We start from the raw sequence: 72,089 nt of genomic DNA, 5'->3' as shown, positions 1-72,089 counted from the left end.
ATTTTGGAATGCACACCACCAAAGAGATCTTAAGAGTAAATGCATCTTGGGATTCTGCATCCTTGATTCATCCAAAAACTACTCTCAATCTTGTTGGAACCTCAAAATTGGTTTTGTGCAAAATCTTGACTCTTAAACTTGAGCGTGAGCATTGATTTAGTGGTTTCCAAAATCATCTTGATTCTTGATTTAGAGATTTCTAGGAAACGTACTCCATTTTAATCTTGGGGGGTTCACTTTATGTAAACCCTATGTAGTATCACATGCATTTAAGGCCTATTTTAAAAATCCCTTATCTGTGAATTTTTCATGAATAAAACATATCTTTTTTCTATTCAACCTATGAATACCCCCTTTAAATGGTACCCTTCTATATGTTAAAAATGTGTAAAAAAAGGGATTTTAAAATTACCTTCTATTGAACCCACGTGCTATGCTTACATATTTATGTGAAACCCCCCCCCTTAAAGATTTTAATCAAGTTGGTATCCCCCAACACCCTTGTGTAAGGGATACCCAAACTCAAGCTTGAGTGTTGTGATATATTCATGAAGCCATAGAACTAATGGCCTTGACACGTGGAAGAAAGAATCAAAATCAAACATTTAAATATGGTTTGTATGTAGATCTTGGAGTGGATCAAAAGAAAACATTATCTTGCTTACTTGGAGATGGAGTCCTGGACTTAGAAGGGAGTCTCAAACTTGAGCTTGAGCTAAAACATGAGGGTCACCATTGTGGTTAAGACTTATACTTAGAAGGGAGCATACAACCTGTATGGTGAGCCACATCTCATGAGGCTCAAACTTGGGGTTGAGCCTTAGATTTAGAATGGGGCCTATGACCTGAGGTTTGAGCCAAAACAAGATTATCAACCTTGAGGTTGATCAAGCTTGATACTAGCCAAATCATGAGTCTCAATATTGAATTTGAACCTCAGACGAGAGCCTCACACTTGGTTGATGTTTAGCTAAAGGATGATCCTCAACTTTGAGGTTAAGCCGCAAACTTAGAAGGGAACCTCAAACTTGAGGATGATCAAAGCTTGCATTCAAGAGTTACAAGGAACCATCAAAGTTAAGGTTGAGCCAAAGCATGAAGTTCTCTCGAACTTGGAAGGGACCTTCAAACTTGAGGGTCTCAAACTTGGGGTTGAGCCTCAAACTTAGAATGGAGTGTGAAACCTATGGTTTAAAACAAAGGAGGAACCTCAAACTTAAGGTTGATTAATCTTGAGACATAAAAAGATCCTAAATCGCCATGTTGAGCCAAAGTATGAGTCTCAATCTTGAATTTGAGCCTATGAGTCAGACGAGAGCCTCAACCTTGAGGTTGAGCCTTAAACTTAGAAGGGAACATAAACTTGAGGATGATCAAAAGCATGAACCTCAATTGACACTTGAGTTCAAACTTGAGGTTTAGCTAAAGGATGATCCTCAACCTTGGAGCTGAGCCTCTGACTCAGAAGGAAGCCTCAAATCTGAGGTTGAGCCAAAGCATGAAGGTTAACCTTGGGGTTGAGCCTTTGACTAAGATGGGACCCTCAAACCTGAGGGTGAACCATTGCATGAGGAACAAAGTTGGAGCTGAGCCTCATATTTAGAAGGGATGCTAAGCTTGAGGTTTGAGCCAAATCAGGAACCTAAACAGGTTGTTAGATCTTTTTTGACTTTGTGAAGAGAATGAGAGATTGGTAAACAATGGCATAACATGTTTACAATCCTTCCAAGATATGCAAACAATAGACATTGGGGGATCCAAAAACTGAAGCACAAACATTATTTTAGGAGCTTCTAAACCGAGTCATGGAGCTAGAAGGATATAAAAAGACAATTTAGGGGGTTTATGGGAGATCAAGCTCAAGAAAATTGGCGTGCAGGATCAGTGTTTAGTGGTGGCCTAGACAAGAACATGAAAGGAAGAGAGTGCTCTTCCTCTTTCTATTGGGAACAAAGTCTTCACAAACATGAAATTGCATGTATTCAACCCATTTGCAAGAGGAGTTCAAATTCAGATGCTGGCAATGGAAAGGTGCACCATCAGAATAGGCCATAGAGATTAAACATGATGGCTTAAGGAATCGGCTAAGGAGAGGGCATGTGGACAAATCAAAGATAACCATGTTGGAAACATGGCTTGTGTGGTGGAATGCTAGAGTACCACACTGGGGAATACATGGTTGAGGTAATGACATAAGCTACTATGCATTCAGATTATTGTTTGAGAAACATTCATGTGTAATTTATGAGTTTTTTTTGTAGGCTAAGAAATACAATGACAAGTTTTTGGTGCCCCGGTCTAATCTAGCAGAGTCTGTTCATGGCAGCTAGCTAGCAGCAAATGATGGTGTGGAATATATTACACTATTTGATGCCTATGAGAATGACCTCACTGCTTGCCTACTGTAGAGTGCAAGATATGATGCTTAAATTTGAGAGGTGGACACCAGGGTACAGGGCTTGATGGTGTTGAGAAGCTCAAAAAAAAAGGAGAGATTCTACAGGATCTACCTCAATTGTGCCTTGGATAGTAATTGGCCTCACCCCAAATGAAGCAGCCATGGAGCTCAATGCAACAAAGAGGACTCGAGCTTCTATGGATGGTGATGCTAAAATAGTACTTAGAAAGCGAGCAGGAGGCATTAGACAACCCATTAAGAAAAGAGATTCTATTAATAAGAAATTACGAACAAACTTCCTATAAAACTAGCCAAACCAAGAAAAGATCAAAATCCTAAACACATGTTGGAGTAGGCCAAGTCTCAATGACTTTTATCTTTTTTGGATCAACTTTGATACCTTCACTTGAAACAATGTGGCCTAAGTACTCAATTTCATCTTGGAAAAAGAGACTTTTGTCTAGATTAGCATAAATTTGATTTTCTTTATGAAGATTAAACACTAATGCAGCAAGATGTTCATGTTTTGAATGATTCTTACTAAAGACAAGAAAATAATAAAAGAAAACAATGATGCAATTCTAATGGTAAAGAAATATACGATTCATCATGCATGCAAACGTAGTAGGTGCACTGGTTAGACCAAAAGGCATAACAAAAAATTCATAATGACTAGTTTGTGTATGAAAAGAAGTTTTATAAATATTAGAACCCATCATTCAAACTTCACGATATCTAGATTTCAAATCAATTTTACTAAAGACAGATATCTTCACCTTCAAGCTTATCTAGAAAATCATCAACACGAGGGATGGGATATCTATTCTTAATTGTGACCTTTAAGCTTATCTAGAAAATCATCAACACGAGGGATGGGATATCTATTCTTAATTATGACCTTATTTAAAAAATCATCAACACGAGGGATGGGATATCTATTCTTAATTGTGACCTTATTTAGAGCTCTATTAATTGTGACCTTATTTAGAGCTCTATCAATGCACATTCGGTAAGTCTTATTTTTCTTTTCAACAAGAAGAACAGGTGCACCAAAACGAGAACTACTAGGTTGAATAAGTTTCTTTCATAATAATTCTTGAAACCTAGCCATGAATGCTTCTGAGAAGGAGTGAGATCATTTTCATATTCTTGCACTTCATTAATTAAAATCATGTATGCGCATGATTGCTTCCGAAGTGAACGTTTAGCTTGGGTATGGGATAATAATGAATACATCTCAAGAGGATGATCACCAACTAATTGCATGAGAGAACCATTATGTGTGAAATCCATAGTATGCATGGAATAATCAATATGTGGATTGAATTCATGTCTAAATGGCATACTAAGTATGATGTCACTAGAATGCAAAGGTGCAATGATGAGAAAGTTTTGCTTTTGTTTATAAGGTCCAATTTGTATCTCAAGGTCATGAACCCATGGCTGTAGATGTTGTAGATGCTTAGAAGAAATTGGAGATGTTGAAGAAAACAAAGATTGGAAATACTATCGTCAAAAAGATGAATATATATATATATATGTGTGTGTGTGTGTGTGTGTGTGTGTGTGTGTGTATATGTGTGTGTGTGTGTGTGTGTGTGTGTGTGTGTGTGTGTGTGTGTGTATTTTTCTCTCTTTTTTCCTTCTTCTTCTTCTTCTCTTTCCCTCTTCTCTTCTTCTTCTTCTTCTCTTTCCCTCTTCTCTTTCCTTCTTCTTCTTCTTCTCTTCTCTCTCTTCTTATTCTCTCTTCTTCCTCTTCTCTTCTCTTCTCTTTCTTCTTCCTCTTCTTATTTCTTCTTCTCTCTTTTTATTTTCTTCTCTTTTTCTTTCTCTCCTTCTTCCTCTTCTTCTCTTCTCCCATAGCCTCACCAGGGGTTTCCACGTAGGTGCCTTATAATCCCACATAGCGTTGAAGAGGGAATGTGACATGGGTAAAGAAGAGACATGTTCTTACCCTTGTCTCTTAGGAGAAATCCAATCTTGCCTTATGGGGGGGAGGTGAGGTGTGCTAAATTTGTTGTCATCCCGTCCGTCGCATCAATGCTTGTTGTCGGTGCGCTGGTTATACTATGTGCTCCTTATGCTCAACGGTATCCTTGCTTGCCAGCGCACTGGCAGCTCTGGGTGTTAGAGGTGATCAATCTTACTTGCACATAAAATAAATATCCATCAAATAAATCAATAAATACCAAATAATGAGAATAATTCCAACATAAGCATCACCAACAGAAGAACCAAGAAGAACCAAGAAGAACCTCTATAGTGGCACTTTCTTCTACTGAGGTTGAGTATAGGGAAATATGCTTTGCTTCATGTGAAGCACTCTCATTTTGAGAAGGATGTTAGACAAAGGTGTTGCTCAAAAGGGAGTAATAGTGTTACTATGTGACAACTAGACTTACATGGCAATTACTAAGAACCCATTGTTTCATGCTTACACAAAGCACATTGATATATAATATCATTGTGCATGTGATATTTTCATGGATGGAGAGGTGGAGGTTATCTACTACCATGTCTACTATACAGAATTATGCTTGCAAATTTTTTCAAAAAGTCTCTTAGGAGATATTTGCTAGTCATGGAGAGGCATTTATCTTGACATAGCATTGGAGCAAGTAGTCTATCTTCAAGTATACTTAAGAGGGTTTGCTAGAAAAGCATCTATTTAATGATCCACCCTGATGTTGTTACTACGGGTGATGGATGTGTTCCATTTTATAAGGTTACCTATATGAGGAGTACGAGTTGGGTGAGAATCCAGGCACACATCAAATCCCATTTTAGACACTAGATGGTGGCCAAATGTGGCCATCTAGTTAGAAGACAACTTATGTAAACTTGACACTCTAGGATGCATTCTCTCTAGATTACCTTCAAAGTTCCATATGTGGAGTACATGGGTGAGTGGATAGCAAGTTGTCATTAAATTTTGCAAGCACAAGTAATATTATTTACTCTCTATTTTTTTATGTAATTTAATGCCTTGTATTGTGAAGGTCATGATTCCACTATTGTGATTTCTTACACCTGCATGTAGCAAGAACTTTCTAAGTCCTTTGAAGTTAGAACTTTCTAAGTCCTTTGAAGTTAGAACTATGATAATGTGTAAAGTTTATGACACTATTATGTATTGAATGGGTAGTTGAGATTATTTTTCCTTAAGGATTCCCCTGTTCAAGATATCATTAAAAAGTATAAATTTTAAATTATAATTTTTTTAAATCAAAGATCAAAATCAATACGCCATCTTTCAGGATATTTTGACATAAACTTCATAAACTTAGCAAATCCCATAACTTTATCTCAACTTAACCACATGAATATCATTCACTACTATGAAAATTTATATGTTTCTCTTGTTATAGTTGGAGTAGGAGATTTATTAAATGATTAAAAAATTTCCTTTAGAAATAAAAAATGGAGAAATTATTTTTCTCCTTTTAAAAATTAAAGAAACCACACACACACACATGTAATCCTATCTCTCTCTTTCTCTCTCTCTCTCTCTCTCTCTCTCTCTCTCTCTCTCTCTCTATCTCTCTCTCTCTCTCTCTCTCACACACACACACCCACACACACACACACACACACACATGTAATACTCACTCACTCGTCCCTCTTTCTTTGTATGTCTTGATCTCTATCTACTACAGCACATTAGGGGCACAACAATGTTTTTAGTAGTGTTTCAGTACTAGGAATGTCGGGGCTTTTAATGCGATTGAGTGAGATAAATAAAGTAAGCTAGTAAAAGGGAACATGTGTGCTTATGTGCGTGTGTGTGTCTGAGAGAGAGACAAGCATCTGAGAGAGAGACAAGCATCTTTCAATATTATATGTGGGATGACCCTCTTTTAGGATCAAGAGAGGCATCTTTCAAAACTATATGTGGGATGACCCTCTTTTGAAATTGGGACGAGTGTCAAATTAAAGCAACATTCAATTAGGTACATCCAAATGAATATACATAGGCATAATTAGATACACATACATGTAGTAAGTTTTGGCATTAAAAAAATGCTTTGTTAGACCACCTTGCTTACATGTATGATGACCAAATGAGAATCCTCCTACGTTTACATGTATGAAGTATCCCATGGCTTGATCGGCTTTGGGGATTCATTTGAGATTCATTTGTAGTCATAGAGCAAAGATCCTTTTGGACAAACCAAGCTCTCATGCACAGCTTCCAATGAGCATAGTTAGGGTCCCTTAAGTTTCTCATTAGATCCACTCCACGGGGGTGCCATAATGATGTGTGCAACAAGAAAGGCAAACATATCAAATTACCCAAGTTGGAGCCGAGAAGCACATGGTGGTTGGTTGTAGCCATAAAACAACTCAGCAAAACAACAAATAGAAAGTAAATAAGCACAAAACCTAAAACACAGACGACACATGCTCGTGGAACAAGAGTCATGTGTACCTCTTCCCCTCTACCACACTGACACAATTTTGTAACTCAAGCAAATGCAAGAGAATAAGAAGCTGGTGTGACACAACCTTTGGTTCTGACATGTGCAAGCAATAAGCTGACATACAAACACAAGGCTAAAACCCTTCTTTTGGTCTGTGCAAGACATGCGCAATGGTAAAGCACTACGTACCACCCCCCAACTCTACATGCATAAGGGTCGGTCCATAAACATTGCCTATTGGAAGCCTCGAACCTGTAGGTGATGCCAAGGACCTCGAAAAGACATCTAATACCATGTTAGAATGCACAAGTGTAGAAGTAGAACACAAACAACCATACACAATAGTAGAACACAAAGATCACAACATAGACGAGAAATGGAATCTATTAGACATGCAAGAGTACAATAATGAAAGTTGATACAACCACTCGATGTGGCACAACCATGCTCAGCCCACACGAGTGCCTCCTTAGCTAGTGCTCAGGAAAGTATGATATGAAGATAAAAGAGAAAGCTCATGGCCCTCCACCCTTTATATAGGCCAAGGGAGAGACATAAAGTACAAGTCAGCTCTGCTGCTGGAAATAAATAGTACACCAATGAGATAGGCCAAGGGAGAGACATAAAGTACAAGTCAGCTCTGCTGCTGGAAATAAATAGTACACCAATGAGATAAAATAAATAACTTGAAAATAAAGCTGTCAAAAGCATACACAAGCTTATGAATGAACTTCTCTAAGTATTAACAACATCAATCAATCATTGCCTTAAGTGTTACCGCGATGAATTGATGAATGGCTCATAAATGTTCTTGTTGAAGTGAGCCACTCAACAATTGTTGTCGAGCAGTGCCTTCTCCATTCCAAAGCATGAGGGAGTGAGTCAATCAAGAATAAACAGAGCTCATGAAGTAAGGTCCAAAGAGGGAGAGAGTGAGGGAGAAAGAGAAAGAAAAGCGAAAAGAGAGCAAGAGATAATGACAAAATTCAAGTTGGGAGGAGAGGGAAGCCAAGAAAGCAACAAGGCTGCAAAGAGGTACTTTAAGATATTGTTACCAATCTAAACTTTAAGATATTGTTACCAAACTAAACCAAATCCTCAAGGTACTTTAAGATATTGTTACCAATCTAAACTTTAAGATATTGTTACCAAACTAAACCAAATCCTCAAGGAATGCATGACCATGATTTGATGTAGATCGAGATGTTTTAAAAAGCGATCGAGTGGCTCATGCCAAGTTGACTATGTCATTAGCCATCCAGATGACATGATTCGATGTGGATCGAGATGTTTTAAAAAGTGATCGAGTGGCTCATGCCAAGTTGACTATGTCTTTAGCCATGCAGATGATCAAAGTTGCCTCAACGTAAGAATCCTTGAAGTTCAACAAAATTAAATTAGATTAGATAGTGCACAACCTCAGGTAAGAGTGTTTAAAATTTGTCATCATGTACTCCTCCTATGCCAAAGATTGATCGACAGTGTGATTTGCCGCTTTTGTGCAGTCATCAATCACTCTACATCATCTCAAATTTCCATGCAATCTGCACATGATTTCTTTGACAAACTAAGCAGATAGAAACAACATCATGCGATCAATTTCCAACAAGCTGGGAAATCATCATAATTGGCACAAGTTTTATCAAAAGGATTCCCTTACATATCAAGGCCCATGTGTGTGTGGGTGTAATATCTCATGTGTGTGTGAGAGAGAGGCATGGGAGTTAATAATCACTACAATCAAAACCAATGAACACAATTTCATATTAATTGTGTGTATGCATATGGAGGAAGTGTTGCATGTGTGAACCATTTGTTTCTACAACCTTGTAAACCTATTCAACAATGTAGTTGATTGGATCTGGCCAACCAAGTGAACTATGTTAGACTCCATTAACCTTTTAATGATAAGATTAAAGAAGCAAAATGTGATTAGGAGATCCTATGGGAAGCTTCAAAACATTATATATGCAATGTTTATGTATTTCTCTGCTTTTGAAGCTCACGAAAAATATCGTGAAGCCAAAAACAATAGTGGTCTTAGCTAATAAAATTTGTAGCATATCAACACCAGCTTTGAAGCACAAGTGAGAGTAGGAATTATAACATGAAATTAAAATATCAGTCCACCCATACGATAGTGGTCTCAGCTAATAAACTTTGTAGCGTATCAACAACAACTTTGAAGCGAACACAAGAGACTTTAAACACATTCCTATATAGCAAAAAAAAACATTTTGCTAGATAGTTTACTAGAAAAAATGAACATATCTAGTAAAGTCCGGATCTAGGAAAAGTGAAACACTTCCTAGTTCTTCATTCTAGAAAAACACTTGCTATATAGCAAAAGTCATGAAAACATTCACTATATAGTAATTGATCTAGGAAAACTTTCCTATACAGCAATCTATATAGTAAAATATTACTATATAGTAATCAATAATAAAAAAATTACTACATAGTAATCTATATAGTAAAATATTACTATATATAGTAAAATATTGCTATATAATAAATCAATATATAAAAAACCACTATACATAAAAAAAATTCTAAGATAAAGATGAGATTTTATAAAGAGAAATATAATGAAATTCAATTTTATATTTTACTCGATGTTGCTATTTTAATGATTTCTATATATACTAGAGAATATTGTTCTATCATATAGACATCTAAAGACACACATGTCAACTGAGAGAGAGAGAGAGAGAGAGAGAGAGAGAGAGAGATAGAGCAATTTTTAATAATCCAAAAATCTGAGTAAACAAAACTTTACTTAAATAAAACACAAGAGAAACTCATAAGACACAAAGATATACTGCAAATTAAAGGATTGTGCATAGTTAAATAATTATTTAAAAAATGCAAGTATACAAAATTTGTTGAAGTGAAACACAAGAGAAATCCATAAAGAATAAAGATGTACTTTCACAAGTACAAATTAAAAGATTAAGTAATTATCCAAACAAAATAAGTATATAAAATTTATCTTAAGTGAAACACAAGAGAGATGAACAAAGACATACTTTCATAAGTACAAACTAAAGGATGTAGTTGAATAATTATTCAAAAACAAAATAACTAAATTTAAGCTTAAGTGAAACAGAAAAAAAACCATAAAATGCAAAGACTTACTTTCACAAGAACAAATTAAAGGATGGAGTGTACTATAATAATTATCCAAAAAAATAAGTATATTAAATTTTGCTTAAGTGAGACACAAGTGCAATCTATAAGACACAAACATATACTTTCATGTGTGCAAAATAAAGGATGGAAGATGCTAGATATCTATTTCTAAAAAAACTAATTATATATTTATTCCTAAATAATAAGTACACAAATTTTTGCTTAATTGAAACACGAGAAATTTGGAAGGCACAAAGATGTACTCTCACGGGAGTATATATATGTGTATACGTATATGTATATACATATATATGTATATATATATGTATGTGTGTATAATTATTTTATATAACTTGGAGCAGCTCAAGCCCACCACCTACAATAGCACCCCCAAAAGGGATTGCCATACTAACTTAAAGCTCAACAACTGGCTTGCAAGGATACACCCAATCCACGGTAAGTCCCCCCATGCAAAGAAACATGTAATACAAAAGTTTACTTGTTTGAAATTAGCTTTGAAACCTTGAAGGCCAAGGGATGTCAAAGGGGTTTGCCTGTCTCAACTTACACAACCTTTTGTAGTCCATCATTCCAAGCTTGTGAGATATGTTGCACATTCAAAAAAAATGCATTATAGACTAGGATCTCGAATGATTAGATGTTCAAATTCATTTGAACATTGTTTCTTTCTCATCAATGGTATGATTGAGTCCCCATAGGCATCCATGCATCATCTCTCCTCTCAATCCCAAAGTGAGAGGTTAGAGTTGAAGCTGAGCTTACTTGATGAGCTATACCATAGAGACGAAGAGGATTAGTGGTTCCTTTCACAACATTGACACATATGGTAGAGGCATGGTGCCCCGATCACCTTCGTCGATGCCCCTTGGAGGTGGGGAGGGTAAGGGTAGGCCAAATCCCCAGTAGTCGTAGCCATAGCCATAATCTTTTGGTGCTGCAATAGAGTAGTAATTTATACCACAGCCAAACCTTAACCCATCACGTCCGCCATATCTTCCACTGCTGCTACTGCCCTCCATAGCTTCCACTGCTGCTCCCGCCCTCCGTAGCTTCCACTATTTCTACCTGAGTGAAGTCACCAATTTTGACTCCTGTATCTATACAAGACAGTCGAAGAATCAGAGTATCAAAAAATCTTATAGGCATAGAATAAAGACCAACTAAATCTCAAAAGCAAAGGCTAGCACCTTGCAAAATCAGAATGGCCAATCAGATAGAGAAAAAGTAAATACCAGTAAGACCGAAGGGCTTTCTTAGCTTCTTATCCCACAGCTTTAGTTTTTCCACTATTCGCATCTACCTCCATTTTACACCTACCTAGGATAAGGTAGCTTCCCCACAAAAGTGTCAAAAGCATCACAAATGATCCAGCAACCAATACCTGCTCTTGAGCCTCTGACTTTGGACCTCTCAGACTAGAAATTGCAAAAGGGAGATGCATCAATCAAATCTCAAAATGAAAGGGGTTCCTTCCACTAGTCACAAAAAAGTTCTTGGATACTACTCTTAACTCTGACCTTGCAGTCTCTATCCTATGTTCCAGTCGTCCTAAATACGATTTCTAATGTTACAAAGACTTGTAAACATACAGATGATTATTCACCCATAATTTCAACACCCCTAATTAATGGAGCATCCACCATAGCTCATAGGATGTGCTTGACCATGTAGAACACTCAAAAAACACACACAACCATATAAATAAGGATCACAAAGATAGAATTATGATCACATAGATCGTTAATGTGATGATGGCACCTAGTCAATGCATCCATGAATCCACCACCTAAGCTCCCAATAAAACTTAAGAGTCCCCTGCAACCTTGTTGTTGAAGAGACATTACATTACTCAAAGACAATGCTTAAATGAACACAAGGCTCAAGTTGCATCCTACACTACAACCAAGGTATAGGTAGGCAACCAAGTTTGCGATAATGCGACCCCCCAACCAAAAAACAATTATTACAAGTATAAATATTTCTTGCTCATTTTGGTTTCTTTCTTGGAACACTTCCAATGAGTGACAAATTTAAGAGATGATGCTGCCAATGCCAAGTCCCACCCCCTCCCTTGGCCTTAGCTCATTACGCTGCTCTTTTCCCTTCTTGCTTTTCCTCTTAAAAACCAAAGAGAAAGCAGCAATGATTTGGATGGAACACATCGACGTGCAGAACAGAAACGCTAATAATAAGCAGGAAAGCTTCCTGTAGATGGAAGCTGAACACTTTGAATGCAAGACCCATATACTGTAACCCTATTCTTTAAAAAAAAATGTCCTAACCCTACTATGCAAAAACATATCCAAGAGCTAATATGTGGACAAAAGCACAAATAAATAATGGCAACTTTTAGGGAAAAAAAACCTCATTTTTGAGAGAGAGAGAGACACAGAGAGAGAGAGAGAGAGAGAGAGAGAGAGAGAGAGAGAGAGAGAGAATATCTAATGTATATATGTGGTGTGAGTGAGATAAATAAATTAAGCTGGTAAAAGTGAACGTGTGTGCTTATGTGCGTGTGTGTGTCTGAGAGAGAGACAAGAATCTTTCAATATTATATGTGGGATGACCCTCTTTTAGGATCAAGAGAGGCATCTTTCAAAACTATATGTGGGATGACCCTCTTTTGAAATTGGGACGAGTGTCAAATTAAAGCAACATTCAATTACGCACATCGAATATGAGTATACATAGGCATAATTAGATACACATACATGTAGTAAGTTTGGCATTTAAAAAATGCTTTGTTAGACCACCTTGCTTACATGTATGATGACCAAATGAGCATCCTCCTATGTTTACACCATCCATCATGGGTTCACCAATTTATCATTAATTTGAAGAGATATCATACATTCATGCCCACACATTATTATCTCAAAATTTAACTATTTACTTATGTAAGTGCTAGAACATGTCATTATTATCTCAAAATTTAACTATTTATTTATGTAAGTACTAGAACATGTCATTAGCCTCAATGGTAAATGACTTGTTGGCATTGGTACCATCATATCTAAGGTCAAGATGAGATTTATAGTAATCCTCCTTCTCAAAGTCTTTGAGATGGTTTAATGTCTTTGATCTCTCTCTCTCTCTCTCTCTCTTTCTCTCTCTCTCTCTCTCTCTCTCTCTCTCTCTCTCTCTCTCTCTCTCACAACCGTTACTCTTTCCCTTCGTTATTCCCATTCCCATTCACTTTCTCTATCTATATCTCCTTTTCTCTCCCTTCTGTCTCTCAATCTCTGTCCTTCTGTGTTCTCACACACACACCCTCTCTACTTCTCACATCTTCTATCCTTTAGAGACAAAGATACATAGACCCTCTCAATATCTCTCTACCTCATTACCTCTTCTCGCTCTCTCTCTCTCTCTCTCTCTCATAGTAGAGACACACACTAACCCTCTCTTCCACTTGCTTTCTCTCAACCCTCTTGCCTCTCTCTCATTCTCACTCCCTCTTCTCTCTTCCTCTCACTCTCTCTCTCTAACCTCTCTCTTTCTCTTTATGCATAAACACATTCACTTACTTCTATCTCTCTCTCTACCTTGGCTCTCTCTCTCTCTCTCTCTCTCTCAACATACACATACTCTCTCTCTCTATTCTCTACCCCTATGCCCCCTTTCCTCCTTGTTCTCTCTTAATCTCTCTCTTGATCTCTCTTTCTCTTTCTCACACTCTCTCTCATAGACACACACATGCACACCCTCCCTTCCTATCATTATCTCTCTACTCTCTTACCCATCCTCTCCCTCTTTCTCTCTCTCTCTCTCCTATTTGTCGTTCACTATCTCTCTCTACTATATATATATATATATGTATGTATGTATGTATGTATGTATGTATGTATATGATTTTATCTTAGAGAGAGAGAAAGAGAGATAGATTAATTGTGAAGATATGATTTTATATATATATATATATATATATATATGTATGTATGTATGTATGTATGTATGTATGTATATGATTTTATCTTAGAGAGAGAGAAAGAGAGATAGATTAATTGTGAAGATATGATTTTATCCTAGAGAGAGATAGATTTATGTATATTGATTTCTTTCTTAATACTAATATACTCAATTTCTTTTATGAAGATTGAAATATTTAGTTAAAGACCATATAATTATATACACCATGAGTTCTTAGCTATATGGATGTTACTATTTTTACTATATAGAGATCACTAGTTTACTAGATGAAAGTTATATTTCCTATATAGATATTCTAATTTGCTATATAGACTTCATTTCTTGCTGCTTTGTGAGGTGGGTTTTCTATATGGTTATTATCATTTACTATATAGAAACTTCACAATGCTATGTAAGAAATACTATTTGTTATATAGGAAAAATTTATTCTATTAATTTCCTATATAGATATTCACATTTCTTACATTGAATTCACTTCTTTACTAGATTTAAAGTCGGTTTCCTATATAGATATTACCATTTTCTATATAGAAGCTACTTATTTGCTAGATAGATAATATAATTTGCTAGATCAATATATAGGAAATCACTTTTACGAGAAAAAAGTGTGTTGAGATCTAGCAAATCTGTCCAAATTTGCTAGATAGACTCAACTTTACTATATAAGAATGTGTTTAAAGTCCCTTGTGGGAAAACACAAAATTAATATATCAGTACACCCAACAAATCTTGTGTAAAATGAACTATTTTTCCACACGACGCAAGTGGCAATAGTACGACGGGATTCATCAGACTGCTTGCTCCCTCACAAGGCAAACTTAATCACACACAAAGCAAGTGATGCCCCCTCAGCGTGGCCCGTGTATAACATGTAATAACACCCATGCGCATGGGTGTATAACATGCGCATGGATGTACATGTGATAACACCCATGCACATGCTTTGGCTAGGCAAAATGGAGGATGGTGAGTTATTATGTGGAGGACGGTGAGTTATTATATGGCCGCAAAGCACGTCTAATACCCACTCTAAGCTCCCCATCCTTGCCCCTAGAGAAAATCAAAATCATATGCATGTCATAATGTGCAATTATGGCCACCAAATAGCAAGTGCAAAGGGATTGCGAGGTGTTATGGAGCTCATGAAAGGTGCCCACCTAAGGAAGATAATTGCATCCCCGACCATAAGCCTCTTCTGGCTCACAAACACACTCCACCCAGTGGTGATGAGAAAGTGCCTCTTTGGTTGTCTTGCAAGATGTGTGTTCTTGGTTTTATGTACAAAGTTCTTCTATAAAATAAAGTAGCCAATCAAGCATGCTGAAGGATGACACTAAGATGATAGTTTTAAACCCATGAACCCACTTGTGTAGATATGGCAAAAGTGCCATATTGCCCTATGTAAATTTGTGGTAACAAGCTCTTGGAAGTGGGTCATATCTTGGTGATGGTTTGATGGTGTGCATGTTAAATTTTTTAAAAAAAGAGATAAATAGAAGATTAAGGGAGGTGTAAGCATGGTATGATACTGTACTGACCAATGGTGGTAGATAAATTGTGTGTTTCCTTGAAACAAAGAAGCCTACATAAGTATTTCTCCATGCTCACTGCCACCTAGCCGGCACCTCCACGTGGTATTCATAGTAGCACCTCTTCACTTGCAACCCGCATACGTCTCCATCCACACCTACATAGGGATGTTGATTTAAACTCTTTCTAATTATAAGCTTATACCATTTTTTTTAAAAAGGCGCTAGAGCAGCCTGTTCATGCATAAAGACATCCATCCCCTCCAAAAAAAGCTCTAGAGCATGTTCATGTACAAAGACATCCATTATAAGCTTATTCACAGTAGCACCTCTTCACCTGCAAAGCCACATATGCCTCCATCCACACCTACATAGGGCTGGCATAGTAATACTATAAAAAGGTTGATTTTGAATTATAATATTATCACCCTTAAAAGAGAAGAAGCCCTAGAGCTTAGCTTGTTCATGCACAAAGACATCCATCCTCCCAAAAAAACAAAAAACAAAAACTCTCTCAACATATATCTTATGGAATATTTGTATATATATATATATATATACAAATGCATTACATAAGCTTGTCCTCAAAGCAAGCACACTTAAACATACATGCATTACATAAGCTTATCCTCAAAGCAAGCACACTTACACACACATGCATTACAGAAGCTTATTCTTAAAGAAAGCACACTTCAACACACACACACGCTTGAATATACATACATATGCATATTTGTGTATAAAAGCAAAACCCCCCAAGTAGCAAAAATCTGTCTTTTCCTTCACTCGTGGGGGGGAGAGAGAAAAACAAGAATTGGTCAAAGAGAAGAATAAATTAATTTACTATTTCCTGCAATACCCACATGGAGCTTTGGGATTTGATTGTTTGTATATGTCAATAATATTTTATACTTCATTTGGTCTCACTTGATTTGTGTTGACCTTTATAGCATACTCCCATTCAATTTCTCGTCATCTACAAGTAAAGTGCCAATTCTTAAAGATTCAAAAGAACTTGTTGCTAATGACCTAATTATAACTAATCAATTTCACTAATCAATTGTCTTGCTCGAGCAAGCTTCCATGGTGCCCTCATCTAGAGGAGAAGAGAGAGGGGAAAGATTCCCTCAACCAAAGGAGAGGGAGGGACTGCATTCCTCTAGGGGATAGATGAATGGAGAGAGAGAAAGAGAGAGAGGATGGGCCTCTTGTGTGCGCAAATGAGAGAGAGAAAAGCTATGCCTCCTATTTTTCCTATTTTTTAAAATATTTTTTCGACAGATCCTAAGTGTTAGGTGTTGTACCTAACGAGAGAGATTAAAAAACTAAATCATCCAAACCTTAAGGTCTCATTATTGCATGCCACATTCCCCATCATAATAATAAAACCTTAATCCAAAGGCATATTCCATCTATTATCTATTACATATTAACCATGGACAACCAAGGCACAAGGAGAGGAGAGGAAAAAGAAATCCTGGATTTCTTTTAAATAAAATCAATAATAATTATATATATTAACAAAAATTGTTCAAAAACTGCAATACAACCAAGTCAGAGCTACAATATTCATATTTACTACTCCTTCTCAACTTCATTCAAAGTTTTACACAAAAATTCCCATCTCTCTTCTCCATCAAAAAGCAGTATTGTTCCCAAGATTTCTAATATCCCAAAAGTATGCTAACCCTCATAGCTTCTATAGTGCATCCATGAGGGGATTGTTTTTCCAACATTCCCTCATTCTTGGACCAAATTTAAACAGTGGGTCTGGTTCCCACATGGTTTTCTATAAAGGCAACAAATGTATGATCAACTTGTTTTTCTTTGCGGTACCACCTTAGAGTTTTTGGTCCAAACTTGGGGGGCCTTTTCTTCCTTTCCTAACATCTCATGTGCATCATACAAACCAGTGTTAGGGGTTTATTCCTAGTATGTTTAAAGCTCACCAAGCTCTGGGGCAGAATTTAGATCATATTCCTTTGTAAATTCTAAATGAACATATCCAGGTCAGAACATTTTATTTTATTCACATTGCACACAGACTAGCACATGTAAACACACTTATGCATCAAGTCTGACTCTTGCAAGCCTGTATATACAGCCTTCATAAATACAATTACATTCCTGGCTAGACCAGATTTCCAACAAAATGCAAGCTTTGATAATATTAAAAACCAGACCAATATGTTCATTACTAATTGACCATTTACCCAAGATCCAATCCCCCCAGCATGTTTGCATACCCAAGCTCTTCTCTATCCATTTAGACATTTTGGACCAAGTACCCCTGATTGCTGGTGGTGGGTAGTCCCAAAACACATGTTTACCATCTTCAAGTGATGGCCTACACCTGGAACAAATGCCACTAGAAATATTTCTCCTTTGGAGTTTGGAACCAATAGGTAATGCCCACATGCATACCTTCCGCAAAAAAACTTGAAATTTCTTAGGGATTTGGCAATCCCAAAGAAGATTCCATCTCTTTTTCCAACTGGAAGGGCTCCAATTTACATTCCAAATTTTATTACAATAGAGCACATTGGCATCCCCATTTCCCATTAATGAGTATAAATCTCTGGTTTTGCCATCCTTTAGTTTGACACCATTAAGCCAAGCCCAATCTTCAATCCAAACTAAGGTATCAGTAGCAGTAGAGCATAACTCCCTTTGAAACTACCATATCCCTAACCCAGCAGCAGTCAACCAAATGCCTAATGCCTTTGTTGTTGAGATTGTTGAGACTCTTTGCAAACACAGATATTAAGTAGGGCCAAAGGGAGATTAAATTTATGAGTCCACCAGATACCAAAACTAAGCATAGAGTTTCTTGTTACTCTGCCACCTCCATCCTAGAACATGACACCCAAACTTTCCTTCCAACATTTGCATAGCATTTTGCAAAGTGCTAAGGTGGTGATCTTAAGAGGAGTATCCTTCCAATTCAGATTCCCCCATTTACCTTTAGCCATAACATCAGAGAACTCAACCAGTTCCCTTATCATTAGTGCCCAAATGATGTTCCGAGATAAACATCTAGGAAGCATCAGAGCATTTCTTGCAGTGAGAGCAGGCATATGAATAATACCAATGCTCCCTTCTCTTTTAGGAACTCATAGTTTGTCCCATGCAAGCCAAGCAAAGATTTTTTTTTTCCATTACCATTTCTCCAAGGAAAGTCTCTAATAGGTCCTATGATTTTCTTCCAATGACACTTCCCAATATCCAACACAGGGCACAGAAACATAAAATAGGCATTCAGTACTGTATTGCAAATATCAACCCTGCTATGGAAGGGGACTCTGATGCCTTCCCATTTTTTTAAATTTCTCCAAAATCTATTTATAGCCCACACTACCATTTGTTTATTAGTATCCCCAACACCAAATGGTATACCAAGCAGTCTGACAATCTGACCCTTTTGCACCACCTCATAGCCCCACCTTTGCATATCAAAATCATTATCCTCAGTCAAACTGATAATTCTGGATTTCAGAATATTGCATTTAGAGTCAGAAGCATTGGCAAACTCCTTGCACTATCTCTAAAGCCAATCTCACATTATTGTTCTCAGACCTTAGAAACAGTAAAGAATCATCAGCAAAGCATTGAATAACTAATTGTTCACTATACTTGAGCTTTAGCCCAGTAATATTCCCTTCAATGCATGCTGATTCTAGAGAGATTATTAGAGGATGAGAGGCAATAGTAAACATCAAGGGTGCTAATGGACAGCCTTGTTTGAGTGATTTGTTTATCTCAAACCCCCCTAACACTCTTCCATTTAACAATCTAGCTTTATATGAGTCCACCATTTGTATCAGTAGACCCAACACCCTATCTTCAGCTTGAAACCTCCTCAGAGAACAATCCTCCTTTAGACTAAGAGTAGATCTCAGAAATTTAACCCATTTCAAAGCAAGGGTGTTCATATCATTCAAAGGGGTCCCATCTTCATCCAGAATGCTTCCCACAATCTCACTATCACTCTTCTTCTTTGGGAGTTTAAATAGCCTATTATCTGGTTTTCTTTTGTTATTGAAAAGATTCCATTTAGCCCAATTCTCATGTTCTCTATAACATATATCCTCCTCCTCCTTAATACTAGCCTAGCACTTAAAATACAAAGCTGTATCAGCAGTATCCAAACCTATGGTTTGTCTCTTCACTAGAAGTTCCTCTAACAAGGTATCCCACATCCTTCTCTCACCTCTCCTTTCCTCAGCCCTTAATTTACCCACAGCTCTGATAATCCCTGTCATTTCATTGGCAAACTGCATCTAGGAACCATCAGCCCCCTTTCTCCTTTAAAGTTTTCTAATTGCTTCTTCTGTATACTCCACAAAGAGTGGGTCCTTCAGGAGAAAATTATTCAGTCTTAGTTTCCTTATTGTTGGGAAACGAGAAAGATCTATGTCAGCCCCATTATTAATAGTCCAACTCCACTTCAAAGGAAGGTTATCAGAAAGTGTGGAACTACAATCAACCAAGACTCTCAGAGTGTGGGGCACCCACGAGGCCTGCTGGCTAAAGAAGACTCTATCAATTCTGGAGGAAGAAGAAAGATATTCGAGATTGAAATAGGTATGTCCCGGCTTGTCTCTCCAATCACCTAGATACCAACTATCCTTGAGACCCAACCCCCTTCTAAGCTCTTCCCATTTCCCTTTTTCCTTCCCTATAAGTACAATGTTACCACCACATCTATCAACCACCTTTTCAACCATGTTGAAATCCCCAAGAACAATACAAGGAACTTGTGCATTTAAGTTGGCAATCCAATTCCACATATTGCTCCTAACTTTATGATTGTGTGTCCCATATACATTAATAACCCATATTCTCTCCCCATCTACTAAGATCTCAACCACTAAGATCCTTCACGCAGGGTGATCAGCAAATAACGCTAGGATTAAGGTCTCTGCTTACTAGAGCCATAACTCCACTATACCCAAATGTAACTCCGCCATAAAATATTTCCATTCGCTAAATCTATCTAATCTAGGAGTTTTCCCAAAAAGATTGTGCTCCTAGACAGCAAAACCGACAAGCCCCAAGATCTTACTAATCCCCAAAATAAGGCATTCTTCTTTTTGTCCTTGATGCCCTTAACATTCCACATGCACCCCGTAAAATCTAGAGAATTTTCCATGATAAAGCAGTTTCCATAACCATCTCAACTTCCTCATCATTCCTCAAACCACTCTGATCAATTTGAAAACCTTTCCTAGTTTCTCCCGCTAATAGATCAAAACTTTGCTCTGATGAGGGACGACTATCTTTATCATTCAGTGAACTGAAAGGATTTGAATAATAAATAGGACTTAGATTCCCACGAGACCCAAGCCTTTTACTCTTAGTTCCACAGTTAGGTTGAGCCTTCCTGGCCTCAACCTGCCTAACACTGTGTTTTCCTTTTACTTTAACCCATCCCCCTTCCACCATATTTTTCCTAGATTCCTTCACTGCTTCTTTTCCTTTCTCCTCTTTCTTCTGGATTTCCCGGAAAGTTTTATCTTTATCAATTCCTCCCACATTATCCTCTGTTACCTCCTTACTATAGCGACTAATTCAGGACCATCCTTGGCAATATGACCAAACGTGCCACACCTGAAGCATGCACCAGGGAAAGCTCCAAATTTAAGACCTGATTCCAGAGTGCCCAATTGACCTAGGTCCACGTCTATTGATTTTGGGGTTTCAATGGATGCGTTTCAAGTAATACACACATTGTTACCTTGCCTCCCTCCGACGTCATCACTAGGGACGTACAACACATAACCTAGAGTTTGAGCTATATCATGCAACGTAGGCCTGAGCCAGGGGGGAGACCGACCACTTCTACTCACACAAGACAAGCCTTCTGTAGGCTTTTATTAACATCAAATAATGGATCAAAGGGAAAGACATGCACCAGACGTTGCCCAAAGAACAGAGGTCATTTAGCAAATAATTCAGAGACTGATTGGCCCTTAATGAAGAGAACATTGAAGAAGCCTTTCCCCAAATAAAAAATCTTAGAAACAGCACAATTATGCAGAATACTTTCTTGAAGCCATCTTCCTAAATCACCCTTAGAGGGAGGCTTACCCGGACAAAAGATGAATACGTTGCACATCGAAAACAGACCTATCTGGCTTCTAACGAAATCCTAAATCACCCTTAGAGGGAGGCTTACCCGGACAAAAGATGAATACGATGCACATCGAAAACAGAACATACCTTATTTTTCACGTGTGCACAGAGTCTCTCATTCAACCAATCCATTCAACCAATCTGGCACGCATTTCCTCTTGGAGCACTCCGCCTCAATGTCATCCCCTCGACGCTTCATCTCCTCCTCAGCCTTTGGATCCCAGTCTCCCCATGCATTTACTCCCTCTTCCTCACCTTGACACCAACCACTACTTGGCTCCAAGGCCTGAGTAGTTGACCACCCGTCGACGTACTAGGGTCATGCGATCGCTCATGTGGATTTAATGTGCCACTAACCCACTACTTCCTGCATGCGCTACACATCACTCGGTTATCTTCCTCAACTATCCAATTTTTAATTTCTATGATCTTTTACAGAAATCTTGGATTTCTAAAAAATAAGAGAAAAAAATCTCTTCGATTTGACCCTTTGTATTCTGACTTCCATTCTTGATTTGACGCTTTGAATTCTGGCTTCCATTCTCGTGTTTTGTGGCTTCCATTCTCGTATTTTGTTTCTTAATGTCTTTTACATACCGCACCAATGTGAGTACTAGTGAAAATTAATTTGAAAAAAAAGGGATTTTGGGTGCCTATTTTTCGTAGAGAATCTGAATTGCTAGTTGGCATCGATCGAGATCCCCTCCCTCCTTTGAATCAAGAGATGGAACAGATTGCGTCCCTGATCGAAGAGGTGTCCGCAGAGATACGCAGGCAGTGGCTGCAGAGCACGCCCGGCACCACCACCACTCAAGGAAGCGTAAAAAACTCTCTGCTGGCATTCGTCCATGCTGTCGATTGGACGGTACGTCTTCCATTTACAAAATTTTGGGTCAAGCTCGTTCTTTCCTGCAATTTTTACTCTGCTAGCTTCAAGCTAACCCTAAAAACCTATCCAGCAGCTGGATACAGACGATTGCCCGTCTATTCCCAACAGGTGGCCATGATGCCCTCTCCCCCCACCCCTTCTTCCCTCGGCCGGGCCCCCATTGGAGATTGCCCGTCCATCCCCAACAGATGGCCGGTGAGCAGCCATGATGGGATCCCACTGACTATCTTTTTCGAGCCTATTTGCTTGTTACTGTGCACCTGTTTTCTATCTTTTATGCGTTGTGCGATGATTTTATTCTTCTATTTCAAAAAACACAAACAAAATTGTGAATAAAATGTATGTCATTGATTTATTCTGCACAAGTTTTTAGGTGCATAGAGTCATTAGGACTACTGGAAACTACGTTACAATCTGTTTGCTTCGATTGATCATAGTCTCTACCTTGTAATCACAAAGGTCAGCACAAGTTTCACCCTAATCATTTACCATGATGATCAATTAAAGCTTGGAATTGGTCCAAGATTAGGGTTTTCAAAGAAAGAGGGTTTTGGAGTGAATGCACCCTTGACCTGGCCTGATTATGTAGAATTCAAAGAGTTAGGAATGGCACTTGAGGGTCTAGGCTAATTAGAATGAAGGATCCTATGGGTGGCATGGTTTGTGTTGGCATTGGTCCATGGGAATTTCCAAGTAGGTAGGGGATGCATATGAATGTTCAATACAATGCTTGGGGAGCTTGTGGGCTGCAAAAAGATTATGCATGAAGTGGGGAGGGAGGTTGCGGGGGTTATTTGGAAAGAGGGGTGGATATAGAATGGAAGGGTTGAAGAAGAGGACTGCATGGTTGTACGACATCCCTCAATACCTTCGAGATGGTGGGGAGGGGTTTGCCAATAATAAGATTGATTGACAATTATCTACCATTATCAACAGGATTTTCAGCCCATGCCATGTCCTAGTCTTCTTTTTGTCATTCGTTCGCTTGAGACACCCTTAAACCTTAGGGGGGCTGCACACTTGTTCTGAACATGATGATGATTTACCTACATGGATAATATCTGTAGATAGACACATCAACATAGTTCGTTCCCAGCCATGTCGAGGGTCTGCCATGAGTCAACATAGCAGACACTGTTTTAAAGAAACTAAGGCCTAGACATGCCGGACATTGAAAGCAAACCAAAGTAAAAGAAGAGGGATTCAATACACATTTTAACCTCACAATAGTTGTATGTGGGCTCGACATAGTATGTCATGTCGTCGCCTCATGGTAGCCACTTTAGCAAATAGCTGCCATGTCATCAAACACATACGAAAAAACATGTTTGTTTTAGAAACTTGTAAATATTTTTCTAGGTCTTTCTCTAGATCTATTATTGGGACTGTTTTGTCTTGTCCACCTATTTGGGAGTCAGGACTTGATTATGATATGGGGATATGGGACTGTTTTGTCTCGCACATCTTCAAACTCAGCCAAAGAACAAATCCACCATCCAACTCTGTTTCCACCCTTCAAACTGCCACACCCCTCCTCTCACAAAGGGCCAGAAGAAACAACTCTGAAGCAGTCGTAAGCCAGTGGAAAGAGAGAGAAAGATATTCAGCAGATTCACTGCTGTCCCTCAGTCCAATCCTCTTCAAAAACACCAGCTCTGAGAGTATAGAGTATGCTGTCCTGAATTTGCAGCCACCCGCCTTTGCCCTCCAGAGCTCACACAAGGGGAAGAGAGAGAGAGAGAGAGAGAGAGAGAGAGAGAGAGAGAGAGGTTTTGGATCGATCTATGAAGGTGCTGATTTAGGGTTTGCAGCTGCTGAATTAGGGTTTGCAGGTGCTGAATTAGGGTTTTCATGTGCTGAATTAGGGTTTGAGAGAACGGGTTTTCTTTGCTTTTGTACATGGATTTGGATGACCCGGCTGCTGCTGTTGGTGGCATGGCTGCCAATAGCCTTAACATGGATCTTATTGAGGAGATGATCGAGAAGGATGTGGGTTATGCTTCAGATGCCTCGGAGCAACAAAAACGTCAAAGGCTTGATGCTGATGCAAGCTACACTCCGGTGAATGTTGGAGAGAATGCAGAGGAAAGTTCTCAGGTACCTTCTCCGGAGTTTGCACGTTTGCTGCAGATCACTGGTGAGCTTCTGCAAGAATATGTGAAGGCAAATAGCGTAAAAATGACTGCAGTAGATAATGGTGGTGTGGCTGATGTATGCATGGAGACTCCTTTGTTGCTACAACAGCTAGCAGATTTTCATGATCGTGCTGCTATCTTCTTCTTTACTGGGCGTATTCCGTTGTTGCCTCGTCTTAGAGCATGGTTGGGCCGCTTGGTGTCGCCTGAGGCACTTGAGGAGATTTATGATGGTCCAAGAGGCTTTTATGAAATACTTTTTCGCACTTTGGAAGCCTGTAGGGCAGTCTTGGAGCAGGTGCCACTCTTTTTGGATGGGCAGTTGGTTCATGTGGTTCCGTGGAAGCCTATGGCAGAGTACCAAGATATGTTGCGCCAGGCTTGCCCAGTTTGGGTTGAAGTGAAACAATTCCCACCAATGTTTTGGCGTGTTTTACCAAGTCTCATGCGAGGTATCGGTGATGTCTTGGTGGTGTCTCGAATGACATCTAGAAACCGAAATCGTTGTGGGATACTGGGAGACCTAGGCCGACACATTTGCGTGTCAATATGGCTGGGCTGCAACCTTTAATGTATGAATTGAGGTGGGATACATTTGTTGGCCACTGTTTCAAATGTGGTGAGATGGGCCACTTTGTCTCCGAATGTCCTAAGAAAGAACAAGTTGTTGCTACCAAGGATATCGTTGATGGACAGTTGCCCGTGGAAGATGAGCATGATGCTCCTTTACATGATGCCCAACACATGGATGTACATGTGGATGTTCAGAATGAGATTGAGCAGCCATGGGTGGAAGTACGTGGTAAAAAGACACGATTTGTTGCCCCGCGGGGGGATTTCTCAGATGCTATTTGGCGGGGGCCTTTGCGTACTCACCAGGGGCCCTTACATACATATGCTCGTCGCCCTTTGGGTTCAGGTGCCCACCAGCAACAGACCAGGATTGAGAGGCCGGGAGGCCAACTTTCTCAGGGTGGTACAGGGGCTCTTGGGGTGGATAGAGTAGAACGCTATCCTATTAGAAGTTGCCTAACAAAAGAAGCACAACAACAATTGCCTCTTGTGTTTGGTTCGAAGGGTGAGGTCATCTCGCCATGGGATGGTCATTACCCTTCGGCACGTGCTCGGGAACTCCAAGGGCAGTCTGAGATCACAAATACCATGTCTAAAAATGCAATGCTTCAAAAGGTTCGTGATTTGGCAGATTGTCTTGGGCCTAGTACACGGCCTTGTTGATTCCTTTTCTGGGAAGGCTTATGAAAATTGTACAATGGAATGTAAAGGGTATTTCTTCGCGCCAAAAGTAGGTCAAGCTTTGGCGTACTACTTTATGTTATGGTTGGGATGTTTTGTGTGCAGTTGAACATAAGCAACATAAGTTGGCTGGCAAAGCCTATGTATATAAGGGGTTTCATGTTTTCTACAGCGGACATCCTGCTTCGCAGTCAGGTGTTATGTTTGCTGTTCGTTCGCAGTTTCAGCCTTCTCTTGTGATTCAAGATGTTCATGGAAGATTTCTAGTGATACAGATTGTTTGGGATGATACGCCTTTATGGTTGTTAGGGGTGTATGCTCCAAATAATGCTCGTGCACGCCGTTTGCTGTGGAATGACTTGTGTGCTCTTTCAATCTCTCATCCTGGCTTTGTGATGGGAGGGAGGAAGCCACGTCGCCTCATTCTGTAATGGATGGCCTGGAGAGAATGGCGTGGGAAGCTTTTGTAGCAAGGTCGCTAAAACAAGACATGTGGTCTTGGTTGCATCTAGTGAAAGGGGTTACACCTTATGCCGCATAACAGTTTCGGGGTACTTATGCTAGATTGGATAGGATATATATTTTACATCAAGATCTCTTTTTGCCAGAGGTTCTTACTATGATGGTTGATCAGCAACAGGTTTTGTCGGATCATTGGCCGCTTGTGTTTGAAATGGTCTATCATCCTGTGGATGCATATAAAGGCTTGTTGGGACGCTTGCCTTTGCACTTAAATCACACTTTTTTGGAGCATGAAGTTTTTGATGTTTATATCCGTCAGTTGATACGACATTTCTCCACAAGAGTGTCCATGGCTGATTATCATGCTTGGCCAGTGTTCCTTACCAACACTCGGAAATTAGCGTGGCATAATGGTCTTGCTAATGCCTCTATACAAAAACAGCATGTGGCTCTTCTTGAGTCACTTTTAAAGGGCTTGCAGGCGTTCATGTTTATTGACTCTATGGATGCTGAAGTTGTGGATGCCATAGAATGGCTGAAAAAGGAGCTATCTAGGGTGCAGGAAGCACAATATGTTCGCTTTAAACTACTTGCACGTCTTGATGCTTTGCGGGATGCTAACTGTCAATCTCATCGCTTCTGTGATAAGTTGCATCAAAAACATATGCGTGAGAATATTGTTAGGCTGATGGATGCCCAAGGCAACCTTGTTACTCAACCTTTTGAGGTTATTCAGCATTGCATCAGGTTTTATGAAGATTTGCTTGCCCCTCGAGAGGATGTCTCGTCGGCTGTCCTGGCGGCAAGGGAGTCATTGTTTGCTGAAGTACGATATTAAGTTGACCCTGATGTGGCGGTTCAGCTTGATGCTCCTGTTACTCAAGGGGAAGTGGAAGCTGTTCTCTCCAAACTTCCCATGGGAAAGAGCCCTGGTTGGGATGGTTTGACAAATGAGTTTTTTCAAAAATATGCTGATCAGCTTGCAGAGCCTTTGACGCTTATTTGTCAAAGGGTTTGGGATGAGGGATATATGCCTGCCGATTGGAAGTTGGGCATACTTCGTTTGTTGTGCAAAGTCCCTTCGCCTACTTCTTTGGCTCAATGGCGCCCGATCTCACTTATGGGTATTATGTATAAAATCTTTACAAAGATTTTTGCCAATCGCTTGCAGAAGGTGCTTCCTACTCTTATACATCCATATCAATATGGATTTGTGCATGGCAGGAATATTTTGCATAATATTCTTAATGTTCAAATTGGAGTGGATTATGCCAAGGCAAAGAAGCAAGAGATTGTGATGGTGCAGCTGGATCTTGAAAAAGCTTTTGATCATGTCAGCTGGTCTTTCCTTTCTCAGTTAATGACAGCCATGGGTCCGGCAGGGCTGTCCTCTTAGCCCTCTTTTCTTTGCCATTGCCACTCATCCTATGTTATCTCGCCTAGATGCTATGGCATCGCATGGTGAAGTGGTTGGTTTGCATCTCCCTCATGGCAAGCAATTGGTTGCTCAAGCCCTTGCAGATGACACTTTTATGTTTCTCAGGGCGAAAAAGCCAATATAGATCGAGCAATGGAAGCTTGGAATAATTTTGCATTGGCTTCTGGGCTGAAAATAAATTCAACAAAATCAGCCCTCATTGTATGCACGGAATTTGATCTTGAGGCATTAGGGTGGCAAGGCCGTGTGGTGCATACAGGAGACATTGTTCGTCATCTTGGGTATCCGGTGGGTGTGGATGTGGACTCCCAAGCGCTTCTTGCTTGGATTTCTGCTCGGATCTCGGATAAATTTGTGTATTGGAAAGCTCAAGGGTGGCCTATGCATGTGAGGGTTAAGGTAGCTCAGGTTATTATGCTTAGCATGATTTCCTATCGCTCATCTCACATTTTATCGCATATTCTCCTCTCTTGGCATGAAGTTCTACTATTGGCTCGGTGGGATCCTGGTCATGAAAGACTACTTTTGAACTCTTCGCAGTTCGAAACATTTGTGGAGTCGCGTGTCATTGTTTGGCCAGATAGAGATGCTTCACGCATACGACTCAACCGCATGATTAGGTTAGTCTTGGTTAGAATCCGAGATACTGTGATACCTGGTCGTGACAGGCCATATTCGTTTCGTTGTATTCGGCAACACTTTAGGGTTCCTCGGACATTTCAGCCACTATGGGTTGACATCATGCATGCAGTTGAGCCTTTTACTCCATTGCCTCGGCCATCTGCAGATCAGCCTTGGCTTGATTGGGCACTATGTAAATCTGGTGACTTGATATCACTTTCAGCTAACCAGGTCTATCATAAGCTCGTATCAGAGAAAGATTGGGTTTCAGCCAAGGCCAATAAGGTGTGGGGATTGCACAAGTCTAAATCATGGTGGCAGAAAACTCTTATGCGTGGTTGGCAGTCTAAATCATGGTGGCAGAAAACTCTTATGCGTGGTTGGCAGTCTAGACTCCCTTACCAAGGTAAGGTTTTCATTTGGAGGATGTTGGTGGGAGGGTTACCTACACGGGATCAGCTCAGCCGTCGTAAAATTACATTGGCCTCTTGCTTCTTCTGCACGACATGCACTGAAACAGTTATGCATCTGTTCATGAGTTGTCCAGTGGCACGTCAGATTTGGTCTTTTGTCTCTCGCGTTTGGGAGGCAGTAGAGAGGTCTACTGTTTCGGCTCATCAGTGGATATTTGGGATTTGTCCTCAAGTCATTACTTCGGATAGTCACCTTGTGATATTCCATTTCCTTAGATGGACAGGACTTTGGCATATTTGGACTACACGGAATGGGTTCATCTTTGATTCCTTGTCTGGAATACATGGGCACATTCTATGTATCCGCGGTTTGCTGCTTTGGCAGTTTTCTTCTCTTCTCTCAGCTCAGCTACTGGATGCAGATGTTATTTTGTTATGGTCTACGGCGGCTCGGTTGGTTAATCTTTGATGCTTTTATCTGGGATGCTTATTTGGCTTGGAGGCTTTCTTATTAGTGTACAGGTTTGCATGGTCATGATCCTTTAGAGGATCTTTTGTGGGGGTTTTTTTGGGGCCATAGGTTCTGTGTGAGCCATGTGGCTGATGTACATTTTTACATATAATATAAAACACCATTTCACGAAAAAAAAAAGAGAGAAAAAGAAGGATTCAGCGTGTACCAACTGCCCTGCATAGTTTTGCCAGAGTCACACGGGGACGCGGGGACGGGCCTTAGGGACGCGGGACGCGGGGACGCGGAGACGGGGACGGCCGGGGACGGGTGGGACGCGCAGGGGACGCCTTGCAACACGGGGACGCGTTCCCGAAACGCGGGACGGGCAGGGGACGCGGTGAGGGGACGTCTCCAACGGCCAGAAACGGGCAGAAAACGGGCAGAAACGGGCAGATTTCCAGCTATAAAAAAAGGCACACTCTCTATTGCACCCACACTCATTTCTCAAGCCTCAAGCTTCCAGAATCCAAACTTCAAAGTTCCAAGTTGTGCCAACTTCCAAGCCATCTCTCTCTCTCTCTCTCTCTCTCTCTCTCCAAGTTCCATGATCCATCCCTCTTGAGACTTGCAAGCCTCAAGAGTCAAGCGGCAACTTGCAACTCTCTATTGCACCCTTCTTCCCTCTCTCTCACACTATCATCAAGGATGGCATCTCAAGGTGAAGGCGCCACCGCCACATCTTCCGTTGCGGGCTCTTCACGAAGGAGGCCGGCGGTGCACACATGGTCATGGTGGGATGAGGTCCACTACGCTAGTCATGGAGTGGGCGGTGGTTCAAGGGCATGGAATTGCAAGCTTTGTTCCTACAAGAGAAGTGGCGGCGCCAACAAAGTGCGAGCTCACTTTTTGCACGAGGCCGGTCATCAAGTGCAATTTTGTGCACGTGTTACTCCTGAGAAGCGAGCGGAGCTTCTTGAGAAGCTCAAGGTTTATGAGGCGGCCGAGGCGGCAAAGAGAGGGCGACATGTTGCCGTTGATCCTCATGATGTGGTGAGAGCACGAGAGCAACCGACGCGAATGGAGGTGGAGAGGAACCCAAATCTTGCTTCAAGCTCTCAACCATTCAAGTCCACTCCATCCACATCGGGTGCCTCCATTCCCATCCGCCGTCAATCCACTCTTAACGAGAATTGGAACCCAAAATTGAAGGATGAGGTGGATAGGTCGGTGGCTAGGTTTTTCTACCACGACCACATTGCGTTTCAAGCGGCACGGTGAGAGTCGAGACTCAATTCTCTTTACTCTTTTTTTTTTTTAATGTCTCATGCTTCAAAGCATTTGTCATATTGCCAAAAAAAGCTAACATGCTACATGGTTTTCCTTACTTGAAATAGGTCTCCTTACTTCCGTGAGATGGCCACAAAGATCGGGGAACATGGCCCCTCTTATGTGCCACCTTCATCGGAAAAGATTCGCACCACTTTGCTTGATAGGGAGAAGTTGGCCGTTGAGCAGGCGGCAGCGGATACAAAGGCAACGTGGGAGACTAACGGAGTCTCTCTCATTGTAGACGGATGGAGTGACACGCGCAAGCGCTCCATCCATGGAGTGGTGGCCTACTCAAGGGGCAAAGTGTACTTCATCGAGTCACATGATGCGAGTGGCACTGGGAAGGCCGTGGATGTGCTTGCCGCGGAATGGGCGTCCACGATCGAGGTCATTGGGCCGGAGCTTGTGGTCGGCATGGTGGCAGATGGAGAGGCGTCAAATAGGGCAGCCGGGAGCATTATTGAGTCAATGTATCCATCCATCACAGTTTCTTTTTGCATGGCCCACTGTCTCAACAACCTCCTCAAAGACATAGGTGCCTTGCCATGGATTGCACCCACCATTGAGGAGGCTAACCAGCTTGTATCCTTTGTCCTCAACCACCAAAGGCTGCGACATGAGTTCTCTAAAAGGAGCACTCTTTCCCTCCTCAAGTATTCTGAGACAAGGTTTGCATACAACTTCCTCATGCTAGGCCGCTTGTCTACATGTGGCGGAGCCCTAAGAGGGCTTTTCCTTAGTGATGAATTTTCTGCCATGCCGCAGTCAAAATCGGCAACAGGGAGAACGTGCCGAGATCGCGCCAACGATGCCGCTTGGTGGGAGAAGGTGAAGACACTCGATGCCTTGGTCAAGCCTATTGTTCACCTTCTACGAGTCATTGATGGCCGTGAACCATGTATCGGCAAGGTCTATGAGGCCATGGATCGCATGATCGAGTCACTCCAGCAGCTTGTGCCAGACAGGGCCGAGTTTGAGGAGATCCACTCATTATGTGAGTCCAGGTGGAACTCCTACTACTCCCCTCTTCATGCGGCTGCCTTTGTGGTTGATCCAGAGTTCTAGGGCAGAAAGCAAGAGGCCGACAAGGAAGTAAGCAGGGGATGGCGGATCATTTTGGAGCGCTTAGAGCCCGACCCTACCATCAGGCGGAAGATCAGAGACCAGCTATCTCAGTACAGGACGCGGTAGGGATCTTTTGGATGTTTAGATGCACAGCTTGACCGCCTCAAGATTGGGTCTCCTCTTTGGTGGGAGGATTACGGATCAGATGGGCCGGAGTTGCAGCGCTTGGCTATTCGCATCCTTAGCCAGGTTGTGAGCTCTAGTTGCTTGGAGCAACTTTGGAGCGTTTACAGTCACATTGCCTCTAAGAAGAGGAACCGCCTTGAAGTGCAAAGGGCAAGTGATTTGGTTTTTGTGAGCGCTAACTTGTGCATGCTATGTGCGACAGCAACAGGGAAGGCGGATCCCTTCACCGAATGGGAGATGGCACATTAGGATCCTGCAGCTCAGGAGCATCTTGAGGAGGTAGAGGAGGAGCTACAGCCTGAGGGGGAGGAGGAGGCTTCAAATGGCATCGACGACTTCGACTTCCAAGCCTCCCACCAGGCTAGCACTTCAGGAGCTTGAGGCTTGACTCTTGAGCCTTGAGCCATCTCACCTTTTTTGTGCCCACTGCCAATGGCCATGATCTATTGTGATCTATCTAGTATCCCTATTTTGTACCCACTCTTTTTTGTAACCCTCACTGCCCATGAGGCATGTACTTATCTCTTTGTATCTATTAGACTATCAATCACATAATCAGTGTGCCATCGATGTTTTATTAGCGCATTTTGCTCAAAATGACTCTTGTTTTTTTGTCTATTCGGTGTAAAATTTTGTTCAAAGTGTGTCTCTATATGTATGTCATGCATACAACTCCTAAATTGCTTTTAAAAAAGAGGTTTTTTTTTGCCGTTCCCGGCCCCGTCCCCGGGACGGCACTTCCCCGTCCCCCGTCCCCATGTGACTCTGAGTTTTGCACCAGTCGGCCTGCACAGCCTGTACCTGTCCGTACTAGTGTGTACCTACAGTCGCCTGCATCAGCAAAACTGCAACAGCCGCCTGTACCTGTCCGTACCAGTCGCCCTGCAGCCGCCTGTATGATGCGCCGACTGTGCCAGCTGCTCTGAACCGCGTGTACCCGCGTGTACCTGTCCGTATCAATCTGCACCTCAGCACATGTACTGTACGGCTTCCCTTCAGGCAACCTGTACCAGTCTCTCTCCACGCAGCCAGCCGACTAGACTTTCTAAAAAGCAAGAGAGAGATGGAGAGGGAGGCGTGTACACTAAAAGCGAAGTAGCCCTCCCTCCATAATTATCCTAGTGGCCCTTTAAAGTTTTTAAAACTTTCTAAGGGCCACCCAAGGTTTATAAACCTTATAAAGTTTAATACCTTGGTCCCCCTTCACACTTGGGGTTGTCCACACATGTTACCTTTTTGTCCGGACACCCAAATATGAATCTTTAAAAATTTATCTTGCTCACCGACCACCATGCCCACACTTGTGCTGTTCCAAGTTCACAGGGTCATGACATACTCCCCTCTTGAAAAATGGCAAGCGTCCTCGATTGCAATCTGGTGATACAGCAAGACATCCAAAGTGGAGTAGCCCTCCCTCCATAATTATCCTAGTGGCCCTTTAAAGTTTTTAAAACTTTGTAAGGGCCACCCAAGGTTTATAAACCTTATAAAGTTTAATACCTTGGTCCCCCTTCACACTTGGGGTTGTCCACACATGTTACCTTTTTGTCCGGACATCCAAATATGAATCTTTAAAAATTTATCTTGCTCACCGACCACCATGCCCACACTTGTGCTGTTCCAAGTTCACAGGGTCATGACATACCCCCCTCTTGAAAAATGGCAAGCGTCCTCGATTGCAATCTGGTGATACAGCAAGACATCCAAAGTGAAAAGTACAATATGGCAAGATCAGCGTCCTCTAAGCCGTGCATATGTAGCAACATTCACTGCAAACCAATGGTGTAGTGTAGTCCAAGTTGTATACCACTGTGAACCATACACAACCACAACATCCAATGTGACTAGTACACATATATCATAGAAGTCCCATAAACAGATGTATTGTCAGCCATCAGTACCTTCAGGTGAAACAAAAGCTGCACCAAGCGACCTCTAGATGTTATCTGAGCTTATTTGTATCAAGGGAGTGGAGGTGCTACCCCCTTCTTGAGCATCAGGCAATGCTCCAGACCCATGCTCTGCTGAACCTGAATGAGCCGTAACAAAAGTCGGCTCCAACTCAAAGGCATCGAGACAAAGCTGCAAAACCTGAGGTGAATCTGTTAAGTCACCTTCCTCCATCCACTTCGCATCCATCGGTGAATAGTTCTTGAACTTCACAAGATAGCGACGGGAAACTTTACCTCGTACCTTTCTTTCCTTTTGTGCCAGTATCTGCTCTGGAATAAGAACCTCATCAAGTTCCTCAACTTCCAACTGAGCCTTATCTGATACATCCTCAGGTACATCCCCACGGAAAGGTCTAAGTAGACTCACATGAAATGCATTGTGAATCCTCCAGTGATCTGGTAGCTTCAAACGATAGGCCACCTCACCAATCTTTTCCAATACCTAAAAAGGTCCATAATAGCGCATGCTCAACTTAGGGAATAAGCGCTCTTTACCCTTCATCTTTTTGAGCCTGGCTGTCACGTGCATCCCGCACTTGGATGCCACGTAGACATTCTGTACAGAAGGTGCAGGACCTGGGATGGTGAACTGGTCCCATGTGAGCCCAGTCCGGGACGAGTCAGCCAGGGATCCATCTCAGTCGTCCGAGGTCAGGTGTGCATTGTCCTGCACATGAGTCCAAGGTCAGGTGTGCATTGTCCTGCACATGAAGCAGTGCCAGTCCGCGCTGTGAGTCTCCCTCTGGAATGATGTCAGATGTGCTGTGTATCTGGTTTGCAACTGGATGCCAGGCCTCTGTAGGCATGTAGTTTGCATGTAGAGATGGGGCCAGCCCATAGGGCTACCCCAGGGCAAGGTTTTGCATTGGCATATTTAGCATGGGCATGGGGGAGGTATAGAACCACCCCCAAGGGGCCAGGAGGGCCCAAGATATTGCCCACCAGCCAAGGCAAGGGCTGGAGGGGCTGTCGGCCAGCTCCAGAGCTTCTGGACAGGCAGCCGACAGAGATTAAAACCCTAGAACAGCAGGTGGCCAGGTGTGGGGGGCAGTCCCACACCTCTGCGCAGCATGTCCAGCAGCCAGGGTGCTGCCCAGAGTCATGCGCAGGCTGGACAGCCATCAAACAAGTGTGAAAACACTTTATTAAGTGTGTGGGTATTTTAATAAAAATACTCAGTCGTGGGCTGTCCTGAAGCCAGCCGACTGAATGAAGGGAGGGGTATAAATACCCCAGCCCATAATCCCATCATTTATCTCATAATTCACCAAGAGCATCAAGCATTCAAGGGCCAGGACAGCCAAGGGTTTGCTAAAGCTAAGGGGTGAAGGACTGAAGGTCAAGGGCAGGTTTTCCAGCCAAGAAAAGGTCAAGTACTTTGTATTTGTTTCAGATTTACATCATTCTAATAAAGCAAATACACCATCCGTGGTGGGGGCCCTACAGAGGGTAATTGGGACCCAATACTGTGTCCTTCTCCATCTCCCCCTTCTCTCTCTATTTTCTGCACATCGTCTTTCAGTTTTGTGCGTTAATTCCGTCGCGAAAAGAGTGCTGTTTTCTGAGTTTTGAAGTACCGATCCTTCTCCGAAGCATCCGCATATTACAGTGGTATCAGAGCCTACTTCAAGGACGAAGATTCAGCAAAGAAAACCAGAAAATTTTTCGCTCGTGTGGTTGGTTTTTAGACGCCGGTGGACTACCCTTTTCGGAGTGACTCCTGTCCCTCGAAGGACGGTTGGTTTTTAGCCTCCGGAAGCCTCCGGAAGTCTCCCACACAGATAGTGGATGGTCAGATTGCGTTCCGGAAAGGAACTGCATTTTCCCGCTATGGCGAACTTCGGCGACGAGAGAGAACCAGAACCATGGGACCAGAGTGCACCAGGCAGCCCAGCTAGGGCACCCGGCTTGAGTGTACAAGACATGTTCCAGCAGATGATGCGAGCAATCGCAGACCAGACAACCAAGTTGGACGAGCAGAAGGCGCGGATTTTGGCTCTGGAGGAGCGTTCTCGCTCTCCAGCGTCGCGTTTTCCATCTCCTCCTCCCTCTCCTTCCGTACCCCAGATACCAGATCCTCGTCACAGGGACCCTCTCGAGGGGTCACAGCCGCAGTCAAGCTCCTTGCTTGAGATGCAGATACGGGCATTGGAGATTCGACAACGAGAAGACGAAGCCATGCGACGAGTGGAACACGAGCGTTACCTCCGAGCTTTGGACGCCAGATTGACACCGGCGGCGCCCTCGAATCATTTTCCCGAGAAAATGAACTTCAGTAAGTATAATGGTAAACTCGATCCCACTACTCTGTATTCATGGTTACATCAATTTGAAGCTTACTTTGCCGCAGTTAGGAAATCAGATATTGACAAAGTGATCTTAGCCAGTTGGTATTTGGAAGGTGAGGCCATTCCTTGGTGGACTCAGTGGGCTCATGCCCACACCAGATCAGGTATGGCAGCTTATGGGTGGGACGAGTTCGTCCGTGACCTTAAGCAGCGGTTTTACCGCCCCACTACCTTGAGCGACTCGAAGACGAGTTCAGGGGAGCGCGTCAGAACGCGCAACCAGTCCTTCAGTTTGCCAATAGAATTTCGACCTTGTGTCTACAATTAGGCTTATCTGATGCGGACAAGAAAGGGCAGTTTTTGTATGGCCTGGACACGCACATCCAATGGGAGGTGCGTATGTTTAGACCAGCCACCTTTGAGGACGCACTCTCGCTTGCGCAGAGTGCAGAAATGAAACACAATGGTGGCAAGCCCAAGACTTCCCAACCGGCTTCTCCCAAGGCTAACACCTCGGGGGGCAAAAGCCAGAACCAGACGGGGTCTTCCCCAGGACAGAGCCCGGGAGCCTCTGGCTCCAAGAACTCGAACAATGCGTCTAAGCTTACTCCAGACCAGAAAGCGGAGGCAGGCAAGACAGGTGGCAAGTTGAGTGCTGAGGAGCTTGCTCAGTACAGGAAGGAGGGTAGATGTTACTTTTGTCACACAAAAGGACATACTTCTCGGGATTGTCCGAAGAAGCCTCCAAAGCCCGCCGCCGCCTCCACAGCTTCCGTGGTGAGCACAGCTCCCACACAGACCCCAGCGGCTACCCCTAGTTCTTTAACCCCCGGTGCTTCAGTTGGAGCAATTATTAGCCGGGAGCTCGAAGATAAGCAGAAGGGCGCCCATGACCAGGAGTATGAGCGCAACGAATTGCTCAAGTCCTTTGGCTACATAGGTGGCCAGAGAGTCGTTGTCTTGTTTGACAGCGGCAGCACGGAGGATGTGATCACGGAAGAGGCCGCTAGGCGTGCCCGTTTCGAGCTAACTCCGGTGGACAAACAAGTGGAGGGTTTTAGCACAGGTATGACAACGAGCGTCAAGTATGAAGCTCTAGGTGCTAAGTTAGTAATTTAGGGCATAGAGTTTGTGCGTGACTTTATGGTTGCCCCTCTTGTAGGAGCAGACATAATTTTGGGGATCCAGTGGTTTCACAAGTTTCTTCCTGATGTCAAGTGGGACAAGCACACGTTCCAGATTGATCGGAATGTGTCAAACACCCCTGTGACCATTAAGTGTGAGCCAGGTATTCCAAACTTTCCGCTCATAAGCCACTTAGAGGCTAAGCGAGCAGTCAGGAAAGGCGCACAGTGTGCGATGATTTACATCCAGACAGCCCAGACGGTGGCCAGTGCTTCCGAGAAGTACTCGGTTCTCCATGAAAAGTTCCAGAAAATTTTTCTTCGGGACAGTCTCCCTCCCCAGCTTCCCCCGTCCAGACCGGAGGATCACAAGATTGACCTCCTCCCAGGCTCGGAACCCCCGAGCAAGTTTCCGTATCGCCTTTCTAAGGCAATGGAATCGGAGTTGGACCGCCAACTCCAAGAATTGTTGCAAGCTGGCTTCATCCGCCCCAGCGTGTCGCCGTTTGCAGCACCGATCTTATTTGTCAAGAAGAAAGATGGGTCTTCTCGGTTGTGTGTCGATTATCGTGCACTCAACAAGCTGACTATCAAAAGCAGATTCCCGATGCCTCGAATTGACTATATTCTCGAGAGGCTGAATGGAGCTAAGGTGTTCTCTAAATTGGATTTAAAGAGTGGGTACCACCAGGTTCGGATTGTTGAGGGGGACATCCCCAAGACAGCTTTCCGTACAGAACGGGCCCACTATGAATTTGTGGTCATGCCATTTGGTTTGACGAACGCCCCAGCCACATTTAACCGCATGATGATGCGTATTTTCCGGGAGTTGATTGGAGTGTGTGTGTTCATATTTCTGGACGACATACTCATATTTTCAGCTACAGTTGAGCAGCATGACATTGATGTGGAGAAAGTCCTTAAGTTGCTGGAAAGCAACGAGCTCTATGTCAATGAAAAGAAGTCAGAATTTTATCTGTTCCAGGTACATTACTTGGGATATATAATCAGTGCCGACGGCATTCGACCTGATCCGGCTAAAGTGGCCGAGATTGTTAACTGGGAAGTACCTCAGACTGCTTATGACATTAGATCATTTGTGGGTATATGCCAGGCATATTCCACCCACATTGACAAGTTTTCTGATCTCTCGGCAGACCTCACCGATCTGCTAAAGGGAGTGAAAACAAGGAGGCAAAAGATTCGAATGACTCCACGAGCGCTGGAGGCATTCCAGAACCTCAAGGTGGCTTTGTCAGAAGCGCCTTGTTTAGCCCTTGCCTCATGGGACGAACCATTTCAGGTGATCACCGATGCGAGTAACATCGCAATTGGAGGTGTATTGCAACAGAATGGTCATCCAGTAGCTTACATGTCTCGTAAGTTACTGCCCGCCGAAAAGAATTACTCCGTCTACAATCGTGAACTCCTAGCAGTCATTCAGGCCTTGAAACATTGGAAACATTTCCTGTATGGCCGTGACTTCGAGGTCCGCACTGACCATCAGGCATTGCGCTGGATTCAGACAATGCCAAGTGCACAGTGGAGTGATCGACAACACCGCTGGAGTCAGATATTCCAGCAGTTTGGTGGCATGATTGAGTACCTTCCAGGAAAGGCCAATCCAGTGGCCGATGCTTTGAGCAGGAAGGGACAAGTATCTACGATTCAGACCACTAGACTAGACCTTGTTGGTACAGGACTAGAAGACATGAAGCACACGTACGCGGATTCCGAGGAATTCGGTACACAGTGGGAACAGGCATTGGATGCCACAGGACCATGCCATTTTCTGATACGCGATGGTTGGCTTTACTACAAAGGCCGACTGTGTGTCATGAAATCATTCTGGGCAGCTCTTCTCCATGATGCCCATGACGCCATTACAGGTGGTCATAGGGGCATGAATTCAACTCTGGAGAAATTAGAACGGCAATACTATTGGCCAAAGATGAGGCGTGATGTGTTTACATATGTACAACGTTGTGATATTTGTCAAAAGGTGAAAGCTCCTCGTGGAAAGAAGATAGGGTTGTTACAGCCTTTGCCAATTCCTGAGGGTCCTTTCCAAGACATTTCGATGGACTTTGTCACAAATCTGCCTCCCAGTCCGAGTAAGCGTAATACACAGTGTTTGACTATTGTTGACAGGTTCAGCAAATTTGTGATGCTTATTCCTTGCAGGGCCAATGTGACCGCCGAGGATGTTGCCCAGCTATTCATTCGGCATTGGTACCCGATTGGTGGGATTCCTAGGACCATAGTGTCAGACCGAGATGCCAAGTTTACCAGTCATTTTTGGAGGGCATTGTTTGATAATTTTGGTACTAAGTTGAATTTTTCCAGTGCATTCCACCCACAGACAGATGGCCAGACAGAGATATACAACCAGTTGGCCTTTGATGTGCTGAAGTGTTATGTCCACGATCAGCAAGGTAAGTGGGAATCGTTTCTGCCTTTAGTTCAAGCTGTTTTGAATGACTCTTTTTCTTCAGCTATTGGCAGGACTCCATATGAGGCAGCGTTTGGAAGGCCTTTCCAGTCGTTGTTAACCAGGACGTCGTCTTCAGTACCGGAGGCGAACAGAGTGACGGAGTCTTACCAAGAGATCCTAGAGTCCGTTAAAGACAGATTGGCTAAAGCGCAAGAGGCCTACACTCGACAGGCCAATAAAAACCGAAGGGACATGAAGTTTTCGGAAGGAGATTGGGTATATCTTCGGATTATGAAGCAAAGATTGAAGCAGGTGGGCAAGCGATGCCCAAAGTTGTCTTTCAGGAGCTTCGGACCTTTCCCCATCCGGAAAAAGATTAATGAGGTGTCTATGCAGTTAAAGCTACCTCCGAGTTGGACTATGCACGATGTATTTCATGTCAGTTGGTTAAAGCCATATGCAGGTCCACCCCCTTCAGAGGTCAAAGACGAAGCGGAACCAGACATCATTGATGAAGCAGAAGTAATGGTTCCAGAACAGATCCTTCTGCACCGTTTCAAGCATGGCTCAGGCCGAAGACTACGACAGTTCCTCACGAAGTTTCAAGACCGAGGAACTCATGAAGCGGTATGGCTCGACAAAGAATTTTTCGAAGATTATCCGGCTTTATTGACGGATTATTTGGAGGCTATGTAGCTTCCGTCAAGTTAAGCAGAAGGGGATGTCACGTGCATCCCGCACTTGGATGCCACGTAGACATTCTGTACAGAAGGTGCAGGACCTGGGATGGTGAACTGGTCCCATGTGAGCCCAGTCCGGGACGAGTCAGCCAGGGATCCATCTCAGTCGTCCGAGGTCAGGTGTGCATTGTCCTGCACATGAGTCCAAGGTCAGGTGTGCATTGTCCTGCACATGAAGCAGTGCCAGTCCGCGCTGTGAGTCTCCCTCTGGAATGATGTCAGATGTGCTGTGTATCTGGTTTGCAACTGGATGCCAGGCCTCTGTAGGCATGTAGTTTGCATGTAGAGATGGGGCCAGCCCATAGGGCTACCCCAGGGCAAGGTTTTGCATTGGCATATTTAGCATGGGCATGGGGGAGGTATAGAACCACCCCCAAGGGGCCAGGAGGGCCCAAGATATTGCCCACCAGCCAAGGCAAGGGCTGGAGGGGCTGTCGGCCAGCTCCAGAGCTTCTGGACAGGCAGCCGACAGAGATTAAAACCCTAGAACAGCAGGCGGCCAGGTGTGGGGGGCAGTCCCACACCTCTGCGCAGCATGTCCAGCAGCCAGGGTGCTGCCCAGAGTCATGCGCAGGCTGGACAGCCATCAAACAAGTGTGAAAACACTTTATTAAGTGTGTGGGTATTTTAATAAAAATACTCAGTCGTGGGCTGTCCTGAAGCCAGCCGACTGAATGAAGGGAGGGGTATAAATACCCCAGCCCATAATCCCATCATTTATCTCATAATTCACCAAGAGCATCAAGCATTCAAGGGCCAGGACAGCCAAGGGTTTGCTAAAGCTAAGGGGTGAAGGACTGAAGGTCAAGGGCAGGTTTTCCAGCCAAGAAAAGGTCAAGTACTTTGTATTTGTTTCAGATTTACATCATTCTAATAAAGCAAATACACCATCCGTGGTGGGGGCCCTACAGAGGGTAATTGGGACCCAATACTGTGTCCTTCTCCATCTCCCCCTTCTCTCTCTATTTTCTGCACATCGTCTTTCAGTTTTGTGCGTTAATTCCATCGCAAAAAGAGTGCTGTTTTCTGAGTTTTGAAGTACCGATCCTTCTCCGAAGCATCCGCATATTACACTAGCTTTCTCAAATCGCAAAAGAACCCAATCACTGTCATGTGCACACTGTGTATCTACCGTGTGCTACACGGACACAAGACTAGCTTCGAGGTTTGGGGAAGCTTGGAGCTAGGCAGGCTGATTGACGAGCTGAGTTAGGGATAGACTAACGGGCGGGCACCCAAGTATGGACGGGTGGGCGCCCAAGTGTGGACGCCCGATGACCGGCCAAGAGCCTATAAAAGGGTGGCCAAGGTTAGTCATTAGTCATATAGAGTCTCGCGTGATTTGTGAGAGCTCTATGGTCAGGAGCTTGGATCTAGTGCAGACGTACACCTGCTTCATGGAGCCGAGGCCGGCAGCAGTCTCGAGGCCCGCGAGGGTAGCTTTGTGGCGGTATGGGACGTCACAAGGTAGAGATTGGTCGGTACGTCCATCTAGTTAGCTCAGCTCGTGGCTCGGTGGGGACAGCCAAGTCTTGTGGGCTTGCCCACGGCTGTCGTGGTTGGGAGGTGAGTCATGCATGCACCCCCTTCTTGTTTGTTTGTTTGTTTTAGGTTTTGAGTCATGTACCAGGAGCGTTCCACGAGGAGATCCGGTGGGGATTTGACAGTAAAAATAAAAATAAAAATAGCACACAAGACTAGCTTTGAGGTTTGGGGAAGCTTGGAGCTAGGCAGGCTGATTGATGAGCTGAGTTAGGGATAGACTAACGGGCGGGCGTCCAAGTGTGGACGCCCGATGACCGGCCAAGAGCCTATAAAAGGGTGGCCAAGGTTAGTCATTAGTCATATAGAGTCTCGCGTGATTTGTGAGAGCTCTATGGTCAGGAGCTTGGATCTAGTGCAGACGTACACCTGCTTCATGGAGCCGAGGCCGGCAGCAGTCTTGAGGCCCGCGAGGGTAGCTTTGTGGCGGTATGGGACGTCACAAGGTAGAGATTGGTCGGTACGTCCATCTAGTTAGCTCAGCTCGTGGCTCGGTGGGGATAGCCAAGTCTTGTGGGCTTGCCCACGGCTGTCGTGGTTGGGAGGTGAGTCATGCCTGCACCCCCTTCTTGTTTGTTTGTTTGTTGTAGGTTTTGAGTCATGTACCAGGAGCGTTCCACGAGGAGATCCGGTGGGGATTTGACAATCACCCAATGCAACCTCTAATGCACGTCTGTGACGGTCTGCTGCTTTCTTTTGCTTTTGCTGAGTTTTCTGGAGTGCCAACTTAACCCTCTGATGATAAGCTTCATCCATGTTTTCCACATACTGGTCAGCCTCAAAGATCTTATCCTTTGTGTGCAAAATAGGTGGTACCTTCTTCCCTCCTTCCACAATCTCAAAAGGTGCCTTGCGGGTCGAGGTATGGACGGTGTTGTTATAAGCGAACTCCACCAAAGGAAGATACTTTTCCAATTGTTGCTTGTGCTCTGACACATAACACTTACGAAGATCTAACACCGTGGAATTAGCCTCTTCCGATTGACCATCTGTTTGTGGATGAAACGATGATGAAAACTTGAGAGTTGTACCCATGTTTTCAAACAACCCTCTCCAAAATAAACTTGTCATCCGTGGATCACGGTCACTAATGATAGACGAAGGCAAGCCATGATACTTGAAGATGTTCGCCATGAACAACTTCACCATATGATCAACTTTGATCGTCTTACACACGGGAATGAAATGAGCGTGCTTACTGAACCTGCATATGATAGTCCAAATGCCATCATTCCCCGTTTGTGTCCTCAAGAAATCTCTCTCAATCATGCGTGTAGTAGGCATGATACCTCTATGACCAGCATAAGGTGGAGCGTGACATTCCTCCATAACCTTTGGACGCATATCCTTTACCAAACATAAGGAGTTATCCTTCATAAGATAACCCACTTTGATCACATAAGAGGCATGTGAGTGACCAGCCATCAAATCAATCCATATATGGCAAAAATCAGCATCCAAATGATACAAATCTTGCATGGCAGATAAGTCCCCACTGAAACTACAGCCACATAAGGCCTCCTGGATAATGCATCTGCCACCACATTTTTCTTTCCCGAAGTATGTACAATCTGAAAATGAAACATGGAAAGAAAGTTTGCCATTCTCATCTGCTTCTCCGAAAGCTTTGTTTGAGAAAGAAAGTATCTCAAGCTTTGATGATCTGTCTTGATTACAAATTCAGCCCCAAGAAGATAATGTTTCCATATCCTTAAGGCATGAATTACAGCCAAGAGCTCTTTCTCATAGATATCCATATGAAGCTCGGCATTATGCAATCAACGACTCTCATATGCAACTGCATGACCTTCTTGATTTAGGACAACCCCTATACAATCGCCACAAGCATCACATTCCACTATGAATGACCTTTGCAAGTCGGGAACAATCAATACGGGTCCACATATGATAACATTCTTGAGTTGCAAGAAGGCATCCTGCTCCTTTGGGGTCCATTTAAAAGTGGCTTTCTTCTTCATGAGATCATGTAGAGGGGTGGCAATCATAGCAAAATGCCTTATGAAGCGCCTGTAATATGAACACAACCCCAGAAAACTACGTACTTGATGTACATTTTGCAACTCGGGCCAATTTCGAATGGTTTCAATCTTGGCAGGATCCATTCGTACACTATCCTTGGATACAATGTGGCTCAAATAGTGTATCTCTGAAAGAAAGAACTCACTTTTCTTGGCATTAATGAAGAGTTTATGCTTCCGCAACTCTTCAAACACTGTGGCCAAATGAGTTCTATGCTCTTACTCATTCTTGGAGAAAACCAAGATGTCATCAAAGAATACACCTGTGAATTTTCGATAGGGTCAGAATATCCTATCCATCATACGATTGAATGTGGCTGGGGCATTAGTGAGACCAAAAGGCATCACCAAAAATTCATACAATCCAAAAGCTGTCCTGAATGCAGTTTTGTGGACATCCTGTGTCACCAATTGGCCGACCATTTGGTCCATCGCCAGTTTTTGCGTCTCGTTCACTTGAGGCCAGGCCGGTGTCTCGTGTGAAGAGGCCAGTATTTTGCTGACATGGACGGGAGCCAGACTGGTGCCACCTGTGTGTTAGCAGGATGGTGTCGTATGGACGGGAGCCAGACCAGTGCCACCCGTGTATGACCTGGACTGTGTTCGACCCATGGGATTGTCACGCCATGGAAGAGCCAGTATTCGTGCCGTGTTTTACCTATGGGACTGTCACACCATAGGGAGACTCGTGCCTGGAACTGTGTCTTACCTATGGGACTGTCACTCCATAGGAAGACCAGGTTTTTATGTTTTATGTCGTGCCAGTTTTGTGCCGATAGATATTTTGTACTTGTTCCATGAACGGGAGATATGTCTATGTTACTATTTGCACATGCACACATATTTTGCATGTTTGAAACTGTTTTCGCATGACATGTATTTGTGTGTTTGCCTGCTTGACGTGTTACTTACTGAGCGGGGACGCCTGCCAGTGAGTCGTGAAGTCTGCTCTGTATTCTGACAAGTTTTGGTGCATGTGAACAGGTGGTAAGTATGTCGCACTTGTTGTTTTAATGTTTTATATTCTAACCCTTTATTTTATAAGGTTAGGTGTTCACATTTATTTAAAAGTGGGCACCCCCTTTGGGCACCCACTTAGGGGCCAAGGTGGGGAGCCCCACTTTAAGTGAGTGTGGGGGTGGGCATGGTCACCTACCCAAACTCCCCACCCACATGCATGCGTGGAAAACTCTAGTTGTAACTTCACCTTAATTTTTATTAAAAAAGCTCCCTTCTTCAAGCGTGATCACCATCCGCTTCGTGGAAAACCAGCTGCCGGCGATCATCTCTTCTGCGCATGTTATTCCACTAGCTATTACCTACGCTGCTGTTGGCTGCGATTGCACTACTTCAGGCGGCTGTACTTCCAGCCAGCACTGACTGCAGGCGGCTTTTCCCTCAGGCGAAAGTACACCAGCTGGCTGCGCTGCCTTCTACTCTGCGCTGGTGTTACCTGCAGGCTGCAAACTACTCTCTCTTTCCTCTCCAACAGGCGGCTGCCTACCCTGCACAACAGCTGCCACCTTTTGAGGGCTACGCTTCTATTCCTACAGCCAGCCGGCTCTTTGCAGCCAGGCGATTCTTACCTCCAGGGCGGCTGTTTCTGCTATTATATGGCGCCTGTCCACAGCAATCTACTTCTTCTCCAGCTGCTATACCCCTGTTGGTAGATGTACTACTGCAGCTAGGAGGCCATACTTTTCTACAGGCAGCTACTTCTCTCGACATGCTGTGCCTCTGAGTCTCTCTCAAGTAACTGCACACATGGGTATTGGATTTCTCTATCAACCATCTACAAGTAAGTGATTTTCAGATTTGAATAAAGTATTTTATGTTTAAATCTGATAAAGGATTCATCCCGCTCGGCCACACCCGTTCGGTGCCGGGTTGTCCAAGCTATATTGGCGAACCTCGGTCCAAAGGTGCTGAGGTCGGGAGAGCCAGGCGTTAGTACGAGAGCGCCTGTTTGTGCGTGGTCTCGGAACACCAGTGAGGCGCTCTCCGCGGAGTCCAGTGAAAGCACAGGACCGCAGAGATTGGACCACACTAGTGGTCGTTCTGCTTCGAGCTTCTACATCAAGTTTCGACATCGAGCATATTTGTTTGGTACTGTTTTCATATGTACATGGACATTATCTGGTTCCTGGAACCCATGGAGCATTGTATTCATTAAATACTCCCAATAAATATATCATATATTGAGGGGGGGTCGGCCCGTTCCGGCCCTAGTGCTGGTGTCCATCTTTCCATTTCATTTCATTTAATTTCAAGTTGTATTAAGTTGTCCATTTCAAATTTGTGGTTTTAAAGTTGTGCTATTAAGCGTGTGGGTGTCCAACGGAGTCTTTCCCACTTGACGGGATCGGTTTCATTGGTATCAGAGCACGGTTGTTTCCCTTACATATAGTGCACTTAGTACAAAGTAAAGAGTCTGACACAGACAACATGATGGTGGATCTTGCCAGCTCATCCATATCTTCCCATTCTTCAGCAGTAAGAGAAGTGGGCATTACACCCCTTTCTTTGATGGGCTTGTGCTGCTTCTTCTGGAGCAACACATTATAGCACTGGGTTTGCCAAATGTCATAATTATGTGAGCCTTCAAGCTTTTTGATGTGAAGCAATGAAGAGCTCTCACCTATGGTTGCCATAGTAATATGCAACCTTTGACACAGTCAATGCCTGACTCCCTGCAAGATGTGCAAACACTGCACCAAAGCACACAAAATGCTCACAGTTGTTCTCCCAAAGTTTATCTCCCACTGCGGAAGCACGAATGCAACTCTCCTCCCACTGAATGTGATAAAATCACCAAAATCTGGTTGCTGCAGATTTATGACAGCACCTTAGATGTGCTCTGTTCCCCTTCCAAAATATTGTATAACAGTACTAAGTGCTCACCAATGATGTACCAAATCTGTACCGGCAAGTACAGCAGCTGAAAATGAGCCTTTTCCTCACTCAAATCAATGTACAGCCATGCCAAAACTTGTACAAAGTTGTACCAAATCTGTACCAGCAAGTACAGTAGCAATAAATGCTCTCCTGGCTGTCCAAATGAGTGAAAATCAGACCTTGACAGTCCCTACCACTGCATACAACAGTCCCGGACATAAATTGGGCAAAAGCCCCTTGACTGCAAGTGGATTTTTGAGGGTTCAAGGCATAAAAGTCTTCCCTGCTGCTTTGCCAAGCTCAATAAGCACAGAATCTTGAAAAGCCCCTTGATTCAAGATCAATTTCTGATCATGAATGGTACATTAATACACATGAAAGGCATCCAGAGTCTTCACAATGCTTCCCCCTTGCCACATATACATCCAATACATAAAAGCCCCTTGATTTACTGGCACATTGAGTGCTTGACAGGCATCAACACATTGCCCAAAGCATCAAATGCCAGTGCCTGCATGCAAATCAACCCAATTGGCACAAAAGCCCTTTGATTTGCACTCCAATTTCTTGCAATTTAGCCCCGAATGTGAGATTGCTCACATCATACAGCATGTATGAATGCCCAATGGCACAATTACATCAAAAGCCCCAAATGTTGACATCCAATTTCCTGCCAATTAACCCGGAATGTGACCAATGTCACCCAATGTTGCCAATTGTGCTCAAATCTGAGCCATTAGGACCTGTACCTACTCAATTGATGATAATGGACAAACAAATCCCAAAATTGAAGCAAATACCTCAGTCAATTTCTGATTTCTGTTGCAGGAAGGGGGGGCGTCGTATTTGCTGACTCGTGTGCTGATGTTCACAAGCTGAAGATATCAAACCGGCCCAATCGCCTCAGGCCAACTAGACACGCTCTTGGCAGTCCCACTATGCGAATTGCAGATTCAGGCTCTAGCAAACTACACACGGCCACACTCGTGGGCGGGGTATCCTGGCGATGGACGAGTCCAACGCTACCTGTGGCAAGAGACTTGCATCTATTGGACTTGACAACACAGAGGCGGATGAGGAGGAGTTGCGCTATCAAGGTCGGCGACGATGGAACGGAGCCTCTGCCGCACGGTGCCCGACTCCTCCAGCTGCGCGTGTAAATGTGGCCTTTGCCACGTAAGCCTCAAAGTGGGCTCAGCGCCGCCCGTTGTGGTTGCAGCACCGTCTACTAGCTGGGCAGCGGTGGCTCTCCCCACACTAGTGCTGCCCGATGAGGCGGCAGATCACTGGGGCTGAGCGGACGAGCGGCAGGATTTCACAAGCAAACACAAGCAAGTCTGTCCAGAGCAGATTTCAAAGGTGCACACAGGTCCATCCACAGTAGCTCGAAGGCGGGCAGGTCCAGGTAGTCCGGCAGGCAATTCCCTCTAGGAGAGACCAGCTCTGATACCAGTTGAAGGAGCTCAAAAGCTTAGCTGTAGAGAGTTAGGGTTTCATGTGGGATACACACACAGAGAAGAAGGGAGAGAGAAAGAGAGAGAGAGAGAGAGAGATGTGGGGATAAGTCAACTCACAGGATGAGTGTGTGACTCCCGTGTCACACATGTATATTTACTCTAGTACACATAGTGCACTTAGTACATTAAAAGTACTAAGTGTACTATGTACTATAAAACTTATGGGCTAGTACACACTATAAGGGTGGGCATAATGCCTTTACCCCAACAGGGGACTCACGGGAGAGGATAGATCATATACTTGAGCACTTGTGAGTGGAGGGTTGAGCAATGAGAACTTGTGAGGATGGGGTTGGGGAGGGTCTCTCATATAGAATCTAGATAATAGGGAGAAGAGCCTAGAGCTAAGAGACTCAAGACTCAAGTCTCAAGCAAAGGCAACCAAAGGGTTTGGGCCTTAGCAAGTTGGCAAGGCAAGCAAGCAAGAGCCCCAAAAAACGCCCATCAAACAGCTCTCCAAACGGGTAGAAAATGACGGAAAACCGAGCAAAAAATGGCGGAAAAAACGAGCGAAAACGGTCACCTCTAAACCGGATCGAACTGAATCGAACCGAATCGTTCGAATCGAACTTTCCTGGCGGTTCACGAACTGGAGGTAACTATACTTGCAACATTCTAAATTTTTATGTTTTGGGTATAAGTTTTGCATCTATATTTATATTTTTAAGTATTTTTTAATGGACCATACCTCCACCGTATTTTTATTTTTAAAATTTAGCGTTGCATTTCGAGACCGTATTTGAACGTACTGTACCGAATTGAACTTTTCGTACCTGACAACTATGGTTGCTACCATGTGCTGGTGGAACAATAGAGAGTAGATGGTAGGGAAAATGGGCACTTGAGAGGGTAGTGTGGATTGCAAGTCTACATCGACAACCACTTGTTTGCAATACTGTATTCATATGCATTGGTATGGAAATCTGGTCAGAAATGCCCATGACACTATGTACTTGATTCTCCCAAGATTAATATACTTTATTTGAGGGAGGGGTCGGCCGTTCCGGCTCATTGCGTCTCTTGTTAATTCAGCAATTTACTTCTTGTATTTGAGCAAGTGTCCATCAAATCTTAGTGTATTTAAGTGTATTGATTAGCATTGTGTTCAACCAAGTTACAAACCGCCCAAGAGATCCGTTCTTTCGTAGGTCTTTGCCAAGCCTATATACACATGTTCATCAGTTTTACAACCTTGCAGCACCTCTCACCGACTTGTTCAAGGGGGTGAAAACTCGTAGACAAAAAGTTAGTTACAAGCAAGGCGCTTGATGCATTCCGTGCACTCCAGAAAGCAGCCTTAGAAGCGCCTATTTTGAAGTTGGCATCTTGAGACGAACCTTTCGAGGTCATTACCGATGCTAGCAATGTAGCCATAGGTGCAATTCTTCAACAAGACAATAGACGTGTGGCCTACTACAATAGAAAGTTGGATGTCGCTGAAAAGAATTATTTGGTTTATGACAAAGAGCTTTTGGGTGTGATCATAGCACTCAAACTTTGGAAGCCTTTTTTTAATGGACAGGTTTTCATAGTCAAAACAGACCACCAAGTACTTAAGTGGCTTCAGACCATGTCAAGTGCTCAGTGGAGTGATCGGTAACCCAGATGGAGTCAGATCTTCCAACAATTTGGAGGAATGATCGAGTACATCCTTGGTAAGCATAACCCAATTGCAGATGCTCTTAGTCAAAAGACTAGCATCCAGACCATGTAGGAGTCTACCATTCTCGAAATCACTGGGAAAGACTTAGATAGCATGAAAGATCAGTATGTCGATTCCCCTGAGTTTGGCACTCAATACAGTTTTGTCCTCAATTATAAGCTTGGTCGTTACTCAGTGCAGAACGGTTGGTTGTTCTACAACAATCGCCCTTGTGTCATTCGAGAAAAGCGAGTAGCTATTCTCCATGATACCCATGACTCCTTAGTTGGAGGACATAGAGGTATCAACAATATCCTCGAGATATTGCAACGATTCTTTTATTGACAAAAAATGAGACGTGATGTTTTTTCACATGTTCAAGCCTGTAAGATATGTCAAAAAGTTAAGGTTCCACATACGAAAAAGGCTGGGTTACTTTAACCTTTGCCTACCCTGCACGTACCTTTCATTGACATCTCTATGGACTTTGTAGGGCCTCTACTAGCATCCACCGGATCTCGTAACACTCAGTGTTTTACCATTTAGTAAGTTTTGCATGTCCATCCCATGCAAGCATACGACCACATTTGAGGACGTAGCCCATCTTTTTCTCAAGCATTGGTATCCCATTTGTGGTTTGCCTAGCATCATTACATCAGACATGGATTCCAAATTCACCTCACATTTTTGGAGGGCATTATTTGAGAACTTTGGGACCAAGTTACAGTTGTCTAGTACATTCCATCCATAGAGAGACGGCCAGACAGAAATCTATAACCAGTTGGTCTTTGATGTCATCCAATGTTGGACGTCCTGCGTATGAGGTAGCCTTTGGTCGCCATTTCTCTTCTTTTTTGATGAGAATGGTGTTTCCATCTCTTGAGGCTAACAAAACGACGGAAGCATTTTCTGAAATCATTGAGTCAGTTAAAGACCGCTTGACCAAAGCCCAGGAAGCTTATAGCAGACAGGTAAATAAGTCTAGACAAGATGTCCACTTCAAGGGAGGGGATTGAGTCTATTTGGTCTATTTGCGTATCATGAAACAGAGATTGAAACAAGTGGATAAACGTTGTCCCAAGCTTTCTTTCCATAGTTTTGGACCCTTTCCTATAGTTAAAAAGTTAAGAGATGTCTCCATGAAATTGAAGTTGCCTAACAGTTGGATGATGCATGATGTTTTCCATGTTTCTTGGCTAAAACAATATGTTGGACCAGAAGCTTTTGATGTTTCAGATGAATGGCAGCCAGATGTGGTGGACGAATCAGAGATCATTGAGCCTGAGCAAATCCGTCTTTATTGTTGAAAGCATGGTTCCGGTTAAAGACTCCGTCAGTTCTACACGAAGTTTCGAGATCGAGGTGCCCATGAAGCCGTATGGCTAGATGAGGAGTTCTTTCGAGAGTACCTCCAATTATTGGTGGACTACGTGGAAGCCATGAACCTGCCGCCAAGCTAAGCAGGAGGGAATGTCACATGCACTCTGCACTGGAGTGCATGGTGACAAGATGGCTCATCATCAGTGCTCCATTGTACAACAATAGAACCCTTTAGGATTTGATAATTGTCGTATGCCGTGACCCCATTGTAATCCATGTCAGGCACGAGTGATGTAGGTCATTCCTCAGCCTTAAAGAGTTAGTCAGTCAAAGTCAAGTCCCTTAACACACTTGGAGAGAATCATTCATGCATATAGAGTCGGTAGAAGCCTTAGGGTTTGCATCAGATCATGGTTGCATATTGCATATCATTCATCCCATATGCACATAGACCACATAGACCATTGCAGAAGCCTTGGAATATTATCCAGTAGTTTTATCATATCCAGTGTGACCATTTTTCCAGCATTATTACCATTATTCCATTATAGCAAGTCATGTAGCTTTAATGCTACAGTCGGTCAGCTTTACAGCGGGCCGACCAGCCCTCTTGCCTATATAAATAGCATCACTTGCATCATTCCATTCGTCTCATCATCATTGGAGTCAAGTGTTTCAGTCCTTCAGCACTAGGAGCATCAACGCTTGAGCATTCAGCCATACATCATCAAAACGCAGCATCATCAGCATTCAGCCAGAAGAAGCGCTATAGAATCTTGTGTTTTCAGCATACAAACAATTTTCAGCATTCATCCGTCATCTCGTTTTGCTACAGCCACTTGAGTGAAGGTAAAACACATCATCTACATTCATTCATAGTGCATATCACAGTCTAGAACAGTCCCAAACAGCCCCTTCTCTCAACCTCAGATTTGCAGCCTTCCTACATTCCATTGGAAGAGTACGATCGGTCATCATTAGTGCTTCTACAGCCGTGTACAGTTCAGCCCGACTCTTGGCCTTTCAAAGGTCTTGTGTTTGGCTTATCTATGGTCCCAAGTCAGTTCTTCATTCCGTCTCTTCAAAGATAATACAACAAATACTCCTAGCAATAGGAGGGGGCCCTTCAATGGGTGATTTGGGACCCAATAAGGTGTACAGATCTCTCTCTCTCTCTCTCTCTCTCTCTCTCTCATCTCTTAAAGTTTGAAGTGATAAAGTGGATTGCTAAAGACTCGCGAAACTCGGGATAAAGAAGGCGGTGTGAGACTTTGTGTGACAGGATCCTTCATTACGCATAATTCCGCTGCATGTTACACCAAGCCCTACAACAATCTCCTCTCAGTTTTTCAGATTGTGGAGAAAGGATATGGCGTCTACCCTGACAATTCCGTCCTTGAGATCATCGACACCAGCACCTGGCAGATTATTGCCACAGGTTTCCAGGAAGGCGGTCTTTATCGGTTGAAGAACTTTGGTGGCTCTTTGATCGAGTCCCAATCTCATTTGTTGTAACTTCTTCATAGCTATCATGCCTTGAAAGCTCATGTGGATACGGATTTGTGGCATGCTCGCTACGGGCATCTGAATTTTACTTCTCTGTAGTTAATGTCTTCTTAGCAAATGGTCAGAGGGTCTTCCACCACTAAAACACTCTCACCCCACTTGTGGCTTGTCTTCATGGCAAGCAACACCGAGATGCCTTTCCTCAAGAGGCTACTCACTGGGCTTCTCATATTCTGGGGCTCATTCATATGGACCTTTGCGGCTCTATGCGGACTACTAACCTAGAAGGAGCATGGTACTTTATGCTTATTCTCGATGATTACTCATGCAAAGTTTGGATTTATCTCTTGGTAGAAAAATCTCAAGCTTTTATGGCCTTCTTAGAGTGGGTGACTTTGGTTGGATTGCGACCACACAAAAGGTTCGACAAGTCCGCTCCGACAATGGAGGAGAATTCATCTTCAAAGTCTTCCATAATTTTTGCTCGCAAAAAGGTATAAAAGTCGTCAATTTTTCACACCTCACACTCCTCAGCAGAATGATGTGGTTGAATGTAAGAAGAGGACGGATCAGGAGATGGCCCATACCATGCTTTCTTCTTCTAATCTTCCTCTCTCTTTCTGGGGAGAAGCTGTGAGCACTATTGTTTACATCATCAACCGTTCTCCTACAAAGGCGGTATCTCATATCACTCTAGAGGAGGCTTTTACTGGACAGAAACCTTCTGTCTCTCATTTCAGGGTTTTCGGTTATGATGCCTGTGTTCATATCCTTGATTCTCACAGATCCAAATTTGATCCCAAGTCCAGGAAGTGTGAATTCCTTGGATATAGCTCTCATTCCAAAGCTTATAGATGATGGGATCCGGAGTCATGATCCTTGGTGATTTCTTGCGATTTTTACTTTGTTGAACCCTCAAATGATTCTCGCTCTCATGCCGAGCTTATCATCGAGGTCCCTCCTCCTTCCTCGGCCACTCCAACTCCACCACCAGCTTCTCCACCATCAACTTCTTTACCCCCTGCCTCTCCACCCCCACTTCCTCCTTCCCCGGCTTCTCCTCCTCCTCCTCCTCCTTCTCCTCCTGCTCCTATGCAATGGAGGATTGCTCCCAAGATTCCACGATGGCTGGAAACTAGTGTTCGTGATTCTTATCTCTCCGATATGGAACTTCATCAGCTTGTTGATTCTTCAGCACAATCTTTGATATGGACACGGAGATTACAACACATTCGTCATTCTTGTAACCTCGCCCTGATGAGTACAGTGATACAGTCATATGAGCCTACTACAACTAAAGAGCCTCTTGCTCTTTCTGAATGGTGGGTAGTCATTGAGGCCGAGATTGATTCCATTGAGAGGAATTATACATGGGAGCTTGTGGACCGGCCTCTGCATCGACAGGTTACTGGGGTCAAGTGGGTCTTTAAGACCAAGTTTCATGCTGATGGATCTTTGGACAAACACAAAGCTAGATTGGTTGCGAAAGGGTACTCTCAGATTGAGGGTGTGGATTATGAGGAAACTTTTGCTCCTACAGCCAGATACACCATCATCCGGATAGTTCTTGCTCTTTCTGCTCATGAGCATTGGCCGGTTTACTAAATGGATGTCAAGTCTGCCTTTCTTAATGGTGATTTACATGAGGAGGTGTATGTTGATAAGATCGATGCATTCTTTCTTTCCCTTGGCTTCTAGAGATGCTTTGCAGTCAGCAATCTCTCTGTCTTTGCTCAAAATGCTTTGATTTGTTTGATTGTCTTATATGTTGTTGATTTATGTTCACATCTTGCCAAGATTGAACAGTTATGGTCAGATTTAGCTTTCACCGATTTAGGACTTATTCACAACTTTCTTGAGATGGAGGTCTATCAGTCTTCTGATGGAGTGCTTCTTAGACGGTACAAATATTTGCAGCAGCTCGTGGAGACATTTGGGATGACCGAGTGCCGTCCAATTTCTTGTCTGATGGATCCTAACTCCAAGCTCTCCCGTGATGATCCCTCTCCCCTCTTTGAGGACAGTACACACTACCGGAGGCTTGTCGGTTCTCTTATTTATTTGACTTACACCAGGCCCGACATTTCTTACAGTGTTAGTGTTCTCAGTCAGTTTTCTTCCGCTCCTTGACATTCTCATTGGCAGGCCGCTTTGAGGTAGATGCTTTGCATTGGATGTCCGGATCTATAATATTCAGCCCCCCTTCTTGCTCGGGACGAATAACAGTCTCCCAAGCAACTCTGGCTTGAGTGTCAAAAGTACCATCCAGTCCTGACCAAAGGAAATTGCGGACCAATATCTGAACTGGCCAATACAACCACGGGAAAAGCTTTAGCATGAAGTCACAAGCAAAACTTGGTCAGCCACCAAAGCCCTGGAGGCTAAATTCAGCTTCTGAAATCCAGTTAAGAATCTTCTTTCTCTAAAATGTAAACCCTGAACTCTGAACCCAGTGCATCTACTTGTAGGAGGTATTATGCTATCTTTCTGCTTTTCACAGTTAGCCCTACTAAACTGTAAACCCTGAACTCTGAACCCAGTGCATCTACCGGTAGGAGGTATTATGCTATCTTTCTGCTTTTCACAGTTAGCCCTACTAAAATGTAAACCCTAAACTCTGAACCCAGTGCATCTACTTGTAAAAGAGGTATTATGCTAACTTTCTGCTCTCCACAGTTAGCTTGCTTGGCTGGACTGATTTCGCATTTGACCACAGGAGCCATGGTTGATATTGCTGCTCTGTTTTCATGCAATTGCACTCTTTACTGCCATCAAAACAAGGAAGAAGAACAACATCCAAACAGGAATTTTTTTCACAGCATGTAAGCATCCTTGCTTTGTCTGCTTGATGCCAAGAGTCTAAATTAAGAGCATCCTCGCCTTGGTTGTAAAAATCTGGTGACTTCAAATTAAAAGAAGTAAGGTCTTGAAGAGCCAGAGATGATTTTTTAGACCTGAGAAGAACCCTAAGGAATCACGATTCAGTATACTGCCTATTTTAGTTGATTGGTTTGCATATATCTGCGGCACAACATTTTATAGCTGCCATATTTTGTGTGCAGTATTGTGTGTTTACATGGCAGAGAGGTTGAATAGGTGGCTTTCACATAAGTGGACTGCATTTGCTCGTCAACCCTATTTTGATCACCAGGGGGTTTTCATGTCAACAGTTTGGTCAGGTCCACTGTTGCTCATATCATGTGTCATCTTGGTAAGTACCAACCTTTTGTAGGAAGTAAGGCCAAAAATCAATTTGAGTTCTGAGGGTTGAAGTGTTTTGCAGGTGAATGGCTTGTTGTCCTTGTCGACGCTAATCATAAAGTGGAAAAGAGCAGAGCTGAGGCACAGAGCTCGAATGGCAAGCCTTAAAGAGCACAAAATGGAATGACTCGGCGATTGTTGTGGAACCCTGTAGTGCCTCAAACCAAGGAAATCTTTTGCAATCCTGTTTAATTGTGGGCGTGCATGGCTGTTTAACTGTGTTTTGTGTTTACTAGCCAGTCTTGTTCTGGTCGCCCTAGAAATTCATGGTCTGGCAAGTGATTTAACAATGAAAGTAACAGAAGTGAAACCCTAACAGCGTTGCAGGTTAATGGCATGTTGTCTTAGTGGCATTTGATCTCACAACTAGACCTCCGGACCCGAACCCATTGGGTTTGCCTTGTTGACATGTTGACTTCAGTTTAAGGAAAAGCTATTGTTTTTTTATCAGGGCACTTAACTGAACATATGGATGTGCACACACGCCCTTATTCCTCCCACATCCCTTCCCCCCTTTCCTATTCCTTGTAACACTCCTTACCCTTCCTCCCTCAGGTTCCGCCTCCATGTGTTGCTTTCTTAGAGATGTTACGGTTATATGTATTTTTTTTGGTCAAATACCTCTTCCAAAAATCGAAGAGAAACTGAGGAGGGAGACCTTGCAACTACCAGTGTCGTGTTGCTACTGGAGCGCCCTCAGAACACTCCCAACCACTGTAGTGGGGGGGGAGGGTCCAAGATTGGGGCCAACCACTCCAGAGGGATGGAAGAGTCGATGTCAAGGATAAGTTTGTCCCTTCCCCATATCGGTGAGGCTCCTCTCCTGGGCCTTTAGAGGTAATTGTTAAAAAATAAGCCAATCTCCAACTAATTGATCGGGTCCCATCCTCAGAGCTCCCCATGATACGTACGAGCGAGCTCCCAACACGGTAAACGCGGACCAGGGTCAAAGGTTAACGGATGCACTCCTTGGATGCAACTAAAGTGGACTGTTAAAGGCCAGCTAATCCCAAGCGCACAAGAGACTGGCTGCAAATCTATCCTGACATGCAGAGCTAAATCCATGAGCCCGTATATGTCCGTGAAAATCCATCTCATACTCTAGGGCGAAGGACCTTCCAAAACTAGGGTGTGGGAAGAGATCATGGCAAGGAGGAAGTGCTTCTAGGTTTTGCCACTCGGAAGAAGGCCACAACCTCAAAAGGGTGTGGCTCTTTATAGAGTGGTCGATGATGCCCAAGCCCCTCTGTGCACGGTAGTTGAATGATCACTCTCTAGACACCACCTTGGCCTTGACAGGCCTCCCGTTCACTACTAGCCCAAAGAAAGTTATGGATTAATGTAAGCCCAACAACAAGAGGAACCAACCAAGGAAATTAGCTTGGCTGAACTCCAATATAGCAGCTTCTTCTGAATGCTCAGAAAAAGAGGGACTAGCTATTGCTCTCCGAGAAAATATCGATACCAACCTGGCATCCATCATTAAGAACTAGAGTGCCAATCGGGATCCACTCTAAAGCTTGGCACTTGCCTCCACTGGCGAGTGGAATCCTTCACTGGGACATTCAAAGCCATGTATGATGAGTTTGGGAAGGTCTTGGTTCCAAACTAGCCCTCTTCCTTTTTTTATAAATAAAGATGTTATTTGTATAATGCTAGATACATTATCCCTCCCAATTCCCAAGCATATGGTATAACGGAAAGTTAAGTTATTTACAGGCCTTGCTTCTCTTACTGATTGGAAATTGCCAGAAAAGGGGATGTTAGCCTCATTCAAATTCAAGATAGTCTTGGATATTCAGAAATCCATGAAGGTTGTATGGACTTCTAAGAGGCTCAAGGAGACATTAGATGCATTAAAATATAGCTCTAGAAACCTTAGAACTATCGTGCATTTAAATCATCACAGAAACAGGTAAGGTGCTTTGAAATTTTGCAACCTCACGGGCCATGACTCAATCATATGGCCATAAAGAGGAACTTGTAGGAAAGACAGATCATCACGTGGGCAGATACAAGGGAGAGATCATAGGGTGTTGGGCATAAAGGGAAGCCTCTCATCATCATAATTGATAAAGAAAGTAGAGAGGCAATCATAAAGGGAAGCCTCTCATCATCATAATTGATAAAGAAAGTAGAGAGGCAATCATCAAACCTACGATCCATAAGCACATTTATAATCTCATTTGCATCTATGATATGAGCAAGAAAATCTTGAATGATCCTCCTCAACAATGTTAGCCCCAAAAAACTCACTATATCATCAATGTTGACCAAAAACTCCCCAATAGTATCCTCATTACTAGCAATCGTCGCGGCACTACTAAGAAACCCATAGACATCATCATCCTAAGCAAACAAACCATCTGAAAACCATGAGTCAAAAGAAGAAGAAACCCCCCATTTTCCTTGAGCACAAAGATACTTTCTTGAAGCATAAGCCATACAAAAACTTAATCCTATAAAATAATCAATCTAAGCATATACACATCCCAAATCTGAGGCCCAAGATCTCGGGACGACCAAATAAAGAACATGAGCCTTTTAAAAGCTACCATACCATTGTGTTGGTGAAACAATGTCTTGTAGAAGAAGAAAAAAACATACTATGCATAATCGCTAGACGTGGTATCCAAATCACATGCCAACCCTCAAATGTGTCAATGATCACTTCCTGCATGAAATCCACACATAAACTTCCCATCAATCTATCCACACTCTCCTCCTTGGAGCGCCCACTTCATACACAATACATCCTTTGAGCCAGAGCTTCTCCCCTAACTCAACCACCTCATCAACTCAAATCATTTCATGAGGGACTCGATCTCCACTGATGCACCCACCACCAACTACTTAGGAAGAAGCCAGTCAAGATGATGGGAAAAGGACCCAAGGGTGTCCTTGCCTATGCATGAACAATAGCTCACATACCCACCCAATGTACGAGATCTCATATTCCAAGGCAACTTCCATATCCACCTTGATACACCCTTTGATACGACCAAAATCTTTTTGGTGATACATCAACACATGGATCACCTATTTTCCCAGTGGAAGATTGACCCACATGTCATTGCACATGAGAGGAGGTTGATACTTTGTCAACCCTAAGGACTACCCAACCGCACATAGGAGTCTAACTCGAGTAGAAGATTGACCACTTGTTGTTGCACACTAGTGGAGGTTGATACTTTGTCGATCCTAGTTACTACCCAACTGCACATAAGAGTCCAGCCCGAGTGGTACACACCCGATTTCCTCAATAATCACCAATTGTGGCAGGAATACATGCCCGCACCCCGAGATGTTTGCATCAACCCTAGGTACATATTAATCAAAAGAAGGTGGTCATAGCAAAAGTTCCTATGCAGCATGGAAGGAAAGGGGCCGTCTATAACTTCCCATACATTGATGGCCCGCATCATTCACCACCATAGAGATGTAGCTTAGAATGAAAAACTTTAATGACCTCTACTAGACCAAGGTCCTCGACCCCGCTCTATAGTAGTAGTCTTACCCCATGCTAAGCCCCATCTATTACTTTCCAAATTCTTTATGGGCCCAAAGTTGGTTCAAAATCCTCATCTTTTGGGTGCTACACACAAGCTGCATGAGTCAAAGAAAGCAGGGTTTTAGAGTTTTCATCAGAAGAGAATTCTACATAGGCACACCTTTAGCCCAATGCCCACACACAATACCTATAATATACACATAGAGTCTACATTTAATAAACATATAAGCACCACTATTTCAAGCACCTACATTATGCCTCATCGCGCCACTGACAACCATCCAGGTATATTTCTAAACTTGATTCACAATTATCTTTCAAGAGAACATATAGATTAAGTGATAGAAGAAATTGTGAATTGGAAGAGGAGAAGGTCCTTGACCTTCTCCTAGATCTCAATTTTGTTTATTAAACCCAATTAGGGAGGATGAGGCAATCTCCATCCTTGCAAATATGGAAGGTGAGGTCAATATTGATCGTAGTGACAATGACCTTACAAAGCACTTAGACTACATGTCATATGATGCCAACCAAAGCATAGAGGAATCAACTGCTTCAGTTTTTCTTGCAATCAAGCATGTAGAGTCTTTAGCCAATCTCCAATGAGGAACTTGGTCAAAACAAGAAGACAACTAGCTTAAGATGTGACATGGACACCTCCTGCTCTATGAACCAACATACATTTTCTTTCCATGTATCATTGAGATCACCAACATGAAATCATTGATGAAAATGAGGGCTTGATGGGCAAGGTGTACTTCACACACCATCTCTACATTTGGCAATATAAATTCTTATCACATTTTTTGGGTTGGGAACATTACCCATTAACTCTTTCGCACGAAGGCCTGGAGAGGTGAAAGAGATGCTTTTGGGAGGGATGGGGTGCTTGCACACACTACCTTGGGAAAATACCCCTGGGTGTGCGGCATGTTTTCCACGGCAACTTCATCACCCATGCCAAGGAAGAGTTGATTAAATGAAAATCTTTGAGAAAGATTACGTGTGAAGATCACATCACCCAAGTGGCCTTGTCTAGTGCATTAAATCCATGTTGGACTCTATTTTATCCTTTTAATTTGCTACCAAAAAAATTGATTATGTTAGGTACTACGGCATTTTCAAGTTGCTAAATCAAGGTACTAAATGGATATAGGTTAGGAAACATTTCATCGGGTAAATGTTTAACAACATACAATATAACAAGGTAAAAATTCACCTCCAAAGTTACTATCTCCTATGCAACGTACAACATCAAGTGTTAGAAAGTATAAAAAAATCACTTTTTGAAATTTCTTGAAGCCACTACATTTAACCATGCAATCATGAGGATCAATAGACATTTTGATACATAGAGCTTTAAATTCCTACTTATATATAAGTGACTAGTTTTCACACAAACGCTGGGAAAAGTTAAAAATGGTCCAAACTCTATTACTAGCCTTAAACAAATGTACACTACGTCCATAGAATTCCCCTATTTGACATTAAGTGCATGGTAGGGGTGCTTTATATTCCGACACCATCTTACAATAGATAAGTGCCCATTCACGAGTGGGTAAGATGGCAAAGCACCTTACAGTAGGTCAGGCAGATGAAATCATATTAATCAACGAAGTGGTTTAACAACCCTTCTTACTTCTATTTTTATTACATACATATTCCCCTCCACTTGTGCAGAGTGGCATTCTCTTGCAATTCCTTGCAGTAGTTCACTTGTGTAGAGTGGCAATTCCTTGCAATAGTTCACTTGTGAGCTCTCCTTCTTTCCTCTTCTTGCTTGCTTGTATTCTTTTGAATTCATGCTTGGCATGCTTGAGTAGGTTTGATTGTAGGTTTCACTCTTATATTAGCTGCTTCTTTTCCCATCTTTTGTCAGATAGAACCATCACAAGGGACCATAACTTCTTGCCTCCATCTAGGGATTGGGAGCTCTCCCTTCACCCTGTTTTTGGCAAGGAGCATTGTGGTGTGAGAATGAAGTGAGGAAGTTATATTTGCTACTCGAAGGCAAGACCCAATGTGCTTCAGCAAGGCTAATATAATCTTTTGACTTAAACATGTCGCATTGTCAGGACCATTCCAAGCTATTGGGATCACCCGAATAGCTTGGAATGGTTGCCGGTGTTGATTAAGAGGTCATACTCTAAAAAATATACAATTTTGGAGCCTTGGATGTGTTTGTTTATTGTGTTTGATTTTAATTTGGATTTTATTTTACATTAGGGAATTCTATTTCATTTGGTAGAGCAACACGCTAATTTTTTTGGTGATTTGTATGAAATTGGAGCCCGAGGATTAGATTTCATTGTTTTGATCCAAGAATTAGCTTAGCAATTATGATTAGGAGTGAAATCAACTCTGAAAACATGAGCATTGAGCTCCATTAGCTTAGCAGTTGTGATTAGAGACTACTATAGTCTTTGGAGCATTATGTTTCCACATGCTCTTTAACATATTCTTCTTTTGGACCTTTGGTTCTTGTTCATTAGCCATTTTAGGGGCTACTATATCCTTTGGGGCTTACACCTCAAACTCTTTTGCTACTTGTTTTGAAGTTGAAGACTAGGCTTCTTGCTTATTGGTAGCCTTGGATATTTCCTTAATTGATGCCCTCATCTTGGATTGGAGCCTTATGATGGAATTAAGGGGAGACTATATGAATAAGTCCTCCTTGCACATTCAATATCTTAAGGCTCATCAAAGTGGTAATAGAAGATGCTTCTAACAGGAGCGATTGTCACTCTATTGGGGACGATCCTTGTAAGCATGGTCGAATCCACACTTATAATGTATGCCTCTATAAGGAATTATGTTGGGGTTCGGCACAGGATTCAAAGAGCTAGGAGCACTTGGCAGATTTGATGTAGGGTCTTTATGAGGACACTCTAGAATATAGCGTGGGACTTTCCATCAAAAGCATTACATTGGTGGCCTACATACCATATGTTAAGGTCTCTCACTTTTTTTTTACATATAAAGCCTATTCCAGAAAAACCATAGGGATCATACTATTTGCTACTCGTCTAGTTCTTCTTCTCATAGCACTCTTGTTCCTTGGTTTCTGTCTCTTTGTGCTGAGAGCAGGGTCGTCAATGAGTACTATCGTACTGGAGAATTTGATTGATGTGGAATAAATAATTAGGGGGTGGATATGGCAATTTTGGGAGTCTAAGCTCACAGGTAAGGGGTTTTAATAGGTAGGCACTGGAGCTTGAGTATCCTAGAAGTGACTGTGGTGGGATTGGCAATCTCAATGGTTGGCACCACGAGGAGCACCTATTGTGGTTTTTGAGTGTCATGGTTCTTATGGAACTTATAATGACCACAACATTGTTGTTGGTACAACAATGGGTTCTGTCATGGTTCCCATGGCACTCATAATAGTCCTTGGTACTAATAATGGGTTCTATCATGGTTCCTGTGGCACTCACAATGACCACAAAATTATTGTTTTCTAGGCCTTCGCATTGGACGCTCCATACTTGAATGATTTTGGAAGAAAATTGTACACCAAAACATGTCTCTTTGTGGAAATAGGTCTAGGTTTCTTGCTTGAGGAACTGGCTAGATGGCCTTGAGATTACCCTTAGAGCTAGCCCTACCCCATTGCTACTGGCTTAAATGATTTAGACAGTTTTCGTTCAACTCATCCATGCTCATATCCTCATCTTACATCATATGGATGTAAAGAATGCCTTATTGCATGGTGATTTGCAAGAATTAGTATATATGGTACAGCCCACTAGTTTATGAGAGTGATGCACACCCAGATTTTTTGTGTGTAGGCTACGTAAAGCCCTGTATGACTTGAAGTAGGCACCCAGAGCATTGTCAAACAAGATTGGTAAGTATCTTGTTACCATTGGATTTTAGATATCCAATGTAGATTTTCACTTTATGTGAAAAAGAAAAATACAGGGATCATGCTATTAGTCATTTATGTGGATGACTTGATTATCACTCGCGATAGTGATGCTAACATACATGATGTCTGGGGAGGATTTTGTAGCAAAAATTTGAGATGAAGGATTTTGGTGAGTTGTGGTATTTCTTGGATATAGAGGTTGTGAGATCACCTCATGGAATTTTGTTATTTACAGAGGCAATTGATGGATGAGGAAGTCCGATGTTGCTGAAATCTGAAAGCCAAAGGTTGAATTGCTGACTGGGAAAAAATGATGGATGTAGCTGAATAGCTGATCGAGCACAACTAAAGTTGAATGGCTATCAGAGCTTTGCCCGATCAGCCGTTTAGCATTTGGCTTTTTGCATTCAATCATTTTGCTTTAGGCATTCTACATCATTAAAGCATTTGACTTCAGCATCCAGGCTTCTAGCAGTTAGCTTTCAGTGCTTGGTTGTCCATATTTAGCTTTTCAGCATTTGATTATGGCTTCCGCATCAGTAGCTCGGCTTTCAGTCTTGGATGGGTTTACTTTTTTGGCTTCAGCTTTTTGCATTTAGCCATTTGGCTTCGGCTTTCAGCTTTCAGTATTTAGCACTTGACTTTTTGCTTTCAGTGTTCCTCCTTCAGCATAGTTAGCCAGGTTACTTCCTTGGTTGGGTTTACTTTCCTGGCCGGGTTTACCCCTTCAATAGGTTGGCCTTCCGCTTTGGCACTCTACATTTAGCATTTGGATTTAGGGCTTCTACCCTGGACATTCAACGTTTGGCTTTCAGCTTCCGTCTCACATAGTAGAGCTGATTCAATAAGCCGATTGAGCGACCGTTCATTAGTCGATTCAGCATTCCATCAGCTAGTTTCGTGTCTATTGGTCAACTAGTTTTGACATGACGACTCTGCCTTCAGCTTCTGACCTATTGATGCCACATCAGCTTTCAAACTGTTGAATTATAAACAACACGTGAGCTTCAAAATTGCTGACCTATTGATGCCACATCGGCTTTGATGCCATGTCACCTTCCGACCTACTAATCTACTGACTCCACTTTAGCTTCGACTTGCCGACTTGCTGTTGCCACATCAGCTTCTGACCTGTTAATAGATTTTGACCTGTAGATTTTGTGTCCATCGATTTTGTCTATAGCTTCCGACCTATAGATTACGGATTTGGTAAGTTTGCACATGCATTGAGCAGACATTTGAGGTACTCTGAGTCACTTGAAGCTACTTCTTGTGTTAGATATACTTCATTTTGCCCATTGCTTGGTTGTGTAAAATGTCTAGAAACACCAGTGATTTGTTTGGCATGTTGTCCATCATTGATGATGATAAGTTGGATGATGGCACCAACTATCCCATGTGGGCATATATGATGGCACCAACTATCCCATATATGATGATGCATGTACTGGTGGCAAAGAACTTGTGGGTGTATGTATGTGGTGCTAACTTAAGGCCTGCTAGATGTGCATCGGTAGATCCACTGTCGAACCAGTGAGTCTGGTTCCAGTGGAAGTGTACTACCTGAACCTGTTCCTTCTATAGCTGGTGAATAGCTTGGATGGGATGCTAAGGATACACAAGTGCATGCCTTGATTGCTCTCTCCTATAAACAGCAAGTTATACCTCATATGCTTTCATGTACTTCCTCTAAAGGTGCATGGGATATTCCTGCCTTTCTATACTCTTTCTATATCAAATCTACAATGAAGCTCGAATTGCCTATTTACGAAAAAAGGTTGACTTGGAGCATCTAGCTGAGGGTGAATCTATTTATGTATTTCTCACCCGTGTGTGAAGGATCTGAGAGAGTAGTTGATTAATATTGATGAGTTCGTACACTTGACAATTCGCTTGTCTCTATAGTTCTCAATGGCTTGCTTGAATCCTATCGAGGATTTGCTGCCCACTCTTTGCCTCCTGACAAAGCAGCGGAATATAGATTTGTACACATTTGATGAGTTGGTATCTCCCTTGTTTACAAGACGAGAAGTTTCATTCTAATTGGAACAACATGCTTGCTTTCAATCAGGTAGTCAAAGCACAAGCCCATTCAGATCCTCCTTAGTCTGAAGGGGAGAAATCTGAGAAAAAGAGATGCAACTATTGTCAAAAACCTAGTCATGTCCTTGAGGAATGCCGAAATTAGAAACAGAGTGAGCATAAGAAGAAGCAACAAGGTTTTACTACCACCACAGTTGACAATGCAGAAGAAGCCAATTTCACACATGATGGCTATGCTTTAATAGTCACATGCAATGATTTGCTTACTTCTTATCTAACATTATCGGATGCTGATTAGTACTCTAAAGTAGGATTATCATAGTTGGTGCTATGCCTGACATTGATCTTGGTGATAATCAATCCTCAGTTAATTATACTTTATAGAACTTGTCACTTGAGTTGTCTCTATGGCAGTTGCATTTGAGGGGGACACATGATATATATTGATGTTGCATTTGAGGGGGAACACATGATATATATTGTTGTTGGGTGATGTCTGTGGTCACTTCTTATGCATTTGACCTCTCAATTGTGCTATGTCTTGGAGACATACTTGTATGTAGTGATGTTTATTTGTTGACATGTATTACTTTCTTTCCGCTCCTTATTCAAGTATCTTCACCATTGCAGCTCATTTACATGGATGCTAATGGAGTCAGACTATTACATTGTCTCCATCTTGGTTGCCTTGTCACTATGTATCATTCAGGATTCCTTTACATCAATTTGTGTGGGATTACACATCTCTTTTATTTTGCCATCCTGAGAGGTTGCCTTATACTATCATGGTGTGGTTGGATGTATGCCTTGCTGGCCCCACTTGATAGATTGTCATATTTTCTGATTCCACCTTGTTAGCTTAACCATTGACTAAGGTTTCTTACATGATGTTTTGGCATTCAGTAGACCTTGATAGCTTCTGCACTGCTATTGTCCACATTGCTTACATCTCACTGTGACAGCAATCAAACATGTGTTGCCTTTGGACATGCATCTCATTTGGCTAATACAGCCCTTGGTGCTTTTGCATTACATGAGGAGCCACCTTCTCCTTTTGGTGATTTGGAAAATAATACTTGGGTTAGAGCCATGCGTTTAACCTTTCATTGCTAATAATCAACAAATTCAATAGAAATTGGCCCTAATGATTTTCTCGTGATGTGTAGCATGCATTTGATGGTACATATATTTGAATTTTGTATTACTGTTTAGGTATCCAGTTTATACCAATTAAGGGGGGAATTCTACTATCTCAAAGAAGCTTTTAATGTTGTCCCTATCAGTGAACTGTCGGATGCCTTATTATGCATTTCTCGTCTTCATTTAGTATGTTGTGTCACGGTTGAGCAGATTTATACATTTACCCGGTACTCGGCATTGGCAAGAAGTGAAGGAGCAATGCGTTTTCTTTACGCTTGACCGCCTACATTAATAGTGATTAGGCAGCATGTTATGACACTAAGGTGTCAACCAATGGTAACTTTTTCCTTCTTAAGTAGTTCATGTATTTCATGGCTCAACAAGAAGTAGCCACCAATAGTGGCTACTTCAAGATGTGAAGCTAAGTATAGGGCAACATTCATAGCTACTGTAGAGTATGTATGGCTTTGCCATCTATTGGTAGATCTTGATGTTAGACAGCCATCTTCTACCACCATTTTCACTGATAGTCAGAGAACATTAGTAGTCACACGGAATCCGATCTTTCATGCACAAAAAAAGCACATTGAGGTGCATTATCATTGTGTCAGGGAAAGGTTCCATGCTAGAGAGATTGCCTTGAATTTTGTGCCTCTTCTATGCCTACACAGGCCAATGTGGCAGATGGGTTAAACAGCCGTCTTCTACCACCATTTTCATTGATAGTCAGAGAACATTAGTAGTCACACGGAATCCGATCTTTCATGCACAAAAAAAGCACATTGAGGTGCATTATCATTGTGTCAAGGAAAGGTTCCATGCTAGAGAGATTACCTTGAATTTTGTGCCTCTTCTATGCCTACACAGGCCAATGTGGCGAATGGGTTTAACCAATCTTTGCTACACCCTGTACACATTCACAGCTTTCACTTCAGGGGGTTTTTAGCCTTGGTAGTCCCTGGTGTGAACAACCCTACACACATGCACTTTTTACCCTACACATGGGCTAATGTGGCAGATGGGTTTACCCAATCTGTACTACACCATGTACACGTTCACACCATTCACTTTAGGGGGGTTTGTTAGCCTTGGTAGTCCCTAGTGTGAACAGCCCTACACACAGGCACTTTTTACCCTACACATGGGCATTTTTACCCTATACACGGGCACTTTTCACCCTGTTCTAGGGCAAGGTTTTTTTTTCCTATATGAACACACTCTTGTGTGTTAGCAACATCACCCACTCTTATGTGTTAGTAACATCAGCCATTCTTGTACTTTGTACTCCACACAATCATAATCATTGAGTGCTTCCAGCTATCTCGCAACTTCGTCTCTCTCTCTCTCGCTCTCTCAGATCATGTATGACTGTGTGCGTGTGTGTATGTGTCAGTGTGTGCAAAGCATCTAGTCCCTCATCTAACAAAGTACTCTTATCTTTTTTAGCTATATGGTTATAGTAGAGAAGAAAAGAAGATAGAAGAAAATTCAGCCATCCATCTCTCTTGTGTCTTGCTCTCTTGTGTGTGTGTGTGTTTGCTTGCAAAGAACTCAAGCTCTCCCTCTCCCCTACATTCTCTTTACATGGTGGTGTTGAGCTTGGAGACGTCAAGGGTTATGAGATTGGCCATTAGAAAGATTCCCATGACACGTTGAGGTGAGTAGTTCCCTCTTTGCTACCTCTTAGCCTTAACATAGATCTACTCCAGACGGTCCACGAAACTTATGAAAGGCCAGGACTCTTATGTGTTGCATTTGCTTTATTTATTAGTTGGTGGTGCAGCAGGCCTCCACCAATATTTTTTTGATATTTTATAAATGTTTCTTTGCACTCTGAAGCAATGCATTTGCCATGTTCATCACGCATGCATCATATAAATAAATTTTGCTTTGAAACATTCACCCGCCAACCAACTACTATGCTTTGTTCAGATAAGCTAGTCCAAGTTGTGTACGTAATAGCCTTGCTCTTCTCGACTTTAAATTTATTTTTCAACTAATAAGAATCGAATTGGATTGCATTAATAATTTTTATACTAATTATTAAATATCAATGGTCAACTCCTCATGTACCACAATCATTATATTTCCCCAATGGGAAATGTGCACTTCCCACTAGTTGAGAACTAGATGTCCATGGATGGGATATCACCAAATCTAACATTTCCCCTACACCACCATTCTTATGTAAGTGCACAACATCATTAGTTGATGGAGTTCTCCATTTATCACACATTGTCTTATGCATTCCTTACCTTAACAACTAATTTTACTATGTATTAATTAAGGCTCTCTTCCTAATGGAAAAGACATGAACGCTCTCAACCAATCATATCTTCTCCACTATTATGCACATACCATATTACATTCCACTTGCCCTATGCCTCATCTACCACAAAACCAAAGAAGTCTGCCTTCTCATAGCCATTTTACTCCATCACATCATTAAGACAGTCCACTCAGAGGCTCTAGAGCTGACGTTTAGGAAAATCTTGCTAACAATGCCTTTGCCATTGTTGAAATGAATTTTAAGACTCCTTATCATTCTATGGAAAGAGAAGCATTGCCTCCATTATTGTGAATATAGAGAGTTAAACAAGAGTAACTAAATTAAAAAAAATGTTCAAATTGTTAAAGTAGTTATTTATATCTATATTTTAGGTCTATGTTAGATTAGGATTAAGGTTTAAGGCTAATGGAAGGTTAGATCATGGTTAAGGGTTAGTTCTATGAGTTAAATTAACCAAGTGTTAGACTAAGTTAAGGACAAAGGGTTCCACAAAGAGAGAGAGAGAGAGAGAGAGAGAGAGAGAGAGAGAGAGAGAGAGAGAGAGAGAGAGAAAAGAAAGAAAGATATATTAATGTCCAAAATGCCAGATTGGCCTATGAGATAAATTTGTATTCAACAAGTCCATTCCTGAGTATCGTGGAAAGAAAAACTGAAATGAAAAGCTAATCCTAGTCATATGTTGCTCACTATGTAGTCACTATCTAGCATGCTATAGATGTACAATCATGATAAGCGGTATACTACTAATTCCACCCCCAGTGGAGATGGTGGGGTGTAGTACATCATACATGGGGCATGGGGAGAGGAGGACTCTCACATCTGTCGTGCCTTGGTGTAGCCTCTCGACTCTCTCTCCATAGTTCAATGGTATCGTGCTGCCTAGATCTAGGCAGACTGGGCCTAATGGAGTAGTGGTGGTCTATGTCATCCAAGTAGTTGCGGTCTCCTAGCAGCTCTGATCTTCGAGGCTCTCTGTAGTGTGGGCCCTCGGGTAGATGATACATGGGGAGGGGGATGTGGCTCACTGATAGGCCTAAAGAAGTTCATGATGTGTGGCTCCTCTGGGATCTTTGTCTTTGCACCTTTAGAAGCCTCTCTCTATATCGGTGTAGCTCAAGGAGCAAAAGTCCCATGCATTTTTGATCAGGATATTCCATCACCCAGCTAAGTGGGCCAAAACCCTCTATGAACAAGAAGTGGTATCTCCCTCTAATCTCATAATATACAAGGTATCTACATATGTAATGCTCCTCTGACTCTAACTCTTTGTGTGGCATAATATGCATACTTTGTCCTCTTTAGGGGTTTGTGTTGCTCTCCCTGCATCAATCTCTAGAGTGTGAGAGGAAACTCTTATCTGACCAATAGTCACCATCATAGCATGAGACATGTGTACATCCATGTAGCGTGGTCGTCTGACAAGTCCATCCTCTATGAATATAAGGAAATGATGTCTATAGTATTGTATCTTGGTGGGAAGGGGACCCGACCAAGTCTCCCTAGTGTGCATCTTGATCAAATCATGTCTCAAAACTCTATTCCTGTCCTTTTGAGAGAGTGTAAAGTATGGGGAGTCATCATCATACTGGAAGGGCGGTCATCTATCCATGTCAAGCCCACCACTCATCTACTACAACATACCATAATGGGTGATGGACCTCTGTGGCAATACTCTATGAGGACTCTATGGCTAAGAGTCTCTCTTGACCCATGGCTTTGATGCGTCTAATGTAGGCTATGGTTTGAAATAGAGCCTCTACCAACATGGGAGGCATTACAAGCTCTGCTCTGATGATCTCATGTGGTACTAATGGTTTGATGCAAATCATCCTAGAGATCATGAGGATTTGCAGTCTCTCCACCCGATGCCAATCATATGTGGAGATGTTAGGGGCCCATACTGGTGCTACTATACATACATCATCGTTGGGGTGACTCAGGTGTCAAATAGCCATCCTTTGGTGTGAGGATCCTAGAAGTGACCCTGATGACATTGTCGCTCCATCAATGCAAGGGCAGCATAACCTCGGGTGAGCCTATCATGTGATGCTTGTCTCATGGAGAAACGACTCCCATTACTAGGTGAAGGTAATACCTAAGTATACATATATGATTGTGTCACCTCCACCTGACTGCCTCTATATGTGATCATTGTATCTTTTATAACCCATCTAGAAGTGTGAAAGATCATGACCTTGGTTTTCCTAAGGTTCACTGAAAGGCCTCTCTGTGTACAAAAATCATCTAAGGCATCCATGTAGCATTGCAGTCCCTCCTGCAAGTCAGATATAAAAATGATGTCATCCTCATAGAGTACCAAAGTGACCAAAACCCTTGAGAGTGATGCACCACTTCCTCCTCTTCTATGTACGGAGTCTGTGACCTTATCTATGTACATGCCAAAGAGTGTCGAGGGGGAGAGTGGGAAGCCTTGCTTCACCCCCATAGTACTATGTATCTCCTCTAACAGACCACCTGGGCATCTGGTTCATCCCATCACCCTTTTATATAAAGCAATGATCCCCTAGATCGTATTTGAAGGCACCCTAGGAGCTTGTAATCTCTGTAGGAGAGAGCGGGTCTCGTGGCACTATGTTGAATGCTTTGCAAAAATCCACAAAGAAACAACAGAGTCTTTGTTCCCATGAATTGGCCTGCTCAATCAGGCTCCTTAAGGTGAAGATATGATCCAGTGTGTAGAAGTTACTGCAGAACCTAGCCTGTCCTGGAGCGCACGAAGACCCTCCCTCCTCTTGACTAGAGAGCTAAGCTCTATCTCAAATACTGATCCATATATCTTGGCCATAATATGGCCAACCAAGTTCCTGGGGTCCAGCGGGTCACCTGATTTGTGAATTGCGATAATGATATTCATGCTCCATGTGTGTGGGAAGCCCTCTACAATTGCCTTGTTGGAGAGATCTGTAAGGAAAGGAGTTATGGTGGTAGAGGCATAAGAGAAGTGCTCATCTTGTATTCTTGTATGATCTATGGATCTCCCATGCTATAGCTCTTAAGAGCTTTCTCTACTATACTCGAAGTGAAAAAAGTAAATGTGGTGGGTCAAGGATTGGGTGGAGAGGGTAATGGGGCATGACCTAGTACATGGTAGAGGGACTCTGTATAATCATGCCAAGTGGTCGGATCAGTGTGGGTGTGGGTGGT

General features: G+C 42.8%; 3 protein-coding genes across 4 annotated transcripts; all 3 read left to right on the top strand.

Moving 5' to 3' along the window:
* The first annotated feature begins 22,180 nt into the window (after positions 1 to 22,180).
* On the top strand, positions 22,181 to 56,519 carry LOC147628363 (uncharacterized). Of its 2 annotated transcripts, XM_086813453.1 has the most exons (5): positions 22,181 to 22,431; positions 55,528 to 55,633; positions 55,874 to 56,022; positions 56,095 to 56,218; positions 56,265 to 56,519. In XM_086813453.1, the coding sequence occupies exons 1-4, from the start codon at positions 22,291 to 22,293 to the stop codon at positions 56,197 to 56,199; spliced, it is 501 nt and encodes a 166-aa protein (XP_086669579.1). In that variant the 5' UTR covers positions 22,181 to 22,290; the 3' UTR covers positions 56,200 to 56,218; positions 56,265 to 56,519. The 2 variants fall into 2 exon arrangements, with proteins under 2 accessions (XP_086669579.1, XP_086669578.1); XM_086813452.1 differs by having other exon boundaries at positions 22,182 to 22,431; positions 56,095 to 56,519.
* Positions 34,286 to 36,536, top strand: LOC147628365 (uncharacterized). Its single transcript, XM_086814162.1, has 2 exons — positions 34,286 to 34,419; positions 34,454 to 36,536. The coding sequence occupies exon 2, from the start codon at positions 35,553 to 35,555 to the stop codon at positions 36,378 to 36,380; it is 828 nt and encodes a 275-aa protein (XP_086670288.1). The 5' UTR covers positions 34,286 to 34,419; positions 34,454 to 35,552; the 3' UTR covers positions 36,381 to 36,536.
* Positions 39,495 to 41,364, top strand: LOC147628364 (uncharacterized). The gene is made up of 2 exons (XM_086814161.1): positions 39,495 to 40,470; positions 40,505 to 41,364. The coding sequence occupies exon 1, from the start codon at positions 39,863 to 39,865 to the stop codon at positions 40,304 to 40,306; it is 444 nt and encodes a 147-aa protein (XP_086670287.1). The 5' UTR covers positions 39,495 to 39,862; the 3' UTR covers positions 40,307 to 40,470; positions 40,505 to 41,364.
* Positions 56,520 to 72,089: the final 15,570 nt, after the last annotated feature.

Source organism: Cibotium barometz, chromosome 19 (genome assembly GCF_041138505.1).
Source record: "Cibotium barometz isolate CiBa-2024 chromosome 19, ASM4113850v1, whole genome shotgun sequence".
Taxonomy (NCBI): domain Eukaryota; kingdom Viridiplantae; phylum Streptophyta; class Polypodiopsida; order Cyatheales; family Cibotiaceae; genus Cibotium; species Cibotium barometz.
This window is presented reverse-complemented; position numbering and strand designations above follow the sequence as displayed.

Bases quoted from the DNA above. Each gene is read 5' to 3' on its own strand.
- LOC147628363 (XM_086813453.1), top strand. From the start codon at position 22,291: ATGGAACAGATTGCGTCCCTGATCGAAGAGGTGTCCGCAGAGATACGC. The intron at 22,432-55,527 runs GTACGTCTTCCA...ATTTGACCACAG, and splicing joins TCCATGCTGTCGATTGGACG to GAGCCATGGTTGATATTGCT. The intron at 56,023-56,094 runs GTAAGTACCAAC...AGTGTTTTGCAG, and splicing joins TCATATCATGTGTCATCTTG to GTGAATGGCTTGTTGTCCTT.
- LOC147628364 (XM_086814161.1), top strand. From the start codon at position 39,863: ATGAAGTTTTCGGAAGGAGATTGGGTATATCTTCGGATTATGAAGCAA.
- LOC147628365 (XM_086814162.1), top strand. From the start codon at position 35,553: ATGGTCAGATTGCGTTCCGGAAAGGAACTGCATTTTCCCGCTATGGCG.